At 38.4% G+C, this 72,089-nt stretch overlaps 2 protein-coding genes across 4 annotated transcripts in view; both read left to right on the forward strand.

Moving 5' to 3' along the window:
* The first annotated feature begins 8,247 nt into the window (after positions 1–8,247).
* Positions 8,248–40,157, forward strand: ube2g1.S (ubiquitin conjugating enzyme E2 G1 S homeolog). Of its 2 annotated transcripts, NM_001087337.1 has the most exon segments (7): positions 8,381–8,516; positions 22,973–23,075; positions 25,360–25,457; positions 25,983–26,161; positions 36,350–36,472; positions 38,600–39,382; positions 39,517–40,157. In NM_001087337.1, coding segments are annotated over 5 exon segments (513 nt in total). In that variant the 5' UTR covers positions 8,381–8,470; the 3' UTR covers positions 36,437–36,472; positions 38,600–39,382; positions 39,517–40,157.
* Positions 40,158–55,241: 15,084 nt separating this feature from the next.
* ankfy1.S (ankyrin repeat and FYVE domain containing 1 S homeolog) overlaps positions 55,242–72,089 on the forward strand; it is a 40,470-nt gene continuing 23,622 nt past the window's right edge. The window contains exons 1-7 of one of the 2 annotated variants that reach the window (XM_041584127.1): positions 55,269–55,381; positions 65,646–65,739; positions 66,966–67,158; positions 69,000–69,118; positions 70,055–70,190; positions 71,356–71,479; positions 71,661–71,810. In XM_041584127.1, coding sequence (XP_041440061.1) covers positions 65,706–65,739; positions 66,966–67,158; positions 69,000–69,118; positions 70,055–70,190; positions 71,356–71,479; positions 71,661–71,810 — 756 coding nt within the window. In that variant the 5' untranslated portion in view covers positions 55,269–55,381; positions 65,646–65,705. Of the gene's footprint in view, positions 55,382–65,645; positions 65,740–66,965; positions 67,159–68,999; positions 69,119–70,054; positions 70,191–71,355; positions 71,480–71,660; positions 71,811–72,089 lie in introns of both variants that reach the window. The other variant, XM_018249694.2, reaches the window with a different exon arrangement.

Below are 72,089 nucleotides of genomic sequence, written 5' to 3' on the forward strand. Positions count from 1 at the left end.
GGCTACTTCGACCATCGAATGGGCTAGTTCGACCTTCGACTACGAATCGAACGATTCGAACGAAAAATCGTTCGACTATTCGATCGTTCGATAATCGAAGTACTGTCTCTTTAAGAAAAACTTCGACCCCCTAGCTCGGCAGCTAAAAGCTACCGAACTCAATGTTAGCCTATGGGGAAGGTCCCCATAGGCTTGCCTATGTTTTTTTGATCGAAGGATATTCGTTCGATCGTTGTATTAAAATCCTTCGAATCGTTCGATTCGAAGGATTTAATCGTTCGACTTCTATCGCTAAATCTAGCGCTTCGATATTCGAAGTCGAACGATTTTAGTTCCTGGTCGAATATCGAGGGTTAATTAACCCTCGATATTCGACCCTTAGTAAATGTGCCCCTATGTGTCTGTTTACATTCTCTGCACTCCTGGCTCTCACTTTTTTTTATTTTTATTTATTGTTTTTGTTGGTTTTCATTATAACAAATAATAAATTCAATAAAATACAACATATAATCAGCTGCTTGTGTATCATTTACTGGTAACTCTGTGCATCGTTTCATAGAGATAGTCCATGTGAATCTAGTCACCTTTTGTGACCTCATGAGTTATCCTATATTAGCCTTGCCATCTTGCAGCTATAAGAAATGGAGGGTGGGGAGATAATTTAAAATGCAAGGGGGAAGGGGAGATAGAAAAGAAGGAATAGAGAGATTATTCCACATTCATTGTGTTTTTATCAAGAGACATCTTATCTACCGTGTTGTCTAAGTGTTCGCTGGAGCGTTGTTGGTGATTCCGGATTGGATTCCTTCCAGGTACTGGGTCCACGGAAACCAATCCAGCTCCCCTTCGTAGTTCCTATCCAGGATTTTGTCTCTGATACATTCAATTGCTTCTGAGACATTGTTGCAAGCCAGCTGATCAAAAACAGATTAAAAAAGCTAAAGAAGAACTGACTCCTGTTACATTGTTTTAAGAGTCACACCAAAAGAATATAAATTGATGAACAAATACTCAATGACATAACATTTACAAATAACTTTAAAACCATTAAATGGAACATATAGTATAACTCCACATTCCTCTAATTTTGAAGGCAATGATAAATAATATACTGTATGTGCCTAACTTCTCTCTTGGTTCAAATGCATTGTGCAAATGTCCTAACGGTCATTCCATCAGCACAGTAGGAGGTAAGTAGCAAATCAAGGATCTGCATTCACACAAGCAGATATAGTATGTAGTTCTTTTTCAGCTCCGCATATTTGAAAATAGGTTACGGATCTACAGAGCAGTTGGCTCTCCTGCACAGCCTGGGAAACCAGCCAGCAAAATGTGGAACAGATGGGCAGGACCAGCAGGATTTTTGTGGACATTTTGATTAAAGCTGCTGAAAATGCAACATTGACTAGCACATTACTTCTGTATTTAGAGGATGCAATTGCAAACATTTGTTTTTACATATTATGTCCCTTTAAAAATATTTAATAAATGCATTTTGGAAGGTTGGTTAGAATCACATTTTATTTCATTATCCAAATTTAAAATTGTTTTTGCCTGTAAGATCCCTTAGAAAAATTATCAGGTGCTGCAGCTGCCCAGAATGTATGCCACAACTCACATTTAGCAATTCTGGAACTCAAGTTGCTGCTTACTTTTCTAATACCAGAAGTCAGCAGCCCAGCTCCACTGCAACTGTACCACAGAATAAACCAAATATTTTTGGGGCTTCTGTGCATGACAGGACAAGTATTAACATAATTGTGTTATTATCCCCTTATAGATCTAACATACATTAATATTAATCATTATTATTAGAAATAGGTACACCCGCTTCGCTTAAAAGAGGGTTGCCAAATGTAAGGTTTTTTGCTTTTCACTGTACTAAGAATGGGAACCTGGACCAGGGCTGCAAAGCAAAAAGAAGACACATTGGGGTATATTTATCAAAGAGTGAAGTTAATAGTGAAGTTCCGCCACTAGAGTGAAATTCAGCCACTCTCCATTCATTTCTATGGGATTTTTATAGGCGTATTTATCAAAGGGTGAACTTTCACCCATTGATAAATACGCCTTTCAAAATCCCATACAAATGAATTGAGAGCTGCGGAATTTCACTCTAGTGGCGGAACTTCACTCTTTAATAAATTTACCCCATAACATTTCATCATGATGCTCCTAAAGAAGTATCCAAGGCTGTTTTCAACAAATAGGAGTACCAGCCTGGGTTCTCAGGTAAGTGATTATAATCACTTGGGGGGTGCCTAAAATGTTGGCACCCCCTGTGATTATACCGTTTCTTCTAGAGCCCTCTTCTTCATCTTATTGCATCTTAGGATTGTTAGTGCCATGAACATTATACAAGCCTCCCTAGAATAAATGAGGTTTATGAGGTTGCAGTATATTCAACATGTTTCATCTCTCTTGACTAAGAAGAGAAACCTGTATAAAGGGAAGAAAAAACTCTCAAAACTCAAAATGTCACAGCAGTAAACTAGGGGAGAGAGTGGAATATATTTTGAATCAAAGCATTCAGAAATTCTGTAAACAGGAATTAACAATAATAAGGCTACATAAACTTCAAAAATAAAACCTGCTACACTATAATATCTATATATACACATAGATATATTATCGTAGATTGTGTTCCCAACAGGGGTGAATCTTTTGAATCCAGTATCTACCAAAGGCCAAACCCTATACTGTACCTCTGAATATTAATGCACCTAATATTTTTGAGCATTTCACTATATGACTACTACCAGATAAGAAAGCATGTGGTAGATTGGAGGGAAAGTCAGATGCCTGTTTCTGTTTCTTTTATATCAAAAAACAACATTTCTGGACTGCTTTGCTACAAGAAGCTTGATTAATATTATTGCATCGTCTGTTTAGACCAAATGGCTCTGCAGCTTCACAGTGGTCATTGACTTCTTAGAAGTATACCCCTTTATTAAATGGCTGTTTACTGCACATTGTTAGGCACATATATAGTAAACTGTATTTACATTACTCTGCCTTTTTTTTTAAACATTGATGTTGTAAGAAAATAAGACTTCCGAAATTCTAAAACCACCCTCCGACTATAGGTTTCTGAATAATTTGTTGTTCTGTGTTAGCTAATGTTAAAGAAACACTGTTAACAAATATGTATTTATGTGCATCTTTCAATGGCATTTAGACCTTTTTTGTGACGTATAGTGGAATAAAATGTTCTTAAAGTCTTGTAAGCCATTTATAGGTATCATACCGATGGATGTTATTCAATTTTTCTTGGAAATGTACTAAATTCACGAGGTAAAAAGTTAATTTTAAAACTAAGAGTTTTAAGCAATAGAAAACCTCTTATTTAGAATGCCAATGCTAGCCACTATCAGGTGTCCCTCAGGAGAAGTTAATGACTCTTGGGGAGGTGGTGGAAAATAGGGACAGTAGGGTATTCATGTAAGCTATATCATTTATCCTTGGAGTCCACTAAAATAAATACTATAAGAAACCAATTCACCCAACAATATACTATATTCATTTTGACGATTGTTGGACAGCTTAACACATTTATTAATATCATTTAACTGGCATTTGGTTTTAGCCACGTAATCTATAGAGGAACATTTATCAAAGGTCGAATTTCGAAGTCATTTGAGTATTTAAAAACTCCCATAAATTCGAAATTTAACCAATTGAAATTTATTAATAAAATCTAATTTTTAAGACTCGGGTGAATTTAATCGACCCGAAAACTCGAATCGAATTTAAAAAACTCGATTCAAGTTTTTTCTCCGAATAAAACTCGAATGTCAGGAAGGCTGAACAACTCCAAATTGAACCCAGGACCACTTCCATTAATTTAGACAGCAATTCGGCAGGATTTTAGGTGGCGAATAGTCGAATTTGAGTTGTTGAAGGGCCAGAGTATGCTAAATCTCGAAAATCGAATTCAATTTTTTTTAAAAACTCAAATCGAACTTGAATAACTCTCTAGTCGAATTTGACAGTTTTGACCATAAAAAAATTCGAAAATTCGAATTTTCAGTTTGACCCTTAATAAATCTGCCCCTTAGTGTTGAGAACAACTATGCAGCCACCTTTGTCGGTGTGCAGTACACACTTCTGAATTGCATGTGATTAATTTACTAAAACTTTGAGCACAATTTTGCACAGCAAGGTACAGTACACAAACATGCAAAAGAAGGCCTACTATCTGTTCAACAAATAAGCATAAAAGAAGGGGCGCACTCCCAATGTGTAAAATTGTATCAGCACCTTTTTTCAAATAAAGATAGATTGCATTTACAATTTAGCAGAGAATGAGCATAAAAAAGTCTGTTAAATCTGTTTCTAACGCATTTCTTTTATCCCAACTGGGTGGTGGAGTGCTGTAACTACTACTTTCTGGTCAAGGCAGAGTTAGTCAAGTTAGTTTTTGGGCACCAAAGTTTGATGCTGATTCAAGGAGAACTAACCCCCCTACAAACAAAAGCCCCATTCAACTGCCCTCCTCACATTGCCCTCACTGCACAGTGACTGTGTATTGAAGGAGAGGTGAGGAAGGTAGTTGAGTGGGGCTTTTGTACATGAGTGGGGGTTAGTTCTCCTTGCAGGCATGTGCTATTAAATTGGGACTGTTGCAGTGTGGGAAAAATAAGGCAAATATACACTTTACACTCATTTAGTAAATTAACCCTTATAAATACAGTTGCAGCTGCTTTATATGCTGCGAGCAGAGAATGACTTGAATAGACTGATACATTATTGTTGTATGTGGCTCCATCACACAAAACTGACTGAGCAACAAAGGCATCTGTAGGAAGCATAGTATTGTGTACACCTCCAAGGCTGAATTGAGTACATGGAAAAGAGGATGACTATTAATCAGTATAAGATATGGATGTTAAATAAACCAAATAATGTGAAATCATGTGCATGAGAGTACAGGTATAGGCTCCCTTATCCAGAAACCCGATATCCAGAAAGCGCCGAATTATGGAATGGCTGGCTCCCATAGACTCCATTTTATCCAAATAATCCAAATTTTTAAAAATGATTTCCTTTTTCTCTGTAATAATAAAACAGTAGCTTGTACTTGATCTCAACTAAGATATAACTAATCCTTATTGGAAGCAAAACCAACCTATTGGGTTCATTTAATGTTCAAATGAATTTCTAGAATACATAAGGCATGAAGACCCAAATTACGGAAAGATCCGTTATCCGGAAAACCCCTGTACTGCTTAAGACACAGAATGCTAATACAATCATATAACAGTACATAGATTATGTTATCCCATACACTATAGTAAAATGCAGTATCAAAGGGCTAAAGTTTACCAGAATGATTTAAGCATTTGATAAAACCAGCTTTACAAATCCTATAGGAATGAGTCAAGAGCAGGGCTGGATATCACTGTGTACTAATTAAAGTATCATCGCCTCTCTCATTTCAGCCTGCAAAAGCTACTAAGCATAGCTTCTAAGCTTATCGTTAAATACTATTATTTCTCAGGGACCCAGACCTGACTTAGACTATTACGATGGCTTACTCCTCAAGCTCTGGTCTTACATACTTCAATGAGAGTGCCAAAACTGTGATTGTGTCCCACCCCTTTTCATTAAGACACTGAGTAATGACCTGAAAGACATTTTTAAAGGGCTACCCTACCTTTCCCACTACTCCTGCTTTCTACTCCAAGAAAATACTGAGGCCTCATACAAAATTGATGAATATGAGATAATCAGCAATTGGATTTCACACTTGTCCTATGAACAAGTCTGTGTATGCAAACATTCCCCTTTAACTGCTATTACATATGCACTCTAAAACACAGCTTCACACAAAACCGCACTGAAAGAAAGGTAAATCTTCATGCTTTCTAAGAAGAACTGATATAGTTTTAATAATGATATTTCTTTTCTGTTTCAGCATGCTAATTCCACATTGCACAAAAGAAAACTCCCATATAAAGACAGTTTATAAAAACGATTGGAAGAACTTCACAGGCCTGGGCAGAACCCTGACCTCAGTTCAGCTGAACACCTCAGATGAACAATTTCAAAATGCAGAGACGGTTATCAACCCTCAAGGGGCAGGGCTGGACTGGCAATCTGTGGATTCTGGCAAATGTCAGAGGGGCTGCTGTAAAATAGCATAGAGTCACCATTTATTGGACTGATAGGGGACCAATTAAATAAACTGATAGGGGGCTGTTTGGGCCTATTTGAATAACAGTTTAGACCTGCTCAAGGGTGTATTAATCGTAGCTTTGGTCCCTAATGGTGCCTAGTCTCCTCCCAGGCACACTTTAGCACTCTGAGGAAGTGCCGGGAGATCCGGCAAGAAACGCGTAAGTCAATCAGCCCTGCACACCCACCGCTGTATATCCCAACCGTGTGTGTTCAAATAAAGCCTACCTTTTGCACTGATGCTGTAGTCTGCTAATCGTGTCCTGGAACAGCGCCGAATTTGATGAGACTATCGAGTGCTCTACACTGAATACCGGCGGGAAGTAGCTGGCGTCTCACACAGGCTGCGACCAGGAGGACACAGCGAGACTGGGTGAGCTCTGATGCGGATCACATCATTTTCTATATAATTACACTTTAGCACCATCCCTAACCTGTCATAATATCACGGTGCAATGTGCTATGGGCAACCTTATGGCAATCTGCTGCTGACTTCCCTCATACTATTACAGAGAAAGTGATCCAACCATGTTTTATTTTACTTAAGGGGGTTGTTCACCTTTGAATTTCCTTTTAGTGTGATGTAGAGAGTGATATTCTGAGACAATTTGCAATTGGTTTTCACTTTTTTTTTATTTGTGTTTTTGTGACAAATTGAAAAGTTGCTTAGAATTGAGAACTGGCCAATCTATAACATACTAAACCCCTTCAATTCCATTCTTCTCTTTAAATATGAAATCAGGTATACAAAACCAATAGAGGATAATTTTCAACATAAAGTAAATGTGGTTAGTTAAAGGACATATATAGGATAAAGGAAAAAACAAAAATTTTGTAGGCAATTAAAGGAAAACTATACCCCCCAAACTATGTAGGTCTCTATTAAAAGATACTGAGTAAAACAGCTCATGTGTAAAACCCTGCTTCATGTAAATGAACCATTATCATAATAATATACTTTTTTAGTAGTATGTGCCATTGGGTAATCATAAATAGAAAATTGCCATTTTAAAAAATAAGGGCCGCCCCCTGAGATCGTAAGATTCACTGTGTACACATACAAACCACATGTAAGGTCACATGAGCCAATTAACAGACAGAGTTCTGCGTTTTGCTTCCTCACTTCTTCCTGTTACAGTTAGTATTGTAGTATTTCTGGTCAGGTGATCTCTGAGGCAGCACAGATAGAGTCACGAAATGGTGGCTCAAGGCAAGAGATGTAAAAGGGCAATATTTATGTAACTATATATTCCAGTTTGGTAAGATTCTTTAATATGTCATTAAATTTGATATAAACTATCTGTTGCTTAAGTATTCATTTTGGGGGTATAGTTTTCCTTTAAGTAATATATGGTGTTGCTTTTACATGGTGCTAAAAATTAATATTATCTTTAAAAATAGCCGCTTATTTCTGGTCTGTGTTTCAAATGAGGGGTGGGCGTGTCCCTGCCAGAAGCACAGTAGGAAGGGGACAGCCAATCACAGCCCTGCAGTCACACAAGCAGATAGGCTTCAGTTCCCTATCAGGTCCTGCTAGCTGCTGATTGGTTCCTGTCCTACAGTACAGTGAGCTGAGAGCGCCAGCTCCCCTGCACAGCCTGGGAATTCAGGGAGCAGGAAGTGGAAGTGAATGGAGGAATTTTTAGGGGTTTTGCAGAAATATTCAATAAATCAAACTGAAACACTAATTTTTAAGCACAAGTAAACGAGTATAATGCACTGATACATTCTTATTTTTTACACAGAATGTCTCCTTCAATAAGTGAAAACGACCCATGGAATTCTGAAGCGACTGAATACAATCAAATTCCATCAATACACTAACGTTTAATTGAAAGCCTAAGTTCCCAGACAAGTAGCGACTATCTTATCACCAAATCGGTTTCCGACGTTGTAGTAATTTTTGGTTTCGGAAAGAGATGCTCGACAAAAAGTAGGTCTCAATACGTTTTGCCCATATAAGGTATCTACCCCCCCCCAATGGCAAACACTCCTCTTCTTCTGACTCTTGACGCCTTTTTCCATGATGGCGCAATTAAAAGACCTTCTCAAGATGGCCGTCATTTCTTCCTTCCTCCTCACACGCGCAGTGTGTGACGGTTGCACGAGGAGGAAGAGTTATAACTGCGCGTGCGTGGTGTTGCTGGAGCGCAGAGTGAGAGCGACAGAGAAGAGAGGAGCCGGGGAGGGATAAAGAGAGAGGTGACGGGCCGGACCAGCTGCGTTGCCCCCTCCTCTTGTGCTAAAGCCTGTTACTGCTGTTACGTTTGCCTCATTTGTCTCAGTATATAGTATGACGGAGTTGCAGTCGGCGCTTTTGCTGCGGAGGCAGCTTGCAGGTAATAACCCTCATCCCGGGCCGGGGTAACAAGGAGTCGCGGGGGAGGGAAGGCTTTAGGGTATTGTTGCGCAAGTGACACACACACTTGTCGTAACAAAGACTGTCAGACTTGTTCTTCCCTGACATGACGTGCGACCCCCTTTCCTTACTGTTGAATTACAACTCCCCACATCCCCAGGCAGCCATAGGTTTTCGGGAGTGGGTTGTTGAGAGTTTCAGGGTAACAGCGGCAGGTGGGCCGCAGCTTGTACAGCCTTCTTAGAAAAAACGTGTTTCTCACGCTAAATGCGTTTGCGGAGAAAATACCGGGGGTTTAGAGAACGGCTGGATAATTGGATTGGAAGGAATGGGGGCACGGGGTGGGGAGGATTACTGGAAATACTCTTATGTTAACCCTTTTAATGGATCACAATAACCAGATCTAACCCTTTATTTTTGCTCTTAAAGGATTCTGGGAGTTGGAGTCCAGCAGGAGCCGTGGGCATAATGGTTGTTGTAGGACTTCTATTAGTTTTCGAAGAAATGGAAAGCGGCAGGTTGCCTTTAAATATCCTTAACTGAGACGCGTATATGAAATACCATATTTAGCAGCTGAAAGTGCTGCTTGGGAGGTTCAGGTTACTGTCAGCGACATCAGCCGGGTTATATATTCTGTCCCTTACTCATTCTACTCCTCGCCTTTATGTGACTTGTAGCCTATCTCCTCTTTACTGCTATTGGCCAGTGCTCTCTGCCTCCTGGTAACAAATACAGCCCGAGCCGGCGATCTGCGCATGCGTACTGAACTCTCACATGGGGCCTCACAATGCTGCTCCATGTGCTGCCAGCCAGGGACAGGCCACCAGTAATTGCTAATCGTGAACTGTAGAGCACTTTAAACAAGCAGCATTTAAATTGTCTTGTTCCTTTTGCTTTACAAATGTTTTTGAAAAATCTTTTTCTATTACCTATAGCTTTTAAAAGATGTAGTCATCAAGCGAGGGTTTTTGTTTAAAAAAAGATTTTTTTTTTACTTGCACTGGGCTATTTTCCTTTTTTTTTTTTTTTAAGATTTCCACCTTCTTTTTATTATAAAGGACTAACTACCTCTGTTTAAATTCAGCTTGGAAAATACATACAAGATTGAGTGGGAACTTTAGAATAATTTCTAAGTAGTTACTTGATGCTGATATATTCAGTGGAATAGTTTTTTTTTTTTTTTTTTTGTCAACCTTTTCCTGCTATTTAAATCAGATGTGCTCTTTGCAAAAGTTTTGACTGATCAGTTGGTTTATAGAAATAGAGTACGGTCTACAAGCCGTATTTTTTTTTTTTTTTTTTTTCGTGTGCAACCATTGTTTTCATTTTGGTTTAATGCGATGTTCCTTTTTACATGGGGTGTAATATTTGAGATTGTAAACCTTAATGCAATGTATTTGATGAAAGTAAATCTCATACTTGTAAAGTCTAGGGACTACTACTTGTTTAAATGGAACCGCACAATTCTGCATTGGATGGACAGGACCTGCAACCCAAATCTTACAACCTCACCTGCTGTTCCCACCCTGAAACTTATAAGTGACTTCATTCATAGGAAAAAGGCAGAGAAGCCAATTCTACACTGCTTTTAACTTCCACCTGCTACCTGTCTTGCTGCAGATCTCTAAAATAAACTGTATCTGGAATTGTTTCTTACAGAAAAAATTCAGTCTTAGTTATTCATATATCTTTTAAGAATTTCATTTGTGAGCATTAAAGGGGATCTATCGCAAAAATGAAAATGTAAAATAAGCTTCAACTCAATGAAATAAGACACTTTCTAAAAATAAGCAATTAAAAATTCTCAAACGTTATGAGTATCTCGCTCTTAGCAACCTATGTCTTCATCATAATGAGGTCTGGGTCAGCTTTTGATCCATAGGTAGGTCTAACACGTGTTTTAGGGAGCTTTCTTTCTCAGCAGATGGTTTTTAGAGCTAACGCAAATAACCAACTCCAGCACAAACAAAATAAGACTGTCACATGCCCCACGCGCAAAGAAATTGGGTTTTTATCAAAGCCAGTTATTTTTAAAGAGTGAGCTCTAATAAAAAAATTTTTAGCCAATGGCTGCAATCCTCTCCAAAGGGTGTATTGGACCGAACTGTCTTTCAAAAACTGACTTCATGTATGTAGATACAGGTTGCTCAGAGGGGGAGAGTGAAGGGTAACTTGATTAGTTCATAATAACGATACAGAATTTTTTATTGTTTATATTTAGTGTATTTTCATCAAGATGAAACTTATATTTTTTCACTTCATGATAGATTCTCTAAGTTTTATTTTTAAGTGTCAATGCTTTTTGCAGTGGCATACAGTGTGTAAATTAAATTTACATATACATATATCTGTAAATTGTCATTTTGTGATGCTCTGTGTTAACTCACTGAATAACGGATCATGAAAAAGATTGTAACAGGAAGACATTTGGAAGTAAAGGTGGCAATACTGCTGTGCACTTAGAAATTGTCTCATTGACACATTTTTACAGTTATTGGTAGTTTAAATTGTTTGCTGCTGATTTTGACCGATATTGATGGCTTGTAGATATTGGTTGTTTTTGGATTTGGACAGGTATACATTTTTATCTGTGACACGCCTTTTCTGCTCTAGCTCCCCTTCTGCAGCTTGCTAGTGTATGGTACCCACCAATGGGATTTTGTAACCTGCCTATTGGGTAGGATTTTCAACCCCTATCCTAGAGCCAATGATTGGATAAGCTGATTTGGCCCAGATCTGCTTGTTTGCAACCTTTATGTTTGGTGGAGGGTGATTTTTTTTTTTTTTTTTTTTCTTCCTTCTTGTGCATAATAGGAGTCTACTTTTCATATAGTTTCTAGAATTGTTTGCATTTCTACATTTCCCTTGTAAGGGACACACAGGGAGATTTATCACCCCTGCGACAATTCACCTCTTTGGGGAGACAATCTCCCCGAACTGCCTTCTCCTACCTTCCCGCCGGATATAATGAGAAATCGCCAGCGGGATGGCACTCATGGCGATTCGTTTTCTGAAGTCGCACGAAGTTGCCTCACAAGGAAACTTCGGGTGACTTCGGAAAACGAAGTGCTGCGAGTGCCACCCCGCTGGTGATTTTTCATTATAGCTGGCAGGAAGGCAGTTCGGGGAGATTGTCGCACTGAAGAAGAGCCAGTTTGGCAAAGTTTTCCTCATGAGGCAACTTCGGGTGACTTCGGAAAACGCAGTGCCGCGTGTGCTTTAGCGCAGGCAACTTTTCATTATAGTGGATTGGTAGACACGCGAAGGCAGTTCGGGGAGACTGTCACCCAGAAGAAGAGGCGATTAATCGCCAGGTGACAAAATCTCCCCAAATCTCCTCGTGTGAACTAACCCTAAAGATATACCTGTACTGTTCAAGTGTAAGTATCTTAAGAGTCAAAATGATGCTGTCTTTAGTGGAGTTAGAGTGGTAGTATACACTTAGGGACGCCTTTGTTAAAAATCAACAAAATAAATAGGACTTGTATAGACATTCTGCTTGTTCTTTTAATTGGAAAATTCCATATTTTCCTATATTTTTTTTTTTTTGTCATAAAACATTTGGAAGCTGGTCTATTTTCACTGAACTTGCCTGACACCATTCTTAAACTGGAAAATTTGTTGTATAGGTAGATAGGGAGTCCTAAAAAAACAAACTCTTTCCTTTTCTAAATACCTCCTTTGGGCAGCTCAGTATCCAGGACTTCTCTGTGTACTGGTGCTTAGTTTCATAGGCTTCTCTTGTGCTCTGTGGCATCAGGAATTGACAAGAAATGGTAACGTGAAACTGGCTTCATATTGTTTAGTGCCAGTAACCACAGACAACAGTCTGAAAATGAACAGCCTGTGTCATTAAAAAAAATCTAAATCATCTTTTATTTAAAATAAATAACCACTTTAGCTATGGATTGCAGACTTGTAGTTTTTTTTTTTCTTGTCTCCCCTCAGGGAATCACAGACACCCCTGCCTGTGTGACGTGCAGAAAGCCAAACGAGGAAGTTCCACACTGAAGCTCTACTGTTCCATTTGCATATCTTTGATCCAATTAGTTAGCTCCAATCTAGATATACAGCTTTTTATCAGCAAAAATTCCCAATCCATCTCAACTTAAAGGAACAGTTCAGTGTAAAAATAAAACTTGGTTAATAGGCTTTGCAAAATAAAAACTGTTTCTAATGTAGTTACCCGAAAATGCAATCTACAAAGGCTGGAGTGACCGGATGTTCAACACAAAAGCCATAACACAACTACCTGCTCTAACTGAGTTAGTCAGGGGCCATATGGGACATAACTGTTCAGTGAGTTTGCAACTGATTTCAGATTTAAAAGCAAATTGTTATGACTAGTGATTGGTGAATCTGATGTGTTGAGCTTTGCCAAAAATTCAACAAATGCATTGAAGTCTATGGGCTACAATTTTTTTTTGACTCACAATATTTTTCACCCATTGGAGTCTATGGGCATCTTTTGCATGGAGGTACCTGGCAAAATTCTGCTCATCACTATTTAAGACCCATGCCCCCCCGTCAAGTCACTGTTTGGTTACTGCTTGCCAAAGCAGGAACTCTTGTTTTGGCTATTATGTTGGACATCTAGTCACTCCAGCCTTTTATAGATTGCATTTTTGGCAAATTATATTGAAAAATATTTATTTTGCACGGCATATCTATTTACCTAGCGTTTATTTTTATACTGATCAGTTCCTTTAAAGGATTGTTCCCCTATAAATTACATTTTAGTATGTTGTAGGGAGTGCTATTCTGAAAAAAAAAACTTGCAATTAAACAATTTGCAATTAATTTTTTATTTGTGTGTTTTGAGCTTTTTATTCAGCTGATCTCCAGTTTGCAATTTCACAATCTGGTTATTCGGGTACAAATTACCCTAGCAACCATGCATTGGTTTGTATAAAAGACTGAATTATAAATTAGGAGACAGCCTGAATAGAGGGAGAGAGAGAAGTAATAGTAAATGTGTAGTCTTTTATAGAGCATTTGCTTGTTTGTTTTTAATATGGGTTCAGTAACCCCCATTTGAAAACTGGAAAAAGTCAGAAGGCAAATAATTAAAAAAACAAAAACATGCATTTGAAAAGTTGCCAATCCATTCTATAACATACTAAAAGTGACCCACCTCTTTAAGGAGGCTCCGAGCAGTACCGTTTAGTGTGTAGGTAGCATGTGTTATTTCTAACAATTGCATAGCCTTGTATTTATCAACATTGAACCGCAGAGGGGGTTTGCTGCTCAGGACTCCGGGTTAGTTACATCTCTCTGCAAAGTTATTTCAAGGTTATTCATAAACAACATTTTAACAGTATTGTTTCCCTTAAAAGCACAGCATAACGGTGTAGCTTCTTATGTGCTTATGGAAGAGTGTGAATTGGCATTATTTTGGCCTAAAGCTGGCCATAGATGCAAAGATCCGATCGTACGAATCACGTCTATGACCTGCTTAAATGTTGTAGGAGGTAGTGACGTATGCTTTCATACATCACAGTGGTGTATTCTCTGCTCTGGGGATAGTGAAGATAAACTTGATTATTTCATAAACGGTACAGAATTTTTTATTGATTACATTTAGAAAACTTACTTCAGTATGCTGAAGCTTATAATAATTTTTTTTCATTTTCGCAATTTCCCTTTAAGGACCAAATTTGGAGCATGTATGCATTCACAGGAAGAAATTGGCAGCTTCAAGAGAGCAATTTGCCTATGCATGTGACATTCGCGGGCATGTTGGATGTGGTGGCAGTAAATGCCTATATACACTATCTGCACTGGGGATCTAGTTCACGACCGTGTAATAGTCAAACTTGATGGCGTCCCTTCAATTTCCCTGTTTAGCTTTAGGACTATGGCACGTGCTATTTTTATGCCAGTGGAGGTAACAAGTGGCAGATTATCAAAATGTGGGTTTAGAGCTTAATAAGTAAACTCGAGAGTTAGAACTCACCATTTGGCAAATTGTTCTAAAGTCCCGTAGGAATGACTAGGATGTGGTGAATATTTTGATAAATCTGCCTCCAAGATTTGTTATACTTCACTTCATTATTTTCCATTTAAACTGTGTGTTCTGTAAAATATTTTGTCAAAAAACCATAGGGCGTTTTATATATAAATCGTTATGTGGAAGCAAGTCCTCTTGATCGAAAAAGGTTAAAAAATAGTTAGTGTGAACATTTTGTGAGCTGTTTTTTTTTCTTGTTTAGAAATAAATGAAGTCATTGGTATTTGATGATATGTAAGCTTCTTGCATCCTAGTAGGAATTTTTGCAATGGAAAGAAAAGGTGGCAGTACATTGTTATATATGGTAAAATAAACTGCTAAAATTACACATGCTAATTACAATTTGGGGTAGTATTTTTGAAATTAAAGGCATTCAATTCTCAGTGCAAATTTCAGCAAGCTTACTTGTAAGATTACTTTTTCCCCTCCCCTACATGATCTCTGTTTGCTCTGAGCTTTTCTCAGATGGGATATTTGTGCCCCAAATTTTTGTGCTATCATGTCATCTAAGTAGAAGAATTGCAAATACAAACGTTTCTGTTGCATGCAATTTGTTGCAGAGTTTTCAGGAAATTACATGACAAGGATATGATGGTTAAAATCCTTATGTTAAACATAACAAAATTTTAAAGTCGGTAAAATGTTTTTTTTTTCTTATGTATTTGGAAATGCCTTTGCTGCTGTTAGCCCAATAGCTGAAATTGTTACATGTTTAAAACAATTGTGACCTCCGCATATCTGGTTGCTATGTTTTTGTATATATGCAAGGTGGACAGTGTAATGGGATCTGTTTTCCGGAAACCAGGTATCCAGAAAGATCCGAATTTTTTTTTTTTTTTTTTAATCAAATAATTGTTTTCTGTTGCAACTCCTTTTCGCTGTCTGCTTTTTTGTTAAGGTCTAATAATACCAATAGACCACACTCCCTGCTAGCATTATACGAACACTTGACCCTTTAGGAAGTCGATGAAAGGTGATAACCGAGCTAGTGGGCAGTGTGTTTGGAGAACTATGGAGTTTTATTCATTGCTACTGTAAATTCTGCAAGCAGAGTGAGAGAAGCACCTTTCCAAGTGGCTACAATAACCAAATGCATTGTTAAATCAATATGCTTTTTAGCTTCTATCTGCAGTGTTTCTTCATGTTTCAAAGCATTACAACACAACTAATTTAATCCTAGTTAGGTGTGTCTTATAAATGCACTTTGCCTAGGAAGATGATTTTCCTGTTGGAAGTCCTGTCTGATCAGGAGATGAACGTTCATACCATGATTGACCGAAACTGACGATTTTGGGAAAACATTGTGACTCCGTTTGGAGTAGAATGACATGGTTACCCATTTTGGATTTGCTTCCTTGTGCTCTTTCAAATGGAATGGATTTTTTATAATTTTACCCCATAGTAAATGTGTTGAATTTTCAGTAGATGAAATGACTTCTGTGACGATTTGCATGTGCTAACTCCATTTTGGGTTCTCTGAGTGCAGATATTTTGGTAATCCCATGCACCATAAGAATCAGACTGTTCAGTGGACCGTTGACATTCATATTTGGGATGTTGTTCCTGGAAACTTATGCTTTGTGGGAGATATGAACTTGTAAGTGAAAGTTTTGAGGTGATTTTTTTTTTCGGAATTTTCATTTTTTTTTAAAAAAAAAAAAAGCTGCTGCATTCAGAAAAGCTTTGATGCTTGGTAGTTTGTACCAATTTCAAAATGGGTAGCAATGTCTTTGTACTCAAATGTGTACTTTTCAAAAAATATATTGTTTCCCCTGGTAAACCTACTGTTCATATTCCATATTCTACTTTGAAAATGTGGTCATTTACTACTGGGAGTTTTTAATCTATAGAAGTCAGAAATCTCCATAAAACTATACATATCTGGTATTGGCATGTTCAAGACACTTGAGGCTTTCAAAATCAGTTGATTTTTGTACATTTTTCTAATTTTTTTTTTTGCTATTTAGAGCTCTAATTCTTGTTCCAGAAGTAGAAATACACAAACTCTGGCAAATCTAGGTTCAGGTACTCCTGGAAAAAAAGTGTAGATACATTTTATCTTTGGCCCTGCTGAGTAGAATCCTTGCGTTTCATTAAAGGCAGCTATTAGAATTGATACAATAGTTGCTAATATTACACCAATCAGGTCTGGACTGGGGGTCAAAATAGGTCCTGGCATTCCAAGTACACAGAGGCCCAAATAGTCCTCCACCAGCCCACTAAATAGTGACTATGGGACCTTACAGCAGGCCCTCTGGCATTTGCCAGAACCCACAGATTGCCAGTCCTGGCCTGACACCAATGCTACTGAGCTGCCAACTGAAACACCAGAGACCGGAACATTAAACGTTAAACTTAAATTTTGGGTAAATGGTAAATTAAAGATGGAAAGCAATTGAGTAAAGTCTTTATGGTGAACAATCTGAAAACAACTGAACTGGAAAGTGTTTGGAAGGTGAAGACTGGAGAAAATCAGAAATTTTGATGCTGGCTTGATTATCATAGTGCCCTAGGATTTTTGTATAGAGAACCTGCTTTAGAGACACATAGGTCTGTGAAGGTAACAGTCTCTTCTCTCATATGATGCCATGTATAACTGGACTTATTGCTGGGTTTTCAGTTCTAGAGCTGTAGCAGTCTGTGTTGTGTCTAAGCACCTTTAAGAAATATAGTAGCAGTTGTCCATAACATCTCTCCTGTTTGTATATAGGTAAATAATGCTTACAGCACAGAATAATATGCCCCTGAACATTGCAAGGCTCTCTAAGAATATACAGCATAATTAGTACATATGTAAACCCTGCTTAATCTAAATATTTTTATTAAAAATATACTTTTATAGTAGTATATGCCATTGGATAATCTTAAATCGAAGACTTCAATTTTAAGTACTAAGGATCATCTCGTGGATTGCACTATTATCAAGCATAAAAATAATCCAAGGGCACACATACATGCTAGGGTAAATCAGACAATGAATGGATAGAACACTGTTTATTCCTGCAGTTTTTCCTGATATAGTTAAACTTCATTATTTACTACAGGTTTGAGACCTGGGTATTTCCAGATAATGGATCTTTCTGTAATTTGTATCATAAGTCTACTAGCAACGTAGAGGGTTCTTCACAGTCAGGACAGTGAGGTTGTGGAATGCACTGCCGGGTGATGTTGTGATGGCTGATTCAGTTAATGCCTTTAAGAGTGGCTTGGATGATTTTTTGGACAGACAGAATATCAAAGGCTATTGTGATACTAAACTCTATAGTTAGTATAAGTATGGGTATATAGAATTTTAATTAAAAGTAGGGAGGGGTGTGTGTATGGATGCTGGGTTTTCATTTGGAGGGGTTGAACTTGATGGACTTTGTCTTTTTTCAACCCATTTTAAATATGTAACTATGTAACTATACTAGAGAATTCTTTTAAAGAAACAGTAACACCAAAAAAATTAAATCGCTGTTTTAACCCTTTCCCTGCCAAGCACATATGCTGTACGTTCAGGCATGTAAAGACTTTAACTGCCAAGAATGGTCCTTGTACATTCTTGGCAAAATCAGTGATGTACTCTGCATCAGCGGCTTTAGCCACCTCTGCAGAGCCTTCGCAGCATTGACAGCCCCCCGGGCAATGAGGCTGGGGGGCTGTCATGTTGGTCCTGCAACAGGATTGTCCCAACGGTCCCTGCCAGAAGCACGGTAGCAGGGGACAGCCAATCACAGCCCTGCGTTCACAAGCACAGACAGACTCCTTCTAGCTGCTGATTGGTTCCTGTCCTACAGTTCAGTGAGCTCAGAGCCACCAGCTCCTCTGCACAGCCTGAGAATTCAGGGAGAAGGGAGGCACTATTGGAATTTTTGCAGAAATATTCAATAAATCAGCCTGAAACACTACTTTTTAAGTAGAATTCTTGTGCAAACTTGTGATATAAAACCAGTGGTTCTGAATGCATAGTTGGCCACAGTGGCATAAAGCACTGATTTGCTTGTCTATGCCTATAATGCCTTATGTGAAACTCTTGTCTCGTGCCATATACTGTACATAGAACTGCCTTAATACCAAAAACAAGTAAATAACTTCTTATTGGCTCCTTTTAGCCTGTCTCACCCTAACCAGGATAGGTTCTCTGCTGAGGGATCACACAAACATAAAATTGTGGCTCAAGGTAATCGCTTTAAATCCCGCCCTCCAGTCTATTCCCCTCTCCCCAGTGCCCCACTTTTGTTCATTTTCCTTCTCCTCCCTGGGAACTTCTGTGTGTGGGTTTTTTTTTTTTTTTGGTCCCCCCCCCTTAACTATATAACAGCCTACTTATTATAATTTCATTTTTGGGCCATTTTAAACGTACCTTGTTGTAGATCTATCTAAAACAGAATTGTCTATAGGGAAGTGTTTGTTAGTCTATATATGGACATTTGTAAAATAAAGATAAGATAAACATAATTTCTGTGCAATGTATTGTACGTAATGCTCGGCTTGATTTCTTAAACTCTTATTTTCTCTCCTATCCTCAAGATGCATGAACTTTTTAATCCTGTTTTTTCAACCAACAAATAAGTAATAAAATGTACCACATCGTATTCAGTAACTATCATTGCATTAAAACGAATCCCCAGTCAATGGAGAACAGATGCTTTTAATCTGAAAGTTTGGCTTACTTTAAATTTATACTGATACACCTTTTTCTTAATTTTTGTTCTAAAAATACCTTTATGATTTTTTTGTGCTTCTTAAAGGGGTGGCTCACCTTTAAGGTAACTTTTATTATGTTATAGAACAGCCAATTCTAAGCAACTGTGTGAAAAAATAACGAAAACTAATTCAAAATTTTTATAGTTCTTAGCTTTTTTTATTCTGACTCTTTGCAGGTTTTAAATGAATGTCGCTGACCCAATCTAAAAAAAAACATGCTCTGTAAGGCTACATATGTTACTTTTTATTACTGATCTTTCTATTCAGGACTCTCCTTTTAATATTCCAGTCTCTTATTTAAATCAATGCATGGTTACTAGGGTAATTTGGACTCTAGTTGCCTGATTGCTTAAGATGCAAATTGAAGAGCTGCTGAATAAAAAGCTAAATAACTCAAACCTTCAATAATAGAAAAAAGGGGAAAAAATTGCAACTTGTCTCAGAATATCACTCTCTACATCATAAGTTATCTCAAAGGTGAACAACCCCTTTAACTGTATCTGCTGACCTCATACCAAGTGCTGGGTAGTTCAACGGATATGTATGCTGTGGTGTTTGGTTACAAGATTTCTGAAGTGCTATTTATTCCTCATGATTCCCTGCCCCCTAACTTGGTATAGATTGTCAGCTCTCATGGGAAGATTCTTATCCTCCTGCTGAAATACCATCTCTAGTTGGACGTTTGACCCTCTCAGCACAGCACATTTGAGTACTTAATTTTGCTAAATGTTAGCAGTTTTATGTTTTTGCTCTTCTCTGTAATTTCACCTATTTTCCAAGATGAATTACTCTAAATACCTAAAAAAGTAATTGATCTGCCACTATGCACAAGGGCAAAAATACCCCCCCCCCCCTTGCCCAATGGCAAGCAGCTGACCTTGAAGTCACTGGGCCAAAGCACCGGCAGAGTTTGGCATATTCCCACTGGCACAAATGACACTATCAGGCACAAAATATTACTATACTGATAGACTTGCAAAACAGAATATTAAGTAATTTAAATGGGATAAAATACATAAGATATCTATAATGCAATGGCTATAACTAAATGGGAGAAATCTTTCCAGACCCAGAATCTAGATTAAGGGAAAATGTTGACTCTATTCGCTATATTTAATCATTTTAAATATTGCATGTTCTGTTATAGATAAAGCTCCCCATAGACTCGACGATTCTTCTTGCCGAACGACCGATTTTAGCGAAGTCCGAAGTGCGGTTAGTGGGATTCGAACGATTGAACATCTTACGATTTTTCGGCCGACATCTGTCAGGAAATCGGCCAGATTAAAAAAATCTTTGTCGGTCCCAGTGCAATTTATCTATGTTTGTAGGGCCAAGCAGGCAGCTCCCCTTTGTTTTCCTGGCAAATTGGTCTTTTTAGTTGATGGTCAATTCGTACGATCGTTCTGAAAAAATCGTCTCATGATGATCTTTTAAAAATCTCAACATCTATGGCCAGCTTAAGACTGCAGTTTAGCTGTCATCAGTGGATCCTATTACAATATTATAATGTAGTTGCACTTTACAAGTGAAACAAACAAGCCAGTAAATTCACTTTCAGTTGCAATTGGATAGTCACACCTCAGTGATGTCAGACCCACTTCCTTGTTTGCTAGGTTACACCCTTCATACAGGAGAGCTCTGATGGGATTTGTAGGAGGATGTACTTTTTGGGAGCAAGATAATGAAGGCAATGTGTAAGAGGGGAAGCCTTTTTAAGGAAGTTAGGCAAGCACTTAATGATGGATTTTTGAATAAATATATTTAATATAAATATTTTATATTTAAGTATAATGTTAATACCACTCTGTAGATCAGTTTTCTTTTGGTCTGCATTGTCATTTTCCATGAAAAGCGAGTACATGCAAAAGCAATATATACGTTAATCATTTGTGTTCCTGATCTATAAATCAAGCTTAAGTTTGTGCAACAAAACAGCCCTATATTGTTGGACTTGCTGTAAGCAAGCAAGTGGTTCAGTGGCTTTATGGAATGCAGTTGCTTAGGTGTTACTTCTATCAGGAAAAGGGCTGTGCCTTTTTTTAGCAATTTTTTTTTTTTTTCAGGCGTGCATGAAATCCTTTTACTTGTATTTTCTTGAAGTCAAATGTTAGCTAGTGACTGCAAACTCAAGCTTTGAAGGTGTGTGTATCTATATCGCTCGCAACTTCTGAATTTAGCCAGAGGGTTTTTCTGCTTAGTCATGTTTAATTCTTATGAGCTGTTCCCCAATAAAGTGCCTGCACAAACAAGAAAGAGACCTATAGAAAGCACTTGACTGTAACTTCTAATTCAGTGTTTTCTGCAGTTTTTTTTCTTTTGTGCAGTGTTTGAGGAGTCTTAACCAAATGTGTAAAATACAATATATTCGAGGATTCAGAATTTTCAGTTATCCATTGTTTAAGGGACTACACACTGGCTGGACAGTTGTGCTGTTCATAAGAGTTTGGGCCAGACAGAAGTAGGTTCTGATCAAATCAGAATACCAACTTGGAGAGATTGGGGTCATGAAACGTTTCTACTATGAATGTGGGGTGAAAGTTGTAAATTGGGAGTGAAAAGTATGCTTAAAGGAGAACTAAACCCCCAAACTAATGAAAACCCTTACCCTCCATAGTCCCCCCCCCCCCGCACAAGTGTTGATGCCTGTAAATGCTCCTAAGTCTTTAAATAACCCCTTGATGCAGTCAGCTGAGCTCAGGGGCGCCATCTTGACCGCTTCGGGCGTCTTCAGTAAGTAAGCAGCACGTGCGGTTGTAGCAATTTTCCAATCCCGAACTGCGCATCCACCGACAGCCACGGAATTTGGGAATCTTTGGGTCTCTTCTGCAAAGTGGTAAAAATGGCTCCACTGCGCTGACTGCATCGAGGGGTAATTAAAGACTTGGGGGCATTTACAGGTATTGACATCTGTGCAGTGGGGACTATTGAGGGTAGGTTCTAGGGGTTCTCATTAGTTTAGTGGGGGGGTTAGTTCTCCTTTAAGCATGCTTTATTTACATGAAGCAGGGTTTTATACTAGCTGTTTTATGCAATATCTTTTTATACAGACCTACATTGTTTGGGGGGTAAAGGGTTCCTTTAACTTTTAGTATGTTCTAGAATGTCCCATCAATTGGTCTTCATTTTTTTTTTCTTTCATAGTTAATTAAATAGTTAATTATTGTTTATCCTCTTTCCACCTTTCAGATGGAGGTTGCTGACCTCCAACCAAAAACAGGCTGCTCTTTGTTAAAAAAAAAAAAAAGTTTAATGGGGAAACCGTTTGTTACAAAATGCATCTCTTAATAGCGCTCCTACCCTGTATTGAAAGCTGTTTTTCAAAAAGTGCCAAGTTTTTGTTTTTGTTTTAAATATTTTAAAATTTGACGTGAGGCTAGCTATTTTCTTAACTTTCCCAAGAGCTCTGATAAAGCTCTGATCAGTCTTTACTGCTGCACTGCAAGTTTGATTGGTCCACTGTGGCTGACATAGGGAGGTGACACTAGGATGTCCACCACTGCTTCATGCAAGTCGATGTGTTTTCATTTTATATTATAGATACATACAACAAGCCAAAAAGGTCCACACTCGCGTGGCTCACGGTGCAGACACGGTGGAAGGACTGTTTTGAGGTCTACTTATATATGCAGTTCAATAAGCAGCCCAGTCTGGCACTAGCCTAATGCTTGCACATAATTGCTTAAACACGGAGTAAGCTGCTTATATATAGAGTTACAATTTTTTTTTCTTTGCAGAGTTAAATAAGAATCCAGTGGAAGGTTTTTCAGCAGGCTTAATAGATGACAATGACTTATACCGATGGGAAGTTCTAATAATCGGCCCACCTGACACATTATAGTAAGTAATATGTGTATATGACACACATCTGTTACAAGAGTTAAGTGCCAATATCGAAGTATAAAATGGATTTTTTTTTTTTTATGTCATGGCCTTTATTGATCAAATATACATGTACAATAGTATTAAAGGCATTTAAGATGTCTACATAGTTGCTACCATACTAAGAGGCATTGTACATGAATGCAAAGTATTACAACCAAATAAAATCATAAACTCAAGTTGTTTGTTTTTGCTTCTAGGAATTTATAATACTGTGCCTGTGCTTTTTGCAAGTCTTGGTGTGGGGGTTAGGGTTTATTGTGACCTCCTGTTTGGTTTGGGCTAACTTTGTTTGTAGTTTTGTTTCTGCCACTTTAGTTTTGAATTTAACTATATGGCTTTACCTTCAAGTAAGCTTTAAATGCATCCTAACTTGAGTGGTGCCTCTTCAAGTGGAGCATTATTACGAAAGTATTCCTGCAATGAGGTGCCAATGTCTTCTATTTTCCTTACAATGTCTATCCAGGCAGTGTTAAAGTGATACTGACACTAAAAATTTTCTATTCAAAATATTAATCTACATTAAAAGTTGCATATAGGTCAGGTTGATTGTTTTTTGCTGATATTTCTGCTTTTGTAAGTAATGGTTACTTGAAGTTTCTAAACCTGAATGTTTTGCCAACCTGACTGTCCCATCTCTAACGCTAATGGACTACTGCTGCACAAATATGGCAGCCCCCTCATAGAGGAACATTGGGTTAAGAAAGGTGATGTAAAAGCATCAGGCAAATACTTTTTAATGGCTAAATTGTAAATAGCATTCTAAGGCAATGTTATGATGGATATAAAAAGTTATTTTCTGGCATCGGTATCTCTTTAAGGAGCCAGCCACTTGAGGTTGGAGTGTTCCCCACAACTATACCATTTTTAGGGGGGCATGGTGAGAAATGCCCGAAGGCAAATATTCTGTACTCTGATTTGTTGGTTGCGTTGTTTTAGAAGTAAGGGCCAAGTCTATATACATAAGTTTGATTTGGAGTATCAGGAATATTGCTGTGGGGTGGGAAAACCCTCCAGGAGTCTGAGGTCTCTGGACTGGAGGAAGTTACTGCACTTTAGGTTGTCTCCGGTTTCCCTGGTACCATCCCTGAGGCAGGGTTTGGAGTAGTATTAAAGTCTCCTGCCATTAAAACAGTGGAGTTGGCCTACTGAAGGGTATATTCAATAAACAAATCCTTTGAAAATGGTGGTGCCATATAGATGTTGGCTAGTAAACACTCTCTAGAAAATTGTTTGAATTGGATAAAAACATCAGCCTTTGTGGTCTGTTTTTAGATGTAGCACTTTGAACGCTAATTTGTTTATTAATGTAGACCCTCCCACCCAGGGTTTTTTAAGGCCTGTGAGATGTTTCCTGATTAAAAGGAACATCTGGGTTTAGCGGATTGACATAGTTCTAGACAAAGAATGGCCTGCCAAATTGCATTCTCCCCACGTTTCAGGGTCTACCCGAGACATTTACTAGCTAGGTTATAAAGTAGAATGTGCCGTGGTTGATCTGCAGTTATGTCTATAAACTTGATACCAATAGCAGTTAAGTAAGGATAAATGAGGCGGTTGTCCCTGTTTCTAGATGAGCAGGTCAATCTCTTAAAGTATAACCTCAGTCATGCTAAAACCATTATCGTCCCAGTGAGTCTAGCCAGTTACACGCTTCGGTTGGAGAGTCAAAGAACTTGGTACCCGTAGCATATTTATAAAAGGTCGAATAGTAAATTAGAATATTCGAGTTTCAAGATTGATACATACGGATTTGAATCCCCCTATTCTAATGTGAGATTTAGAACACCTCCACCATGAAAACAATCCGAATTGAAATATTACCTACCTAAAACCTTCCGTGTCCATGTACGAGTCACTGGCAGAGGTTCGTTGAGCCATTTGGAGATGTTAATAGTTTTCCTGACATTTGAGATTTATTTTTTCACAGTCCCGAATTTTCGTGTCGGAACCATTAAATCGAATATTAGACATTCAAATATTTTCTTAACATCACAGTCGAATTGTGAGTATATTCGCATGAATTTGAAATTCGACCTTTGATTAATGGGCCTCTAAGCCTTGATGAGTATGTCGTAGAATTTTTTTTTTTTATTATTATTATTATAATACAATATTTTCAAAGTTCACTTAATAATCCTGTAAGAACATTAGTAGCTGTGAAGACTTGTCAGTTGAGACAACATAAAGACATTTGCTGAGTTTTTCTATTTCATGGTTTCTCTTCCTTTTTATTTTTTAGTGAGGGTGGGGTTTTCAAGGCTCACCTCACCTTTCCAAGGGATTATCCTCTTCGGCCACCTAAAATGAAATTTATCACAGAAATATGGCACCCAAATGGTAAGTTGGTGATGATGGTTATTCTGAATGATGTTCTGTAAGGCAACTGTAATGTAAGAACCATTTAGAATAGTGTGATCAAAAATGCTGCCCCCCCCCCCATTTGTTAGCTGCATCTTTAACTAAACAAAAACGCTTTTATAGCCACTGACTACTATGTGGGAAAGGAAGGGTATGCTGCCGTGAAAACTTTATTACTTTATCTGAAGGTTGCAGATCCCATTTTGAGACAGTCGATTTTAAATATAAGAATTATTTGCTTAAAGTTTACTCTATGGTAGATGGCCTTTCTCAGCTTTCTGGACATCAGATTTCTGGAAAAGAGATCCCATGCCTGGATAAATCTTACAAATGGTGTAATTGTCTGTGCAGTATAAACTGGAGACAAGCTTCAAGAGGTTAACACTGTGTCTCCTCTCAAAATGTGTCAGTGTTTGCAGAAGAAGACCAAGACCAAAAACGCTCATTGTTAAATGATATGTTTATAACTATATATCCTCTTCTGAATGATTTTACTTTTTCTAGTTGATAAGAATGGAGATGTATGTATTTCCATTCTTCATGAACCTGGTGAAGACAAATATGGCTATGAGAAACCCGAAGAGCGCTGGCTTCCTATCCATACTGTGGAAACCATAATGATCAGTGTAATTTCCATGCTAGCAGACCCTAATGGAGACTCTCCAGCAAATGTGGATGCAGCGGTAAATTCTTTCAATACTTTTATTTTTTTTTTTTTATATATATTTTTTTTTTTACAAGCTGTACATTTAAGATATTGAAAAGGGTTTGTTTGGATCAATGTATAAAACTTTAGTTTACTTGTAGACCCGATACATGAGATGTTTGTGTTTTTATGGTTTTTTTTTCTCATTGTGAGCAATTAGAAACCATATAAGAGCTGGCTAGCTATCTACAGTGGTGCTTGAAAGTTTGTGAACCCTTTAAAAGAAAATTCTATATTTTTATATGAATGTGACCTAAAACATCTGATTTTCAATTGTCCTAAAAGTAGATGAAAGAAAACCTAGTTAAATAAACACACATTTTTTTTTTTATTTTTTTTTTATATTTGGTAAAATGTTTTTATTGGGGGGAAAAAAAAAGAACTAATAACCATCTGCATGTGGCAAAAGTAAGCAAATCCTTGTGATTCTTAATTTAGCGATTAAATCATTTTCTGGTGTTTTTGGTCAATGGCATGACAAGCACACATACAGCACATTTGTGGATGTTTATCATGACTCAAACAAAGGATGTGTCCGAGGACCTCTGAAAAGGAGTTTGCACATAAAGCAAGTCCTGACCTTAAAGGAAAACTTTACCCCCAAAATGAACACTTAAGCAACAGTTTATATCAAATTGAATGACATATTAAAGAATCTTACCAAACTGGAATATATATTTACATAACTATTGCCCTTTTACATCTCTTGCCTTGAACCACTATTTCGTGACTCTTTCTGTGCTGCCTCAGAGATCACCTGACCAGAAATACTACAACACTAACTGTAACAGGAGGAAGCAAAAGGCAGAACTCTGTTAATTGGCTCATGTGACCTTATATGGGGTTTGTATGTGTTCACAGTGAATCGTACGATCTCAGGGGGCGGCCCTTATTTTTTAAAATGGCAATTTTCTATTTATGATTATCCAATGGCACATACTACTAAAAAAGTATATTATGATAATGGTTCATTTACATGAAGCAGGGTTTTACACACTTTTAATAGAGACCTACATTGTTTGGGGGGTATAGTTTTCCTTTAATCCAATTAAACCAATTGTGGAAAAACCTAAAGCGCATGGTTCATGTGCGGAAACCCACCAACATACAAGAACTGAAGCTGTTCTGTATGGAGCAATGGGCTAAAATTCCCCTGAGTCGATGTGCAGGACTGATCAATAGTTAACGTAAACATTTAGTTGCAGTTATTGCTACATAAGAGGCTCACATCAAATACCGAGTGAAAGTAAGTGAATACCGATTCACTTAATTTTGCCACACAGAAATGCTATTGGATCTTTATTTTCCCCCTCAAATACATGACCAGATTACATTTTTGTTTCATTTGTTTAACTAGGTTTACTTGAAAATCATATGTTTTGGGTCACATTAATATAGATATAGAAAATTCTAAAGGGTTCACAAACTTTCAAGCACCACTGTACAGTTGACACACTAATCCTATTTTTGCCTGAAAAGTGCTTTTTCTGTTCATAAAAATGGATCTACTGCATTCTCTGATGCACTCATGATGCTTCATGTTATCTGAACATTTCCTATTCTGTAGCGCACAACTGATAACTAGTTAAGTAATGTTACATGAAGTACAATTTATAGCCTTTTTTACTGCATCGGATCCCAAGCAAACAATTATGCATGATTTGTAAGTTTTATAAAAGGGGACATACTCAAATGAACAAATCTTACTTAACATATTAAAGATAATTGTGGCATTGGATCCTTGCTTCATGATTTACATATGTTCTTGTACAAGCTTTAGTTCATTTGAGAATTATCTGCATGTTTGAAAAGGCAGAGCCAGGGGTGGTGGTTGACGTTTTCATTTGGGGGTGCTACCATTAGGTGGCTTATAAGAGACCTTATATTTGTATAATTAAAGTGAAATTAAGAGTATATCCAGATATCCAGGTAGAGCTGTTTTGCAAGATTGCTTTGAAATTATTCCAATTTACATTTAGCAAGACAACCTGCTGGTGGTGTCTTACTGTGGGTTTGCAGGGACTGAACTTCCTGCAAAAAACCAACCCAATGCATGATAGTGTGAAGTACAGTCAAAAACTGCCAGTGTCATAACTAAGATGTTACTGAGCCTTTACAGCAAATTCAGTTTAGGTCCCCAAAACTTTGGTAAGTTGACCTATTCTACCAAGATATATTTTTAAAAATGCTCATTAATTAGGACCTTAATGGGGCCCCTTTGTAACTTCCCAGTGTGTTTCCTCTTAAATACTGTGAAAAGTGATGCCTTCTGAAATCAGAAGGTATTTACTTGTCTCCTGCCATACACACAGCACTGCCTAGATACCAAAAATGAGAATATTGATTCTCTCATAAGGCATCATTGGCGGAGATATGCAAATCACTCCTTTGTGTCCCTTCGGCCAACTATGCATCCAGAACCGCTGGTTTATAGCACAGATACAGCCTAATTGTTCAGACCGCCTGCAAGTTTGGATATATGGCTCTGAACCAGATTTGGTTCCCCATTCTCCTAAATACTGCAAATCCATCAAACACTTAAAGGGAAGGAAACCTAGTTGGCTCAAAACCCCCCCCCCCCCCGGCCTACCCGTCCCACTAACTTGTTACTTACCCTTCTGCGCAGGTCCAGTCCAGGGAGTTCACAGACGACCTCTTCTTCCACACGATCTTCTTCCTGCTTTGACCGGCGCATGCGCAGTAGGAGCATTTCGCCAGTATGATCTACTGCGCATGCGCCAAAAGTACTTTGTGACTTTTGGCGCATGCGCAATAGATGCGTACCGGCGAAATGCTCCTACTGCGCATGCGCCAAAACTCCGTTCAAAGCAGGACCACGCGGAAGAAGATGTCGTCTGTGAACTCCCTGGACTGGACCGAAGGGTAAGTAACAAGTTAGGGACATTTGCCCTGCGGGACGGGTAGGCCAGGGGGGAGGAGGGAGGGTGGGCAACACACGGGAGGGGGGGGGAGGGTTTTTGCGCCAACTAGGTTTCCTTCTGTGGAGATGTGAATGGTACAGCTTCAAATTGTATATAATATGTACTAAAATCTGTCACACTGGTTTTAATGCAAGTGTTCACATGGACTGACAGACCTATGCTGGGTGAATGGTATTCCTTTCTGTTACTTTTCCTTTTCTCCATTAGGCTGGCCACCTAATGCACTTTCCTTTCTCTACTCTAAATCTGACAGCACCTGTGAACCATGCATGTAATTAACTAGCTTGTGTTAAAAAAACCTAACTGCTATTGTGTTACATTTAAATGTGTAAGATAAATGCTACAATGTACACATATGCATTGGAAATGTAATTTGTGGTAACTATATTGTGAAGGATTTTAAAATACAGCATGATTGCAAATGCAGCTTTGAAGTTAAAAGTTTTACCTGTGATACAGCCTGGTGTGGTGGCTTGCACCTCTTAAGAGGCAGGCCAGCAGCACTTACTGGAATTTAAAGGGAATGCTGCAGTGCATGTTGGGAGTTCTGACTCCTATAAAAGGCTGGAGTGATTAGAAAGCAGGGGAGTCATTTGTAAAGCACAAGTTGGAAGTGCTGGCTTAAACAAGTGGTGCTGTATGATGCAGAAATCATTTTTTTTATGTGTAACAGTCTGCTTTGCAAGTTTTTGAACTGTTAACAAAAAGTTTCTTATTGTTTTTTATGGAGGTCTGGAAAGTTAAATAAACCTCTGATTTTTTTTTCATCAAGAAGAGTATTTTTCTTTGAGAAAATGTCCCCATGCCTCACATATGGTGTCAGAAGTGGGATGGTTAATGAAGAGTATTGCTCCAAATACATCAACTTAAAATTAGAGGAATTATGTACAAGACCCGTACCTGGCGTACTGTAGCAGGCAAAGAAGCTGTGAGCCAAGGTGCCAGACCTAAAGTAAAGCAGACTAAAATGGCAAGTGGATCTGAAAAAGAAGTGGAACTAGAGGGCGCGGTTCCAAGGAAAAGTAAAACCACTATTTCTGGTGCCACAGAAAAGATTGATCCTGCACTTCCAGAAAAGACTTTATCCGAGAGTATTACTGAGTTGATGAAATGGCTGACAGTGCAGCAAGCTGAAGCTGAGAGGAGACATCATGAGGAAACAATGATGTATCGGACTGAATTGCACAAACAGGATGGACGCTGGAAAGATCTGATCCAGATGCTGAGACCAGAGCAACCTGTAGTCCCTCCTCGACAAGTAGCAGTGTCTCCTTGGAAAGACCCAAAGCTAACAAAAATGACTCAAGAAGATGACATTGAGGCCTACCTTACACAACATTTGAGAGGGTAGCACTTGCTTGTATGTGGCCAAAGGAACATTGGGTAGTAAGGCTTGCTCCATACCTTACAGGCCAAGCCCAAATGGCCTACAGTAATATGGAGATCCATGAAGCAGCACAATATGATCGGGTGAAAGAGGCAATCCTAAGACGTTATAATATTAGTGAGGAGACTTACAGGCAGAGATTCCGTCAGTTAAAATACTCTGCTGCTGATAGTCCAAGGGAAGTCTTCACTCGTCTCACAGACCTGTATATAAAATGGATGAAGCCAGAACTGAAGACCCATCAACAAATTACAGAGACAATTGTAATGGAACAATTTGTTAAAATTTTGCCAGAGGATGTCGGTTCATGGGTGCAGAAACACAGACCAAAAACTGCTGAGAAAGCTATTTCATTGTCTGAGGACTACCTACTTGCCAAGAAAGATGCTGGTAGACATACCAGGAGGTTCCAGCAGCCACAAGTGCAAAGTGAAATAGCAAAGCAGGAATCTAAGGCACCAGCAAAATCTGATTTAATGGGAATGGTTTGCTTTGAATGCCAAAAAAGAGGACACATAGCCAAGTTCTGTCCCAAGAAGATTAAAAGGGCTTCAACTCACTCCTCTTTTTGTGGTTACAGTGACTACACCATGCCGGCACTACTTAATGGACACCCTGTAAATGCCTTGTTGGATACTGGAAGTAAACTCAGCTTGGTAAAGGCTGATTTGGTCACTCAAAAGAAAGTGTTTCCAAAGATTCCAATCACTTGTGTGCATGGTGACACAAAAACCTACCCAAGGTCACACATTGATTTACAAGTTCAGGAAAAGATCTTCACAGTAGAAGCTGCTGTTATTCCAAATCTTCAAGTTCCAGTTATACTTGGGAGAACCGCTCCTGGGTTTGATGACTTATTGAAAGGTGAAGAACAACTCTGTGCTGTGACAACCAGATCACAAGAGAAAAAGGAAGAAGATCCCAACGATGCCTTGGGACATATTTTTCCTTTTCATGAGGATATTGTGGTATCACCCTCCCCAAAGAGACAGACTCTCCCAGCACAGCAAGTTAATGTCCATAGGAAGAAACTTGTGATGAATCCTGCCAAGGATACAGGTGACTATATAAGTATCGGACTATGGGACACTGATATTGCTTTAGAACAAAAACAAGATGATGGTTTAAAATCTTTATATCAGCAGGGTTTAAAGAACTGTAAACCAAATGAAAAGGGACTTGTGCCACCCTATTATCTAGTCCAAGATGAAAAACTGTATAGGGTATGTGTTCACCCCAAGACAGGAGAACGTGTAGAACAGTTGGTGGTACCTAAAAAATTTACAGAGCAAATAGTGAGTTTGGCTCATAATATTCCCATAGCTGGTCATTTAGGTTACAAGAAAACCTTAGCTAGAATCCTTTATCGGTTCTACTGGCCAGGGGTATATGACCATGTTATAGCTCATTGCCGTTCTTGTCCAGAATGCCAGTACACTGCTTCTGTACCCCCTAAAGCTACCTTGGTACCACTACCCATAATTGATGAGCCATTTAATACTGTTGCCATGGATATAATTGGTCCATTGGAGAAAAGCTCAAAAGGTAACCGGTTTATTCTTACAATAGTGGATTACTGCACAAGGTATCCTGAGGCAATACCAATGAGAACAGTTACAGCTAAAAGGGTTGCTGAAGAGATTTTGAATGTGTTTAGTAGAGTTGGGCTACCAAAACATATCCTTACTGATCAAGGTAGCAATTTTACATCTACCTTACTGTCAGAAGTGTACCAACTTTTGGGTATTAAGCCACTTAGAACAACCCCATACCACCCACAAACAGATGGCCTTGTAGAAAGGTATAATCAGACTTTAAAGAAAATGCTTAAGAAATTTGTGCATAATGATCCAAAACAATGGGATAAATGGTTGCCATTTCTATTATTTGCATATCGAGAAGTGCCACAAGAGTCAACTGGTTTTAGTCCCTTTGAACTCTTATATGGTAGACGTCCCAGAGGTCTTCTAGATGTTATAAAAGAAGTGTGGGAAGATAAATCTGGTCATCAGAAAAATGTTATTGAGTATGTGTTACAAATGAGAGAGAGGTTGCAGATCTTGGTAAAAGTAGCACATGAAAATGTTGAGAAGGCACAAACAAATCAGAAAAAATGGTATAATCAGCATGCCAGGAATAAGACCATTAGAGTTGGTGATCAAGTCTTACTCCTGCTTCCTAGCTGTGAGAATAAACTATTGGCTAAGTGGCAAGGTCCATATAAGGTCCTTCGTCAAACTGGTCCTGTTGACTTTGAAATTGAAACTCCAGGTAAAAAATCAACCAGTAAAGTATATCATGTAAATCTACTAAAGCGTTGGTTTGAACCTAAAACCAAAACTAAGAACAATATTGCCTACAATATTGTCTCAGAGTCTACAGAGGATATGTCTGAACAGATTTATAATCTGTTAAAGAGTCAGACTGAGTGGAGGGATGTGCAAATTAACCCTGAGTTAACTAAAGAACAACAGGGAGACTTAAAAGAATTGATTAAGTCATACGCTGATGTGTTTATGAGTAAACCTGGACTTGTGTCCCTAGTATCCCATCAGATAGATACTGGGACTCATGCTCCAATTAGACAAAAGCCATATCGAATGCCTGAACAATTTAAGAAAACAGCGGAAAAGGAAGTTACAGAGATGCTAAAATTGGGGGTTATTGAACCATCCAAAAGTCCTTGGTGTTCCCCAGTAGTGATGGTTGGGAAAAAAGATGGAACGACAAGATTTTGCATTGACTTCCGTAAAATTAATGCAATCTCCACTTTTGATAGTTACCCAATGCCACGCATAGATGATCTCATTGATCAGCTAGGTGGAGCAGTGTTCATATCTACCTTAGATCTATCCAAAGGGTATTGGCAGATCCCTCTAGATGTCAAATCTAAGGAGAAAACTGCTTTTATAGTGCCTAGTGGGTTGTATCAATTTAAAACAATGCCGTTTGGACTACATGGTGCGCCAGCCACTTTCCAAAGGGCTATGGACATACTCCTACGGGAGCATGTAGGGTACAGCGCTGCTTATTTGGATGATGATGTGATCTACAGTCATTCATGGGTAGATCATTTAGATCACTTGAGGAAAGTAATTGCCCAAATAAAGCAGGCAGGTTTTACCATTAACCCAAAAAAATGTTCAATGGGTTTTTACGAAACCAAGTATCTTGGATTTATTTTGGGTAACGGTAAAGTAAAACCAGAAGTCACAAAAGTCCACGCTATTCAGGCTGCCAATATTCCAGCTACAAAGAAAGAAGTCAGGTCATTTCTTGGGCTTGCAGGATACTATCGGCGCTTTATACCTGAATTTTCTGCCATAGTTGCCCCATTGACTGACTTAACTAAAAAGAACAAGCGAGAGAATGTTACATGGTCAATAGAATGTGAACATGCTTTTCATAAAATAAAAAATTGTCTGTGTAAGGAACCAGTTTTACAGAGCCCAAATTTTGAAAAACCATTTATTGTACAAACTGATGCGTCAGAGGTAGGACTGGGTGCAGTCCTTAGTCAAGAGCTAGATGGTGAGGAACACCCTATCCTTTTCATAAGTCGAAAACTGTTCCCTCGTGAACAGAGATACTCAACTATTGAAAAAGAAGGACTTGCAATCAAATGGGCTTTAGAAGCCTTACGCTACTATTTACTAGGGAGAGAGTTCACTTTAATTACAGATCATCATCCTCTAACTTGGATAAATACTATGAAAGACAAAAATGCTAGAATCACTAGATGGTATCTTGCATTACAACCATTTAAGTTTGAGATTGGTCATCGGTCAGGGAAGAAGCACCTGAATGCTGACCATTTGTCCAGATATGGTGCTGAGGTAATGTTTGCGGAAGGACAAGCTTCCTTTTAAGGAGGGAGGAATGTGGAGATGTGAATGGTACAGCTTCAAATTGTATATAATATGTACTAAAATCTGTCACACTGGTTTTAATGCAAGTGTTCACATGGACTGACAGACCTATGCTGGGTGAATGGTATTCCTTTCTGTTACTTTTCCTTTTCTCCATTAGGCTGGCCACCTAATGCACTTTCCTTTCTCTACTCTAAATCTGACAGCACCTGTGAACCATGCATGTAATTAACTAGCTTGTGTTAAAAAAACCTAACTGCTATTGTGTTACATTTAAATGTGTAAGATAAATGCTACAATGTACACATATGCATAGGAAATGTAATTTGTGGTAACTATACTGTGAAGGATTTTAAAATACAGCATGATTGCAAATGCAGCTTTGAAGTTAAAAGTTTTACCTGTGATACAGCCTGGTGTGGTGGCTTGCACCTCTTAAGAGGCAGGCCAGCAGCACTTCCTGGAATTTAAAGGGAATGCTGCAGTGCATGTTGGGAGTTCTGACTCCTATAAAAGGCTGGAGTGATTAGAAAGCAGGGGAGTCATTTGTAAAGCACAAGTTGGAAGTGCTGGCTTAAACAAGTGGTGCTGTATGATGCAGAAATCATTTTTTTTATGTGTAACAGTCTGCTTTGCAAGTTTTTGAACTGTTAACAAAAAGTTTCTTATTGTTTTTTATGGAGGCCTGGAAAGTTAAATAAACCTCTGATTTTTTTTTCATCAAGAAGAGTATTTTTCTTTGAGAAAATGTCCCCATGCCTCACACCTTCCACTTAAGGTGAAGATGCACAGAGCTATTCGTAGCAGCTACTTGTCTTTGAGGAAGGGGGCAATAGGTATTTCACCTAAAAGTTTGAGTAGGCAGGAGAAGGAGCAGATGAGGGTAACTCAGAGGCAGCTAAAGAGCTATGTGCAGTTAACTGGTTCCTTTCTCTTTTCTGGCAAAAGCTTTGTAAAAAGAGTGCAGAAAATGTAAAGTTTGGTGATACCTTTTATTGGCTAACTGAATAAGTAACAATTGCACACTTTTACAGCACACAGGCCCCTTCTTAAGGCAAAATACAAATGAAAGGCTGGAAAGGCACATCATATATATACTGTTAGATCATTGAAAAAGGGTTTATGGGCAATAAATTAGAAAGTTACAGATAGTTAACTTGTAGATATAATAAAAGTAATTAGGGTGGGTTATAAATAGTCCAGGGGTCTGGATTCAGTCAGGACAACCCACCCTAATTACTTTTATTATCTCTACAAGTTAACTCTGTCTATCTAAACTTTCTAATTTATTGCCCATAAACCCTTTTTCAATGATCTAACAGTATATATATGATGTGCCTTTCATTTGTATTTTGCCTGAAGAAGGGGCCTGTGTGCCCTGAAAGCTTGCAATTGTTACTTATTCAGTTAGCCAATAAAAGGTATCACCAAACTTTACATTTTCTGCATTTTTGTAGAAAGAGTGGCAGCCCAATGAAACTTCTCCCCCTAACTCTGTACAACTAACTGCATGCTGAAAGGCAGGGGGATTGAGTGTTGTTTAGTAAAGGGAGAGGGGGATGTTGCACAGTGGAACAAACCAGACAGTTGGTAGGAAGCAAGAGTGAAATTGAAAGCATCATCGTCTCTGCACAGCATGTGATTGCTCTCCTTCTGATGTCACATGCATGTGCACAAGTGGGTGTAGATAGTGACATTCCCAAGTCACATCGTATCAAGAGAGTCACAGAGGTATCCAGTTCCCTCCAAGCAAATGCCTAATGCTGTCCCTGCTGTTTGTACTTTAGACATTCATTCTGTGCTGCACTGTTATGGAAGCCTCCATGCCAAATTTAAAACATAGTTCCTGAACTGATCCGTAAATAAAATTGTCCTAAAATGTTTCTTGCAGTACACATTTTTAGAAAAAAAGTTTAAAATGACTACAATCCCTTTAATTGAATGCATTCTGTATTTTATATGTACAGAAAGAGTGGCGAGAAGACCGTAATGGAGAATTCAAAAGAAAAGTTGCCCGCTGTGTAAGAAAAAGCCAAGAAACTGCTTTTGAGTGACATTTAACCAGCATCTAGTAGCTTCACAATTTCAGGGTAAGATTTTGTGACTACCCCATCTCATGTAAACAAGTCATACATTTAATTTGTCTTATATGTTTAATATTCAGTGACAGCTGCGTTCTCTTGAAGGTCCCCAATAAGCTTTTTAATTTTAGTACACCAAGTTAGTATTCATGGTCTTTGAGGAATGTTGACACCAAAAAGTGAATTTTCCATTATAAAGTAGGACATTTGTTGCCAAGAAATTAATATGAAAAAGTTTGGGAGCCCCTCTTAATTATTTGCAGTTTTGTTAACCATTGGCTAAGCTTTTCAAGTAGCAACTTCCTTTTAATATATAGCATGCCTTATGCCTACAGAAAATATGCATCATAACAAAATTACAGGTGCATAAATTTGGGCACCCCAACAAAATTACAGGTGCATAAATTTGGGCACCCCAACAGAGATATTACATCAATACTTGGTTGAGCCTCTAGACACCACCTATAGCCTTTGATGAGTGTCTGGATTCTGAATGGCAGTATTTTTGACCATTCGTCCATACAAAATCTCTCCAGTTCGGTTAAATTTGATGGCTGCCGATATATCGATGACATTCAAGTTTGTGGACTGTGACAACCATTCTAAAATATTGTACATTTCTGTTCTTCGTAAATGCCTTTCCTGCATAACTGCAACTTTGTGACTGATGCTTTAACATTATCCTGAAGAATTTGTTGATATTGGGTTGAATTCATCCGACCCTTGACTTTAACAAGAGCGCCAGTCCCTGAACTAGCCACACAGCCCCACAGCATGATGGGACCTCCACCAAATCAGTAGGTAGCAGGGTTTTTTTTTCTTGGAATGCGGTGTTCTTCTTCCACTGTGCAAAGTGCTTTTTGTTATGACCAAATAACTCCATTTTTGTTTAAGTCCAAATTTTGTTCCAAAATGACTGTGGATTGTCTAAATGAGCTTTTGCATAAAACAAGCGACTCTGTTTGTGGCGTGAGTGCAGAAATGGCTTCTTTCTCATCACTCTGCCATACAGATGTTCTATGTGCAAATTGCGCTAAATTGTAGAACGATGTACAGATACACCATCTGCAGCAGGTCTTTGGAGGTGACCTTTGGGTTGTCTGTAACCATTCTCACAATCCTCCGCATATGCCGCTCCTGTATTTTCTTGGCCTGCCAGACCTGGGTTTTACAGCAACTGTGCCAGTTGAAACTGACCGTTTAAACCTCTGAGAGCTTTTTGTAGCCTCCCCCTAAAGCATGATAATGAACAGTCTTTGTTTCAGATCTTTTTAGAGTTGCTTTGAGGATCCCATGCTGTCACTCATCAGAGGAAAGTCAAATAGAAGCACAACTTGTAATTGGCCACCTTAAATATCTTGACACACCTGTCTATGAAGTTTAAGATTTAACGAGCTAATCCAACCAATTTGGTGTTGCCAGTAATCCATTTTGAGCATTCAAATTAGCAAAATTACAAGGGTACCCAAATTTTTGCACAGCCAGATTTAATTTCATACAACTGAATACCGCTTCACTAAAAACCTTTGATCAGAAAACACCCCAGTACTCAGGTGTTCCTGGGAAATGAGACATACCACTGTTATCTCCTTTTTTTGAAAGTGGAGTAAACTATTATGCAGGCTGAGAGGGGTTCCCTAACTTTTTCATATGACTGTAGTCTTAGTAGGTTCTGGCTCAACAGATGCAATGTAAAAACATCAAATTTTTTCACTTTTGATCACTCAATGGATATACAGGTAACTGGAATAAAACTCTATCTGCAAGAAGGTTGTGTTCTTTCTGTTAGTCTGGATGCTCTGGGTTCCATCCACACTTCAAAAATATACTGGCAGGTAAATTTGTTCCTGAAAGAATTGACTGACAACACTTGAATTCCAGAAGAACATACCTACTACATTCTAATTATATAAACAACTGAAGTAGATAAATGCATGTTCTGTCTACATGTAGGACCATAGATTGGCTTTTATTGCACATGACCTTATGTTGCACTTAAATGGTGGATGTGGGTTTATTTGTTAACGCTAAAACGGAGTACTGTTTCTTTGTGACAATTGATGAGGGTGTGTGGGGGGGGGTACTTGGGTTGTTCCTTCTATTGTTTGTATATTACTGGTTATTTTTATTTTTCAGGTCTCCATTTGAGAAACAAGGCACTGTTTTTCCTGCACTCTACCCACCTTTTGCTGGACCTTTTGTTGTAATAAGTTGGCAAACACTGGCTGGCACTGGGTTGCAATAAAACATGCCAGTTACCAATGCTGACAAGAGCCTAACAAGTGCCAACTTAAAGGTGATCTCGCATTTCAAAATCGAATGAACTGCTTTAAACTTCAGGAAGAATTGTACAGACCTGTACATAGCACAACATGATCCGGATAATATATATACTGTTCATGTACATCCATAAATACACATTGTACCAAATAATGATTTCTTGTTGTTTAGGGTAAAATTTATGTAAAAAGTGGTGGGAATGCAAATAGGGAAGATAAAATATGAAGGAGGGAAGGGAGTGGTTTGCAGGTGTAATTTTCCTGTCTTCTCTCCAGCAGTCTTTAGAGAAAAAAACACAAATATCATGAGATTGAAATCTGTTAAATTGAATGCTTCTAGTGTCTTTTTCATGACAGGAGCTCTTGGGATCTTTTGAATCTTCCTTCTGGCCACTGTCCTCTCTATGCAGAAAAGGCCACGTTGTTGTGTCAGTGGGCAATACTGCATTGACTTGTCTTTTATTTAGCTCCAAGAAGTTTTAGAAATACAGTTTGAGGAGCCTGTCACCCTTGTATGTTGGGGTTTAATCACAGGTGGGATATGCAATTACAATAAAACAACTTGTTAGCACTGCATAGTGAACAAAGTACTATAAATAGACATGTGTTTCTAACTATATATATATATATATATATATATATATATATATATATATATATATATATATATATATATATATATATATATATATATATATATATATATATATATATATATATATATATATATATATATATATATATATATATATATATATATATATATATATATAGGTTGCATAATGTCTACACTTTCTATTTTGTTTGGTCACTGCAGGAATTTGGTTACCTTTTAAGTGATCAGCCACATATAACCCCTAAGGGGAGGAAACTCTGGTAATTAAACTCCTGAAGTGCCTTATTGCACCCTAATAAATCCTCAAAATCCTCTCAGGTCATGTGTGAAACTTGACTCCCAAAGGTGGATATGTCTAAACCTGTGTGCTGCTCAGCCTGGCTGTAGCAAATGCTTACTTGCTACCACGAGCACCCAAAACCCTGCTGCTTTAAAGAACTGACCAGTGTACTTTAGTGATTGCATTTCCTCTACAATCTTCTTCTTGGCTGCCTGGTATGAAACTGAAAAAGGAAAGCATGCATAGGTATTGGTTTCTCAAAGTATCTTCAAGATTTGACACAATTCTGTTCCAGTCTCTTTTTAACCTTCTGTATCCAAAAGTTTTTTTTTTTTCTGGTTTTTGTTCACTTCCTTACATTATTGTCATCCTTCTTTTACCTTTTTATCGTCCTATTGCAGTTTTTCCTCACCTAATGTACAAAGAGAAAATTGCGATGTATATTTTCATGTAATTTGATTTTGGAATTCTGTCACCTTATGTAGTGCGTTCTTCCAAAATATAATTTTTTTTCCAATAGAATGCCTACTGTCTTAACATAAATACAGAATTGTGGAACAAAAGTAAATGGGCAGTTTTGACAATTATTTACAGGTACGTGACAGGTTAAACTGCAATTAAAGGGAAAAGCTTGGTGAACTCTACACAGAAATGCATCAAAGAGAATGTGAGCGTAACTTTTAGTGTAAAGCGGAAGCATTAATTTCATTCAATGCAAAGTGTAGATGTCAATATAGGTTACTAGAACATGTGAAAAAATCAGGGATAAATTTAGAGAATCCATCTAGAAATAGTGATCTGCTAACCTTATGTCAAGTGCCTTGATAACATGGGTTTCTGTTGGCAATTGCTTTTAACACATTACAATGCTCTCAAGTCCATTACCAAGACCCTGATAAAGGAAAATGCATTTGTACAACTAGAACTGGGCTGTCCTGCCATGAGACAGTACAAGCTCTATTCATTAAAGGGGAACTATTGGGAAAATGGATATTTAATATAAGCTTCATCATACTATATAATAAGAACCTTTCTAAATACATTCAATTAAACATTCTCTACCGTTCCTAATATAATCAAGTTTATGTTCACTATCCCTCTCTCAGCACCTGTTTCTCTTCATTCTGTCTTCATGCAGCAGTTGGGTGTCAGATATTCATTGACTGTTAGATCCAATATACTGTATCTTATGGGGGGGGGGGTGTTTCCTTTCCTTGTAGATGTATTAGAGCTCACTCAAATAACTGATTCCAGTACAAACAAAATAAATGCCTTTTGCACAAATTATGCATGTAGAGAGACATGATGTCTGGTGATTTCAATAGTGAGCTCTAATACATCTTCTAGGAATAAGGAGCCCCCCTATAAGATATGTTGGATTTAACTGTCTATGAATATCTGACACCCAACTGCTGCATGAAGACAGAACGAAGAGAAACAGATGCTGAGAGAGGAGTAGTGAAGATAAACTTGATTATTTGAGAAAAAGTAGGATGTATAACCTTGCAAATAGGTGCACCAGGGCTCTTGCATGAGACCATTAAAGGAACAGTTCAGTGTGAAAATAAAAACTTTGTAAATAGGCTGTGCAAAATAAAAAATGTTTCTAATATAGTTAGTTAGAAAAAATGTAATGTATAAAGGCTGGAGTGAACAGATGTCTAATAAAACAGCCAGAATCCAACTTCCTGCTTTTCAGCTCTATAACGCTGAGTTAGTCAGCGACTTGAAGGGGGGCCACATGGTACATTTCTGTTCAGTGAGTTTGCAATTGATCCTCAGCATTCAGCTCAGATTCAAAAGCAACAGATATGACCCATGTGGGCCCCCCCTCAATTCTCTGATTGGTTACTGCCTGGTAGCCAGGGTAACCACTCTGTAAACCAAGAGAGCTGACAAGTAGTGTTCTGACTGACATGTTATACATCAAATCACTTCAGCCTTTATACATTACATTTTTGATCTATTTACCCAGTTTTATTTTTACACTGAACAATTCCTTTAATGGTCAACTGAAAATTAAAAGAAAACTTGAGGAAACCTATGAAGAGATTTTGGTCACTGCCCAAAATAGACTAGACTGAAAGGAGAAATGACAACAAATGCTACATGGAGGCTTATTTTTAAACAGTCTTGTTTTAGTGGCTTTAGAAGTTTTTTGAAACCACAACTAAATCCACTTTATCTAAAAACTATGAATGTCGTGGAATTTATTAAAAGATCTGTTTTAAAAAAACACAAATGAAAAAAATTGCTAAATGTTCTCGGAAAAAACAAAAACCAATTACCTCTAAAGGTGAATAGGTGATAGATATAGGCGGCGGATAAATGTCGGAAAAAGTTTATTGCAGCAATAGGGTTAACATCCTCGCCTTGAATCTTTCGTGAAAATACTCCCTTAATAATAGGCATAAAGAAGGATATTCAGAACTTCCTTAAATAGTTAACCTCACAGTGACCTCTACTGGGCTCTGCATAGATCAACAGCCCATAGTATCACATTGATATTTTGTGAACAATTGTTAAACAACTTTTATTAAAATTAAGAAAAAAAAATTAGAAAAAGGGAGGCATTCCCAAGAGTCTAGACAAGATCTTGCATATTTATAAATTTACCTTATGTACGGTTGCATGCACTTTTTGCTCTTGGGAGCAAGCCCTGCTCTCTCTTTTTGTAAAATCCTGTGAGGATTAAATCTCTATGCAAGCAATATATTTTAGTTTTCTTACATAATTCAGACTGGCTGAGATCCAATGGTTTTCTGTGAACAAAGAAATGGACTGGGGATAAAATGAGAGCCTCGATTTACAGCTCACTGATAATTAATTAATTGGTTGAAATCCTCTCAAAGCTATCGCAGTATGATTTGATTAACACTATTTCTACTTTAAATTCAATTTACCTTCAGGGACAACTTCAACACCACTCTTTGGAAACATCATTCCTGTGGTATTAATAGGAATTAATTACGTTAACATCCCAAACCGGTGATGTCAGACATCAGAATAGACCCAGACTCTAAACTAGGGATGCACCGAATCCAGGATCTGCCTTTTTCATTAGGATTGAGACGAATCCTTCTGCTGAACCAAATCCTAATTTGCATGTGACAATTAGGGGCTGGAAATCGTGACTTTTTGTCGCAAAATAAGGAAGTAAAAAAAAATGTTTTCCCCTTCTCACCCCTAATTTGCATATGCAAATTATGATTTGGTTTGGTATTCGGCCGAATCTTTCACAAACGATTCGGGGGTTCGGCTGAATCCAAAATAGTGGATTTGGTGCATCCTTACCCCATAAACCCAAAATATAAATTGATATAACTTTACTCAGGTTGATTTCTGAGAAATAATTTTTCTGTTTTAGTGGTTTCTGAGAGATTTGCATGCTAGTATAGCTAGCTCTTGGCTAAACTAAAAATCCGCACCAAATGCAGGTGGGACGCAGCACGATTCATTTCACCTGCGTTCAGCGCATAAATGCATCTGTGTGAGTACAGCCCCCTACACAATATTTGAGTCCATCTATTCCTGCACTCCCCTGTGGCTGAACAAAAGAAAGTGCAACACGGGAGTGCAGGAAAAACTGCCATGTGGAAGAGCATTTACTCTTCTATTCGTGTACTGTTGGTGGGGTCAGTTAGCTGAGTGCCAATGATGGGCTACATGCTTCTTAGTAATGATTCAAATATAATTTGAAATTATTGTAAGTCATTTTTTAAAATGAGTTTAAGCTGGCTTCTGTCAGAATAAATATTGTCGCAATAGTTACACAAGCAGAATATGGTAAAGGGGATCTACACCCAAGAAATGGATTGATCTAAACATAGAGTGCTTCTCTGAGCACTTTCCTAATTTCTATTCAGTTTGGAGATATTGTATACCATTTGCATTTTTGCTTACCAGGCATTTGGCTCAACCAAGAGTCAGCAACCCTAGGGCTAACTGAATGAAGGAAGCCCATTCAGCCTAACATCAGTCCTATATGTCCTCACCAAGATCATGGAAACCATGGCGGCAGTCCTTTGTCTACAGGCAATTTCCATTACTCCCATCTAGAAGACATTCTAGTAAAAAAAATTGGATTTCCTGTGAGGAACCCATGCCTGACCATCTAAGGAGCACAGTATTGACACTGGAGCAATTCAGAGGGACAACCAGTTGAAAGATGACATGTCTGCGTTCTAGCCAGATCATGCAGTTCTATAACTAGTGTTCCCCACCAGTTCTCTGAAAGTGATTTTACCACCAGAGAGTACCAAACGCCTCACGTAGTGAGACTCTGAAACATTTGTTTCTGTATACAGGTGTTGGGATTGATGGTATTGGCTCTGAACTCTTTTTTTTTTTTTTTTTTTTGCTTCACCCAGTACCACCTTTGTTGTCTGCTGCTGAGGATTACACTCAACATCCCTTAGCACAGTGCTGACCAAGGGCCAGAATTGTTCTGGCCTATGTGGTGAAGGGACATTAATGGAAGCCAGTGATGACCACTCCCCTTTAAACCACACTGATGTTATCTCAAGAACTTTCAAGACTATGTCCACATTAATGGTGGTAACACACCAAAAAAAAAATAACAAATGGTTGGTGCTTGCTGCAGGGTTATCACTCATGTAAAAAATTTGTCATACCCTTAAATATACCATAAACATACCTTTAAATCCATAAGCCTCCTCCTCTGTGGATAACACTGCACCCTCCAGCACATGATTAAACACCTTAGGGGCTCCCTAGTTTAATGCTAAGAAACACCCAGAACAAACCCTACCAGGCTTACATGCCACAGGCAGAGTACAGGACACATAGGGAGCATAGGGCAGACAGAGTATGGCATACACACAGGGAGCATAGGGTAGGCAGCGCATAGCCAAAATATGGCACACATGTGGAGCATAGGGAAGGCAGAGTATGAAACACACGGGGAGCATAGGCAAGGCAGAATAGAGCAGGAAACGGACATCTATCAAGACTCTAAGATGGACAGTTCATACTGTGCTACATACAGTGACACAATGCTAGTGTCCCTCCAGCAGTTTATATGAGAACAGGGGAACAATGTGGGAACTTTCAGTCTGAGGTGTAAACAGTACAGGGCTTTAGGGGTTTGAACAGTGCAGGGGGATTACAGGTGTGAACAATGCAGGAATTTACTGTCTGAATTTGAGGTGTAAACAATGCAGGGGCCACACAAGGTAAGGAATCACAGCAGGTCGACATTCATGTGGGGGCCACAGAAGGGGGGGGCGTGGGCCGCCAGTTTAACAACCCTGCCTTAGCAGAACTGAGGTGGTGACTGGAAAAGCTTCACCTAGCACAGGGGTAATCGTCTGAGGACCCCTAGTGGAGAATTATAACCACCAACGCCATTCTTGGATGGGGCAGAATTAAACTAGGGGGGCTGTGCAGGCCCCTGAGGTGGCAGCCCTGGTGAACCCCAGACAACCCATCCCACTGCAATCCCCCTCCATCCCCTGCATACTTTGTCCTTTTTTTCAGGCACAATCTGAGCCGGAGGGAGGTTGGGGCCAGCACTGAGGGTTTCAGGTGGGGGGTGGGTCTGGGTTGCTGCTAGTCTGAAGATGAGGACAACTGGACATAGGTTTTATGCCATCCTGCTACAACAGGAAGCCTGTGAGGTTCATGTCCAGGGACAGGGATGTTTCAGATGTTTCTTCGCCAGATGAAGTACACTGGTGGAGAAAGTGCTGGTGCTATATCATCTATAAATTAACTATTTCTTGGTGGCAACTATCCCACGTTATAGAACTATAGTGCCACTAATGGCATTTGATCCCTGCTTATCTTTCTGCATAAGAATGTAAAGTATTGTATTCTACACAGTATTTTTGTTACTCTGTAACTGGTAAGAAATTCTTCTTTCATGTATGTTATTTAAGAATACGTATGTCCATAAAGATTTGTAATCCACTGTAGCATTCTAGGAAAGCTGTCTGACACGTTTACATCTATTAAAATTTGGGCTCTGTGATGCCCTATTATTCTTTGGTAACTGACGATTTTCCCATGATCAAATAGTCTAGGACTCTGGTAGAAGATACTGTGCATTTTGTTTGAGTTGGTCTGTGATGTCTGGATCCAGTATTACCCTGCTTCTAGTATTACGTGTGAGCTGCCTTCCAAATATCAATTCTAAAAATTCCTTCTCTTGTGCATTGACTTAAGGTGGTCATACTCATACAGAGAATGATCTTTCTGAGAAGGATTATTCACAGAAAAATTATTTGATTGTACCACTAACATAAATAGCAACATTTAGCCCTCTGCGATGAAGTTGGTGCTTTCTTAAGCATTTCCCATAAGACCACAACAGCAAATTATGTGATATTGGATCTGTCCAATCTACATTTGCAAGAGAAAGGATTTTCCAAAAACTGTGCTTTTTTCTAATATTTGCAGATAGATTATATCCTGTACATGGGTGACTGCAAGTGCCATAGAAAAAACAGTTAATGCAGCTACAGTACCTGGACCAACTGATGGCAATTGTATATGAGCCTCAGTCTTTGCATGTGATTCAAATCCACAGATGATTGAAGCTTATGGGAACAGTCTTTCCTCAGCGCCATTCATATATAGATTATCCCCAGTCCCAGAGACTGTTGTAGTAGGCAGTAACAAAGTAAAACGCGTAAACATTTTTTTGGCAAATACTGCAGTGGGCCAGGCACCTGCAAAACACATGGGTATATAGTGGGTTGAGAGCGCCTGTGTGAGTACAGCCCCATTGGACGCTCGTCAGTAAGAGCCCTTAGAGGACTTTGACCACTTTAAATAAGTAATTATTATTAATAATTATCATTTAATTGTATTGAAAGGTATAACGTGTGATGTCGTGTTCTCTAAATACTAAACACATAAAGAACCTAATTTTTTAAATTGCACCCTAAAAATGTTTATTAAAAATAAAAAAGTCACATTTGGCAAGGTAGACATTTTACAGAGCACATGTTAAGGAATAAACTATACACTCTGCTATTAGTCCATCTCTGCTTCTCAGAGAAAGGTGATGATACTTAGCTCTGTACGATAATCAGTAATACAAACTATTCTTTGCTTTTGTTTAGTCATTTTGCCTTTGTTTCTCTTTTCTCGTTTTTCTTTATGTGCAATCCGCTTTGAAATTACCATGTCCTGAATGGTTTGTTATAACAAGCAGGACAAATTTGGTGCCCAACAGTTGGTTAGTAGCCAGACACAATTGTTTTCAGTCAGCTTTGCTCACAGAGAGAATGATATGTGCTTGGCGTCTTGCTGGGTGGGAGGCTTCCTAGCAACCAGCTGCCTACCAATTACCTCATAAAAGATGTGTCTTGTCTGTTTTGTTGTCTGGAAATAATTTGAAAACAGGCCCTAAAAAGAATGTACCATGGTTAAAATTGTCTACAGATAAATACATTAAATTGGAAATTTTTTATTGATTACCAGGATTTTACAACCAAATAAATGGCATTTGTGCTTTCTTTTTCATTAACTGAAGGAACTATAGTTTATAAGAGATTGAAAAGGAGAGGATATAGCAAAACACCTGCAGATGCATTATTAGACGTAAAACCATTTTTAGCGTTTAACTTCCATGCACCATCCAGATACACTGCACTACATTGCTGTAAAATCTGTAGATGTATTTGGCTAGAAAGACAATGTCAAAAATGCATGTCGAGCAATTCAAACGCATATACTTGGTTTATAAACTTTTTTTTAAAGTTTTATTCAAGGTTCAACATGCATCTATCTATTTTATTGTCAATTGCAAAAAGTAACATGTTGTGTTTAAAAAACACAGTGAAACATGGCTGCAATAAAATGCTTCTTCAAAATAAAATGAAACCAATTAGCATTTAGGTGCACTCACATCTGATAAATACAAAATGAAACATTTTGTGCCTTAAGCTACTAAATATGCCTTACCCTTTAAACAAAACAGGGATTGTTTGTCCATATATTACAATATATTTCAGCTGGCCAACTACGTCAAAGTCATCCCGTATCTGGCCAGTCCTATGCTCAATTTTATCTGATTCATTAAGAATTCAATTGCTTCATTATACATTTTATAAAAAAAGTTTTACCTGCAACTTACTTGCTTATAAAATGTATAATTAAGCAATATAATTCTTAATGAATCAGATGCAAGTGGATTGTTGGAACTGGCCACACCAGGGATGACTTTGGCATAGCTGGCCAGCTTAAATATATTACAATATATATATATATATATATATATATATATATATATATATATATATATATATATATATATATCCCTGTTTTGTTTAAAGGGTAAGGCATTTTTGAGTAGCTTAAGGCACAAAATGTTTCATCCTTAATAAAATGATAATGGGTTGAGTGCAGAGGACCAAGTTTGGGAACCCCTCTTAATTCTTTGATAGCTCAGCCAATGATAAACAAAACCCCAAAGTAGCAACTTCCTTTTAATATATAACATGCCTTATAGAAACAGTAGTATTTCAGCAGTGACATAAAGTTTATTTGATTAATACAAAATATGCAATATGCATCATAACAAAATTAGACAGGTGCAAATTTTGGCCACCCAACAGAGATATTACATCAATACTTAGTTAAGCCTCCTTTTGCAAATGTAACAGCCTCTAGACACCTCCTATAGCCTTTGATGAGTGTCTGGATTCTGGATGGCGGTATTCTGCATGGAGAGCCTGCTTCAATTCATCACATAGATTTCAAGTCGGGGGACTGTCACAGCCATTCCAGAATATTGTACTTCTCCCTCTGCATAAATGCCTTTGTAGATTTCGAAGTGTGTTTAGGGTCATTGTCTTGTTGGAATATCCAACCGCTGCGTAAATTCAACTTTGTGACTGATGCTTGAACATTATCCTGAAGAATTTGTTGATATTGGGTTGAATTCATCCGACCCTCGAATTTAACAAGGGCCCCAGTCCCTGAACTAGCCACACAGCCCCACAGCATGATGGAACCTGCACCAAATCTGACAGTAGGTGGCAGGTGTTTTTCTTGGAATTCGGTGTTCTTCTTCCGCCATTCAAAGTGCTTTTTGTTATGACCAAATAACTCAAGTTTTGTCTCATCAGTCCAAAGCACTTTGTTCCAAAATTACTGTGGCTTGTCTAAATGAGCTTTTGCATAAAACAAACAACTCTGTTTATGGTATAAGTGCAGAAAGGGCATCTTTCTCATCACTCTGCCATACAGATGTTCTTTGTGCAAATTGCGCTGAATTGTAGAACTTTGTACAGATACACCACCTGCAGTAAGATGTTATTGCAGGTCTTTGGAGGTGATCTTTGAGTTGTCTGCTCCTGTATTTTTCTTGGCCTGCCAGACCTGGGTTTTACAGCAAGTGTATCTGTGGCCTTCCATTTCCTGATTACATTCCTTACAGTTGAAACTGACCGTTTTATACCTCTGAGATAGCTTTTTGTAGCCTCCCCCTAAACCATGATACTGAACAATCTTTGTTTTCAGATCTTTTAAGAGTTGCTTTGAGGATCACAAACTGTCACTTTTCAGAGGAGAGTCAAACATCTTGCACAACTTGCAATTGGCCACCTTAAATACCTTTTCTCATGATTGGACACGCCTGCCTATGAAGTTCAAGTCTTAACAAGCTAATCCAACCACTTTGGTGTTGCCAGTAATCAGTATTGAGCAGTTACATGCATTCAAACTTACACAATTATTTTGCACAGCCAGTTTTTCACATTTGATTTAACTGAGTGTTAAAAGAGTAGAATGATTATTATGTTTTGAAGGACCAGCATAATTTGCTGCAGCATATATTAAGTTTCAGACGCATGGACAAAAAACCCTGTACATCTATTAGAATTTTGATAAATTAGGTACAGTTCCTTACTACAGGTAATGAAACACTTAGCCACATTTTTTATCCTGGATGAAGTGCCCCCTAATTTTTGTTACAGCCATCCTTATGTGGGCTAATGTGCTTGATCGAACCACAGATACATTAGTTCCTGTAAATTGTTGGTTAAATTATACAGTAAGATTAGTAGTTTTAGCTGGCTGGAAAGGAGAAAATTGTTTCATGCTTACTGTCATTTTCCTTTCTTGTCATCTTCACAGCAGAATATTCAAAACACACGGGTTCACTCCCTGTCAGCTATGAGCAGAAGAAAAAACATTCACACCCCCTAATAAGCATAGATAACTCCCCGCAGCAGACTCTCCCGTTTTAGTTTAAAGCTGAAAAATAAGCAAATCTACAAATCACCACATGAAACCATTTTCTCCTTTCCTGGTCATCCCCAGGCAGCATATTCAAAACACATGGATAAATACCAAAGCAATACAAGGGGGGAATGGATATGCAAGATTAATTACTGAGAAACATATGCCCAAACTGATTGCCCAAGCTGAGCATCAGCTGCAGAACATATATGTAACTCATAGTGCTTAATAAACGTGTTAGACGAAGCCTAGGTAGCTGCTTTACAGATGGACTCCGCTGACACCCCTGCCTCTGCTGCCCATGAGGCTATGATACTTCTGGTTGAATGTGCCCGCACCACTTTAGGTGACGTTCTGTCCTGTTTTTTGTAAGCTCGACTGATGATCTTCACAATCCAACTACTCAAAGTCGAATTAGATGAAGCCTACCTAAGAGTCTTTGAGATTTCCTAAAAGACTTAGTTCTTTTTATATAAACTTTTAGGCATCTCTGCACATATACCTTTTCGAGTTGGCTGGAAAAGCTGGTAAAACTAGGTTCATTAAGATGAAAACTTGAGACAACTTTAGGTAAGAAGGAAGGGACTGGTTTCAAGACTAAATTATCCTCATTGAAATAATATAAGGTTGCTCCACCGAAAAAGACTGTAATTGCACTATCCTCCTGGACCTTTAGCGAACTTAGGCTCAAACCGTACTCAAAAATTATTGTAGAAAGTCCAAGATAATAGGTGTAGAAGGTAATAATGGGTTAAGATCTCTCTCCTTCGCACAAGAGGAGAACAGATACCACTTACTTATGGTAAGTGGTAGCAGTTCTGGGCTTTCTTGTTTTGACAAGAGTATTAAAACAGCCCTGTAGCTTCAATCTGGACTTCTCAACCTCCAAGCTGCAAGATTGAGACTTGCAAGATTTGGGTGAAGATAAGGACCCTGAGCTATTAGATCTCCCATCAAAGGTAGCCTCAGAGGTTTCTGGATCACTAAGTGCTTGAGCAAAGGATACCAAGGACATCTGGGTCAGTTTGGAATTACGGCTATGACCTCCGTCTGCGTGACCAATGTTTTCTTCAAGACTTTGAAGATTTAAAGGAATACTGTCATGGGAAAACATGTTTTTTACAAAACGCATCAGATAATAGTGCTGCTCCAGCAGAATTCTGCACTGAAATCCATTTCTCAAAAGAGCAAACAGATTTTTTTATATTCAGTTTTGAAATCGGACATGGGGCTAGACATATTGTCAGTTTCCCAGCTGCCCCAGTCATGTGACTTGTGCCTGCACTTAAGGATGGAACTACTTTCTGGCAGGCTGTTATTTCTCCTAATTAATGTAACTGAATCAGTCTCAGTGGGATTTGGCTTTTACTATTGAGTGGTGTTCTTAGATCTTCCAGAGAGCTGTTATCTTGTGTTAGGGAGCTGCTATCTCATTACTTTCCCATTGTTCTGTTGTTAGGCTGCTGGGGGGGGGGGGGTGGTGATATCACTCCAACTTGCAGTACAGCAGTAATGAGTGACTGAAGTTTATCAGAGCACAAGTCAATTGAATATAACAAAATCTGTTTGCTCTTTTGAAAAATGGATTTCAGTGCAGAATTCTGCTGAAGCAGCACTATTAACTGATGCGTTTTGAAAAAAACATGTTTTCTCATGACAGTGTCCCTTTAAGGAAACAAATGGAAAATGTAAACCCAAAGGTTGTTCCAGCTCTGGGAAAAGATATCTGTCCCCACTACTTGACTAGATGTAATTCTGGAGAAAATTTGATCAGGTCTATGTTGGGAAGACCCCATATTCAGGTTATCCATTGTCTTAGTTCCCATTCTCCCCTCTCCATCAAGGTTCTGCTCAGAACATTAGCTTGATAATTGCAGACTTCTGCAATGTGAATGGTTGTAATATCCAGAAGATACCTCTGGGCCCTGCACATGGTTGATCATACTTCTTCCAGCAATATGACACTGTTTGTTCCCCCCTGTTTTCTGACATAAGATACTGTGGAAACTTTGTCTGATCTTATCTTTACTGCTGTACACAGAAGAACTCAATTCTAGCACATTGGATAGGAGATGCGAGAGATCCGAATTCCACCGACCTTGGACTGATATGTCCTTCACATGAGCTCCCCAGCCTTGACCTGATGCATCTGTGAAGACCTCCACCCACTCAAGTTCTGCTAAAGGATACCCCTTGTTAAGGTGGCTGGGTTTCTGCCACCAGAAAAGATGGTTCTTTATCCCTACATCTGTGACCAATCCTGCCGATAATGATTCCAGTGAAAGAGAAACCACCTCTGAATGGGCCTCATCTTCCATCTCGCACACTTCACAAGTCCCAAGGTGGACGTCAGGAAGCCACATACTCACTGGCTGAAAGAGCTGGAACAGAAATCAACTCCTTGGTCCTCACCACTATCAACAAGATCTTGCTGTGGCAAGGATGGCAATCCCTATCCTGGTATTGATAAGTTCGCAAATAATTCATCATCTGAGAATTTTGGCCTTGTTTATTATCTAACCAAAGCACATCAGAGTACTTCTAACTAAGGAGACATGCTAAAGAAGACTATCATCAGGAAGATAGAAAAATAATACTCTATACAGTACCCTCCTGAAATGATAGTGAGCAACCACTTGTCATCTATTTCTTTGGCCAAAACCTGATGGAACTCTAGAAGACTTGCACCCATTGGAGGTGGTTGGGCCAGCCTCATCTCATTGAGCCTTGAGCTGGCCCTTAGGGGATAGAGAATCCTTGGTCTTAGAGGTTTGAAAAAAGAACTATTGACCACAATGCCAAGATGCTTTGAATTCTTTCCCAAGACTATAATATCTTGCCTCTTCTCTGTCTATGTCTTGATGTTCCCCTTTCCGGTTGCATCTTGGGATGACAAAAACTTTTGGTCTGCAGTAAAAATGTACTTTTGATTTTGAAATAATATCATCAAGATTAATCCTAAACAAACATTTGCCATATGGCAGCTTACAGCTGAAATCTTAGAGATATGAACAGCTCCTCAAGACAGAATTCTGCTGCCTTCAGATCAAAAATACTCTCCTTAGGGGAGTCTTCTGAAACTGCCTGTTAAATATGATCTGCCCAAATGGAAATATTTTTTGAAACTGAAAATAATGGAGACTGTGGATTTACAAGCTGCTCCAGTTGACATAAATGGCTTTTTAGCTCGGTCTCCATACGTCTGTCCATTGGATGTTTCAACTCAGATATATCATCAATTGGAAGTGCAGTTTTTTTTTTTTACAAGTGAGCCATAGGGGCATCCACAGTTGGGAGATTTCCCACATCTAAAAAAATTCCAAAGCAAATGGGTACAATTATGCCAATCTTGCTTCTACAGGAGTGTTCTTGGGGCCCTTGCTCCACTCTTGGTTCATAATCTCTTTTATCTCAGGAAGTAAGGGAAAGGGAAGATGCAGAAGACTCTAGCTGGGGCATTTCTAAATTTAAAGCTTTTCTGTCTTAATTAAGGAGGGAACATGCTTAGTCTAAATATAATGGAAATATTCCTCAGAAAAGAAACACAGCTGGATGACCAGACATCGAACAGAACAGAACTTCCTGCTTTTCAGCTCTCTAACTCTTAGTTAGTCAGTGACTTTAAGGAGAGCCACATGGGACATAACTGTTCAGTTAGTTTGCAATTGATCCTTAGCATGCAGCTCAGATTCAAAAGAAATGGTTATGACCATTTAGTTAGAAAACAAAAGCAAAGATATGATTGGTTGCTGGGGGCAACATCACTGGTTATATTTCTCAACAATGTTAATTAATAAATATCCCAAAAATCTGTTTCTTCCTGTTTGGTGTATGGATTATAAAGCACTGAAACCCTTATGCCCACTTAATTCTTCCTGATGGTCTAAGGAGGATATGTTAGCAGGTGATTTATACAAGCTGCTTGACAGTGTCTTGAGATCTACTGATCACTAGCTAAAGGTCTACTGGTAGATCCTGATCTTCCTTTTGGACACCCCTGCCTTACCACATGTTCACAGAAGATGAAGAATTAGCCTCACAGAATGCTTTGCCCAGCAAGAGGATCATGGTATAGAGTTAGACTGTTGATCCTTCCTCCTTGGGGTCGAGGCATACATTTGATGCAGTTCAGGCCCAGAAAGTAATACCAGAGGGGTTGCTGTAAGCTACCATTGACTGATGTTTTATATTGGGTTTGTGTTTAATTAAAATTTCAGGGCCTATTAAAAAACTCTGAGCAGCAAGTATCTGTGCTGATTTGTAGGGAGACACTGATGTTGACACGTGTTCTACCATTGCTTAGCCCTGCAAAGTGACTGGCTTTCACAAGGATCCTGCGGTCAATTTGTAAATGACTGGTTTTGGGGATAGCCTGTTGTTGTATAGACCAGCCTAACTATTTATATGCTTTGCAGAGATTTTGGTGCTGCCTTATTTTTCTGCTATGTTTTCCTAAACTGAATTAGGCGTTAACTAACACAAGAGATAAACATGACTGGTGATTTTTCTCATAACATCTACACTTAGATTTGATTTGAACAGTTACCTGTAACTGAGAAAACAAGAGTAACGATCTTATTGGTTGCTATGGGCAACATCATTGTTTCTAGGGTTGCCACCTTTTCTGGAAAAAAATACCGGCCTTCCTATATATTTATCTTTTTTCCCTATTAATAACATTGGGATCAACTATCATTTTTACCGGCTAGGCCAGTAAAATTACCGGCCAGGTGGTAACCCTAACTGTTGCCTAATAGTTGCCCATATCTGTGCCGATTTGTGGGGAGGCACTGATTAGTGATGTGCGGGTCAGGGTTTTCCTGACCCACACCTGACCCTAACCTGCCCGCACCCACACATCCGGGGTCCTTTTAAAGACTTGCCGATGACGTCACAATGACGAATGGGTGAGCAGATGTGAGACTATAAAACCGGAACCCGGAAGTCGGATGCCGGCATATGAAGGTGGCGGGGAGAGCAGGAGAAGAGCTCAACCCGCACCCACCCGCGAGGAGCAGAGCGAGGTCGACCGAACCCGCGTAAACCCGCGGGTATGGGGTCGGCCAGCACATCACTAGCACTGATGTAGACAAAGAAGCAAAATGTTGGAGCAGGGCACTCAAAAGATCAACGAATGTATAGTTAAAAAACAAAAATAGAAAACTTTATTGGTATAAATTACTCATGCCTGACGCGTTTCGTATCAAAGACACTTAGTCATAAGCTACTACTGATGTAGACAGGCGAGTTGTAACATTGTTAGCCCTGCAGTAAAGTGACTGCCCTTTCATAAGGCTCGTCCAGTGTATCTGACACTACAGCCACAAACTTACTGCCTGTCGCTTCTTCTCTCTCCCCGCCTGGGGGTGCCCGAGAGCAGGACATTCCCAGTTTTCTATAAGTGAAATTCAATATTTACTCCCGCTGTCGTGGAATCCTTTATTCAGCCTACCAGTTTCCTTCCCCTACATCACAGTTCTCTGCCCCTCTCCTCTCGCGATATCAGCCGGGCGGATCCATCATGGCGGAAGGTAGAGTTGTGGGCCCTTTAGGATATCTCTTGGCTATGTTTAGGGGAGGGAGTCAGGGTTCCAATTACCTGGGAGGGTGGGGATGTGATGTTAACCTGCGGCAATGGACATCGCTGTGTGTCCGGGGTCCAGGGAAGGTGTGAGAGCTGATATACAGCCCTGCTGTGCTGCTGCTGCTGCTGGGGATAACCTCACACAACTGTGTGTGAATAGGCGTTGTGTATATAATATAAACCTGGGCTTTACTTTTAGCGAGGGACGATAGATATTGCTGGTTGTTTGGTCTTTAGACGTCTTCCGATAAATTCATTATTGTCCATTGACAGCTTTCATGTTGGGGCTCTGCCTCTTTGACTCGTGGGTGTAACTCAGTCCATTCATTATTCATCCCTCATAAAAAGCCATACACTACTACTACTATTCCCTCATGCCTTCACTGGGAAAAGAACATGTAATGTAAACTTTCCAATATATAGTGATTTATAATACAGTAAAACCCTATTTTACGTTTCTCAGGGGACCAGAAAAAAATGGTGTAAAATCCAGGAAAATGTAAAATGAGGGAAATGTATTATGTATAATATATAGGTGGAACCACAAAACAACAATGTCAAATGAGGGGAAACTTCAGGGGATGTAAAATGGGGGTTCGACTGTAGGTTAAAATGTATCTGTAAATATTATTATAATTGGAAGCAGCTGGTTTCCTGTCTGAAACAATGTGTCAGCAGTCACAGGTCTGTTACATCAACTGGTTTCTGCTACATTGTTTCAAAATATACCAGGGCAAACAATAGACAAGGAACAGACAATGTTGAAACCATTGAGTATTTGCAACTAATAGCTATGGGAAGTTGCTTAGGATGACATTTTCTTTTATTAGGCAGCAATTTAATTTTGCAACACTGTGGGGCACATTAGATAAGCTACTTCGACCTTCTACTACGACTTCAAATCAAACGATTCAAACTAAAACTCGTTCAACTATTTGACCATTCGATAGGCGAAGTACTGTCTCTTTAAAAATAACTTCGACTACCCACTTTGCTATCTAAAACCTACAGAGCACCAATATTAGCCTATGGGGACCTTCCTAAGCTTTCTAAGCTTTTTTTTTGATCAAAGGAAAATTCTACGATCGATGGATTTAAATCCTTTGAATCGTTCGATTCGAAGGATTTAATCGAACGATTTTTCCTTCGATCGTACAAGTAAAATCCTTCGACTTCGAATATCGAAGTCGAAGGATTTACCGCAAATACTTTGATTGTACGATCGAAGGAAAAATCGTTCGATTAAATCCTTCAAATCGAACGATTTTTCCTTCGATCGTACAATCGAAGTATTTGCGGTAAATCCTTCGACTTCGATATTCGAAGTCGAAGGATTTTACTTCAATGGTCAAATATCGAGGGTTAATTAACCCTCAATATTCGACCCTTGGTAAGCGTGCCCCTGTGTGGTCTATTTTTGTAGTATAAAAAAGGTTACTTTAAAGGGGTGGTTCACCTTCAAGTTAACTTTTAATATGTTATACAATGGCCAATTCTGGGCATTTTTTCAATTGGTCTTCATTATTTCTTTTTTATGTTTTTTTAATTATTTGCCGCCGCCTTCCGATTCTTTCCAGCTTTCAAATGGGGGCCACTGACCCCATCTGAAAACGAAATGCTATGTAAGGCTACAAATGTATTGCTTTTGCTACTTTTTGTTACTCAACTTTCTATTCAGGCCCTCCCCTATTCATATTACAGTCTCTTATTGAAATCAGTGCATGTTTGCTAGGGTCATTTGGACCCTAGCAACCAGATTGCTAAAATTGCAAACTGGAGAGGTGCTGAATAAAAAGCTAAAAACAACAAATAAAAAATGAAAACCAATTGAAAATTGACTCAGAATATCACTCTCTATATCAGTGATCCCCAACCAGTAGCTCGTGAGGAACATGATGCTTCCCAACTCCTTGGATGTTGCTCTCAGTGGCCTCAAATCAGCTGCATATTTTTAAATTCCTGGCATGTTAATATCCCAGTTTAGTAAATTTTTAACACATGAGCTGCTGTTCTGTTTTTTTTCCCTTTGGAATGTTGTTTGTAAAACTGCCCTACTGCTCTTAATTCTGTTGTGAAATTAAGGATTGCCCTTCAGCAGTTTTTTTAATAGATAAATGCTGCATCCTCCCCATAGCCAAAGAGATCATAGTCTTGCTGGATTTTTCAGTTTAATTCTCCAGTGATGCTCAAAGAAAGTGTTTTTTAGGTATCAAAATGTAACATAAAGTAGTTGTACTTTATTAAATTGGTAGAGGGGATCTGACGAAAACCTGTTACTATAAATATACATTTTTTCAACTTGTAACATTTTTATTACATTAGAATACATCTATCAATCGAAGACAAATTATATTTCCATATTTATTGTACATATGGTTGGGGTTTCCAGACTTGTTTAGCTTTACATAATTGTTTTATTTAATCTCAGTAGCATTTTTTCAGCAATTGCAGTTGGAAAAAGAATGTATGAAAGCTGGCATGTTCTCTGAAAATGAGTTATCCGTCGCTGTGACTTTTTGATACATGAGTTAACAATTACTAGCTACTTTTCACTTATTACTTGACTGCTTTAAAGGTTAATTAACACAAGAAACTATTTTATTTCTTTCTAACAGTTATAGCCTTATGTTATGTACGTTTTTAAAAAAGAAAAAAACTAAAGGGACTAAACTAATTAACGGGAAAAATAACATGATCTTATTTAGTTGGGCATATGTAGAACGATTGCCTACACATTATCTGAATTTCCAGAAATAAGTGTAATACGTTTCATTGTGAAGTTAGGAATTCTGGGACTTGAAGGCCCCCTGTTTTCCATGGAATCTGTTCACTAACTGCTATGGAAAGCAGAGAGACTTCAAGTCCTGGATTCCATCACTTCACAATGAAACATAGGGAGGGATTTCATTAGGTACAGGGATTAAGGTGGGCTGGAGAACTGGTTCCTGTGTACAGAGATAGGGCTGTGATGTTTCAAACATTACTATGGGGAAGTTCTAAAAATAACATGTTAGTGTTGTTCTGAACAGTTCATTTACTTTCATTTAATAAATGTATTTCTTTTATCTCCAGTTGTCATTTTACCTCTTAGAGCAAGGCTGTAAAGTTGTATGGTTCCCCGTCTGCTCAAGGGCTCCATAGATTATATCACTTTATTTTAATCAGCATAACCACACATGGGGTATGTGTGTAATAACTGGTTTGGGACAGTATTTACAGGGAGCAGCACTGTGTTTAATGTCAGTATCACGCATTAGAGCAATGACACACAGTGCTGCTAGTAGCAGCTATTTGTTGTGGCTACAAAATACCAAAAAACATACCCTGCCATAGACAGTACTGAGAACTCCCTCTGCTAAAACACAAATAGTGTCTTAGCATAGGCAATTCTGACTCTTGTCTATTTTATAGGCATGACCAGGGAGGGCCAAGCTGACTGGATGCCCAAGGCAACCCTGGCCGTCCACCCCTCCAACCCCCCTGTGTGTGCATGTAAATGGGCGCGCATGCGCAATAACAGAGGGGAGGGGAGGAAGGGACAACCCAGACTAGGGGTGGCAGAAGACCCTTGAAGAGGTACTTGTCCAGTGCCCCCCATCAGGCAGGTGCCTCTTCTGCCTACCCCTAGTTCCGGCCCTGGGTGTGACAATTAACTTGCCACTAGTAGCTCCATGTGTCATATAAGGACAAATCCCAGGGTGCACAAAAAAATCACATACAGAAAAAAGTTTGGCACATCACAGAACTTGCTAAACAAAATAAAAAAATTTATTTGTAATTAAAACATAAGAACAAACGTTTCTTTGTCTGAGCATAACATTTAAGCCCCACTTTTGAGCCTGGCTTAGGCGATGACTTATCGGTGGTGCCAACACATTGTTTTTTATGATCGATACAATACCCTTGCAGCGTGCACTCAAAAGATCAGTAGACAGCGGTGAAGTAAAACAGTTTTATTTCCTGGACAATCCTCCTAACACGTTTAGTGTAATCCCACACGTACGCTGAATACTGATCTGTTGTGCACGCTGCAAGGGTATCGTATCGATTGTGAAAGCCTCCCAAAGCTGCGGGTTCGGGGCGTCACACCCTAACCAGAGACTAGGAGCGGTGAGTAACCTGTACACCATTATTGCATATTGAAACATGATGAATTAAGCGACAGGTTTGGGGCATTTGCACCTGGACCCACTCGGTAAAAGGGCGAGCACTGCAGGAATTAAGCCTGCATGGTATTAATAACCATATAGAAAGGTAGTAGGATTTGAGTGCATTTGTGTATTGCTTTTTATGCCCTTATTATAAATAATCTTTGTCTTATTTTTTCAATCCTGTGATATGTTAAACTCTGTTCTGTGTGTATATATAAGGCTGAGTACATTTGTATGTAAAGTGATTGCTCCATATCTATCAAGATCTTCAAATAAAGAACCATCATATTCAGTTGAGTGGTTTATTTGTGAACATTATTACAGAAGCACACGTAGACGTGGCCACATTGTAGTAATCAGCTGTTAAAGGAACCAACAATGCAATTAATATTGGGCAAACTTTGTAAGACATTGATGGCATGCCAGCAGGCATATTTTTTTTATTGTTTCAGCCGTAAACACAAAACTGCCTCTTCCCGTTGTCTCTCTTTCATGTTCACGACAGAACTTTGGTACGCTTGACTCTTATATTATACACATTTGTTTACTTGGCTGTCTGGGTATGGGGGATTTCAGGTATTAACTTATAGGTATTTTTCTTTGATTTAAGCCCATGTTGCATACTTTAATGCTGGTTAGTGTTTCAAGAATATGCTTTATCAACATACTTTTCCCAGATAGGGGGTCATTTAAGGTTAACTATGTTGGCAATGATTGCATGCTTCCAGTGCCCTACTGGAAAGGTTAGCTTTATTAAACATTATACATGAACTCTCTTCATCAGCACTTTGATTCCTGTTTAGATAGCATTACATATAGGTATTTCATTGTTTACAAAGGTTAATTTGGGTATAGTTTCATTTTAAATTGATTGGTCATAAAACCGTTATTATTAATCTAACAACAATCTTTTTTTATAATTTGGAGAACAGCTTAACATGTGTTTATGTTGTACAGAATGTTACAGCTGTTGACCTTTATTATGCTGTTTAAAGTCTGTTAAAAAAGACTCTCCCAGGAATGGGTGGGTACTTATTGCTTAGCATTCTGGATAAAGAATCTTGAGTAGCTCAAGTGGAATGTTTGGTTATGATAATAAAACCGTGCCCTTACCGTACTATATTTTATCAACAAGTGTTGCTGTTACAACACTGTCTGGTATGTATTAGATATTAAACATATGTAGCAAAGTATACTCGGTCTAAAGCATCCAAAGATGGAAAGGTGTGGGTGCGTACTTGCATTACAGTAAGCACTGAATCAAAAACTAGACACGCCAGTGAATTCAGAGGACAGACTTGTAGAATTGTCGGATTCTCTTGTCTGCCCTTATACATCATTATGTAGACTTGCCAGTGGTCAGCGACCCCTTACCTAAGCACAGCTTGGTGTCAGAGGCACACATGCAATAAATATGTGTAAAATAGAAATATACTGCTACTGAAGATTTATTTCTGTTAAATACATTTAATTCCATAGAAACATTATGTTATATAATGAACACAATAAATCCCTGGAAAGTTTTTGGAAATTCTTGCTGTCTCTTGTTAAAAGTTGAAATATATCTGTTACTATACTGTAGCAAACAGTGTACAGAAATGCTGAGCACAGGCTTTTTGTATAACAAAAGGAGAGCATTGTTTTCTATTTCCTTACAATAAGCTCAGTTAACCTTTTCCACTCTTGTGTTTTACATCATTTCATGCCCAAAAGTAATTTGATTGAAACACTATTTATTAGCAAGGGTTAAATAAAAACCTCCTAAATTGTATTTTGTGTATTTGTGATCTATTTGTAAGAGGGATAAGTTTCCTACTGACTTGGATTAGACTTGTGTTCTGTAATGTCTATTAGAATCAGTATCTTTGATTTGGAATAAATAAGATCAAAGTTTATAGATGAGGATCAAAGTGAGTGAGTTCAAAGTTTATAGGTGAGACTGTGTATAGTCTATTTTGATCAAATTTACGTTGAAAATAAGTCGCACGATGAATTATTGCCACATAATGTGTTCAAAGTATCCCTTGCGATCAAATTTTCATTGTAATGTTTTTGATACTGAGGCACTGTTTTGCCAATGCTTATGTGGCCTTGTGCACGAACACACACGCGCGTCCTCGGTTGCACACAGCTGCGGTGGGGACCTAAGTTGGGTTGCCTGGGGCAACTGACAGACCAGGCCCGCAACTGTTCGAGATGGCCCAAAGCATATGCGTTTCTGATTGTACTATTTGCACAGTCAAAAACTACAATGTTACTATAATGACAAAAATTATTTTTAAGTTTTTCCCCAAATCCCTCAATAAAGCTTTGTCTCTTGATCCCCCTTCATCTAGCCAAGACCATCATACATTAACTAACTAATGACAGTATAAATGGAACACCTCTAATTTGTTGGAAGTTGAATTGTTAGCACCGCTGCACCTTGCAGTGCTGGGGTCCTGTGTTTGATTCCAGCCAGGGTATCATCTGCAAAGAGTTTGTACGTTCTCCCGTGCATGTGTAGATATATATATATATATATATATATATATATATATATATATATATATATATATATATATATATATATATATATATATATATATATATATATATATATATATATATAGCAATGCAAATTAGAGACGGTGCACACGGTCAAACAAACTTCAATGCCTGTGTGCTGGTAAAAACTAACAATAAGTATAATCAGAAAAATAAACTGCACCAACAGGACTTTATACAAAACAAAAAAGGATTTTATTCTTCAACGTTTCAGCTCTACTACTTGAGCCGTCTTCAGAGTGTATATATATATATATATATATATATATATATATATATATATATATATATATATATATATATATATATATATATATATATATATACTGAGTTATATATATAACTCAGTAGAAACCTGGGTGCCAGCCAAAGTAGGTAAATATTTGCGAAAAGAAGCGACACTCACAGGATGTTTTCAATGCAGGTAAATTGTGTATTTATTCCACTCAACGTTTCGATCCCCCACAGGGATCTTCGTCAGGAGATTACAAACAAACAGCCAGACCCATTCCCATCCCAGAATTTAAACCCCCTGACCGTTTATTGGCGCCAAAAACCATTGCTAAGCAACCACCAAATGGTGTGGGGAAGTGTAGAGATCAGCATAGATCAGTGTGGGACGTGAGAACATCATACAAAGCCTCAATAGTGTTGGCAAGTGTAGCCATGTGAAATAGATAGGGTACACAGAAAGAAAGAAAGTTGCGAGTAGGGGGGAGTGCCACTGTGTTAGTGTAAAGCTAATCGTATAGACAAGAGCCAACAGCCAATCATAGCGCATCTCTGTGTAAGTCGTCCAATCAGAGCACAGTGTGGAGGTGGGCGTGCGCATCAGCACGCTGGTACTGCTGTACACCGGTCTACTCGTTCGCAGAGGTTACCGGGGCAACCGGATGACGCTGCTATGCGCTGGTCTGTCAGTAGGTTTATTTGTGTTCGGCCAGCCGGTAGTTTTAAAATGACGCTGGGGTCACCCAGCTACATGGTGCTGTATGGGCATACTACAAGGGCCTAAGGAACACTGTGGAGGCAGCTAGTTTCACGCTTACCCGCTCATATGAGCCATTGCTACCCATCTGTCTTAGACAACCAGGTCAGCGTGTTTCAGATGTGACACGGGTACTTTCGTCACGACCCACATTTCACTGCGTCATGGATCAATGACCTTCTCACGTAGGCTCAAGTCAAATAGCTGCTGACATGTACGGGGCACAGAGAAAATGGGGAGATAGAGAGGGGGATAGGATATGTTGGTTAAAAGCAAGTTGCAGGAGCAAAAGAAAAGCGGACAAATCCAAAATAGTACTGATCTATTGCCCTGGGGAGGCCATATTCAATTTCTATGGGGCCCCTGGTGTATACACATTCCACTACTGGTGGGTTTTCTGTAAATAAATCACATAAAATAACCGATGATTACATATAATTGTAGGCGTTAAAAGCAAGAACACAGAGAAACATCTACGTCTGTGGTCCAGCAATGGGAAAAAGATGCATAATACATAGTCCAATAAGTAGTAATAAATTATTGTCACAAGGAATGAATATAGTCCTTGGGTATTCACAGGAAACAACCCAGAGGAAGTGTTTCGTTGAGTCCACGGGGGGTGACTGTGTCCAGCCGTTGGATCCATCTTGCTTCTCTCCTGAGAAGGGCCAAGTCTCTGTTACCACCTCGAGACAGTGGTGGTTGGTGGTCTATCGCCATACAGCGGAAGGTGGGCAAGCCATGTCCCATCTGTAGGAAATGCCTAGCTACAGGTTGTTTGGCTGAATTCTCTTTGATGGCCTTACTGATAGCTGATCTATGATTAGCGATCCTATCACGTAGAGGGGTGGTAGCTTTCCCTACATAGTAAAGGCCACATGGGCAAGTCACAATGTAAACCACAAATGATGTGGTACACGACAGTCTGTGTTGGATCTTAAAGCGCTTGCCCGTGTGTGGGTGAGGGAAATCCTTCCCTATGAGTAGAGACCTGCAGGTCGTACAGTCTGGGCACCGATATCAGCCCAATTTCTGTTGTCCGCTTAGCCAATTGGGAGTTGTCTTCGATTTATCAATAAAGTCTGTTTTTACCAGGATATCCTTGAGGTTATGGTTTTTACCATGACCGAAGGTGGGTGGTGGGGCTTCAAATAAGTATAGGCAATTGTCCATAGCAATGATAGGCGAATTTTTCTGTATACTACTCCTTAGATGTTTAGAAACATGTGAGTATTTAGATGTGAAGATCATCCGTGTTGTCAGAGGCGTGTCTTTAGTTTTTCTGGTAATCAGATCAGTTTGTGTGAATTGTATAGCTCTCTGAAGTTGTTGGGTCAGTAATTCCTTCTTATAGCCTCTGTCCAGGAATCTAGTGAAGGTTTCCATAAGTTGTTTCTGTGATTTCTCAGGGTCACTGTTGTTACGAATCGTCCGTAAGAATTGCGAGTATGGGATCGCCCGAATGGTAGAGGGTGGATGATCGCTTGCTGCGTGTAAAATGGTGTTCCGATCGGTCGGTTTCCTGTACAGGCTTGTTCCCAAACCATCTTCTGTCTTGTAGATCAACAAATCAAGAAACTCTATGCTCTTTGTGTCATACTTCATGGTAAATCTAATTGGGGTGTCCATGGAGTTAAGCATGTTAAAGAATCCAGTCAGTGAAGCAGCGTCCCCATCCCATATCATTAGCAGGTCATCGATATATCGTAGATAAGCAACCAACTTATCTGCAGCTCCCCTCATAACGTGATTTTGTTCGTAGCGTAACATGAACAAGTTTGCATAAGACGGTGCCAGGGCACTGCCCATCGCTGTGCCAGATATCTGCAAATAAAAAGAGTTCTCGAATCTAAAGTAATTCTTGGTCAGGGCCAGCTCCAGGAGATCAATGAGAAATTCGGTCGGGACAGACTTGTCCAGTCGTGTTTCCAATGCTTCCCTGCAGGCCATTATCCCTTGATCATGGGGTATCACGGTGTAAAGACTGCTGACATCCATGGTAGCTAGTAAGCAATGTTCTGGGAGTCTGTCAAGTCCGTTGAGGATCTGGATGACATGGGTGGCATCGCGTGTATATGAGGGCATGTTGGTAACAAGTGGTTGTAGGAAGGAGTCCACAAAGGTAGCTATTGGTTGAAATAATGAACCCACTGCTGATATGATTGGTCTCCCTGGGGGTGCAGACTGGTACTTATGAATCTTGGGGAGCGTGTAAATGATGGGCACTCTAGGAAAATCAGAGGTCAAAAACTGGAAGGTCCCCTGATCCAACCAGCCCGCCGAAAGGGCATTATGAAGTTTAGAGTTCAACTCCCTTTTAAATGTCATTTTGGGGTCCCCAGGAAGTGCCCGATAAGTGGATGTTACTGAAAGTTGGTCAAAGCAGTTCTTGTTTATAATAAAAAAAAAAATATATATATATATATATGTATATATATATATATATATATATATATATATATATATATGCTACACAGATTGAAAGGAAATCATAATAGCCTGTCTCTGCTTGTGGTGACTATTAGGAAGTGATCGATGCTGGTGATTTGAAGTTCCTGTGCTTTCCAGAGAAAAAAACACCCACTATGAAGTGCAAAGAGAATCCATCACTTCCAATAGGTAAGGGAGGGGTGCATGACAATGAGAGTTTTGGGTGGTTTGGGAAATGAGTCAGGCACAGACTATCATGGTTTCCTTCCAATCTGTAAAAAAAAAAAAAAAATAATATATATATATATATATATATATATATATATATATATATATATATATATATATATATATACCAAACAAGGGAAAGTTGTGCTCACCACTAGTTTTTAAAATCATTAGGCGGGGGTGCAATGAGGGTGTGACCACAAAAAACATATAAACAAATATGGGTTGAGTGCAGAGGAATCTTGTATTTGTTTATATATATATATATATATAATATATATACATACATACATATTTATTTTTGGAAGTTCAGATTAATCAACAATTATACACTGCTTCTTAAAAGGGATTGTTTACAACCAAAAGTGCACTATGCAAAGTGCAATTTCCAATGCGGTCACAATGTCTTTTACCCACAATGCAGCACCTTCACCCCACAACGTATATCTAAGATATAACTAGTATATCTAATGTTTGGTGATTGACATGAAAATTGATTTGAATTGAATTGTGACTTTCCTATGATGCAAGGGATAAAAAATCCATTAACGTCCAAAATCAAAAGGGCTTTGTATACATTTAAATAGAATGTACCAGTACCTTTATACATTTTATAAAATGTGTGTGTTATTCAGGAGCTGTAATGTACTTTGATATTATACAATATATTATATGATATTGTTACTTTATTATGGAAGTTGCGATTCGAGGTTCAGTTGGACTGTAATGAACACATTGCATAGCACATTGCAGTTAATCTATTTAGAATAAAATGTTTTAGCACTTAACTGGAGATAAACATGGTGAAATGTCATTTATGGCTCTGAGCATCTGTTTTATTAACGTGTTTTAATATAGAGGGCTGCGGATGCAAGCAGCACTATATTCATTAAAACATTCTTGTAGAAAATAATTGTTGTTGCCAAAATTTGAAGTTGTATTACAGACAGATACAATTTATAAATGTATAGATTCATGTTCTGGTTCTTTACTGGACCTTTAACCCAGTAACCCTGTAAATACTTTGTAAGTTATGTGATTTCTAAAAGTGCCACTTCAACAGCCAGGATCCTCTATCCTCTTGTGCTTCTGATGGTCTTGATGGTAAAAAAAAAATCTTTGGTCAGTTGGGATGTATTTTTCTTCCTTGTGATTTTGATTATATGCATTTTTGTTTTGTGTTGCAGAGGAGGTGGGAAAGCTGCAGAAGCACCTGGCACTTCTCCGTCAGGAGTATGTCAAACTGCAACAGAAGCTGGCAGAGACTGAGAAAAAATGCACTCTCCTAGCAGCCCAGGCTAACAAAGAAGCCTCCAATGATTCTTTTATCAGCCGCCTCCTCTCTATCGTGGCACAACTCTTCGAGCAGGAGCAGTATAGGTAGGGTGGTCTTACTGCAAACTGTATGTTTCAAATATATTAAACCCTACTGTATGCTTAAACAGTTATGTTAAAAAGGTACGAGGTTGTTCACCTCAGTTGCTTTCTATTTTCTACCATTTTTACATTTTTTAAATTATAATGTTCCTCTCTTGATGTTTTAGCCTGAAATCTCAGTCATCCAGATGTAGACTCAGAACCTTACAATATTAGTTGATACATGTCTTAGGTATCTATGGAATGTTATGTTACTTTTGTATCAATTATAACTGCTGTCTATAATGAAGATAGAGGATTATGCACAGCAGGGCCATATAGATAAAGAAAATATCATCTAATGTATCAAATTAGAGTTTACAGTGAACCCCCCTCCCACTGATGCCCTGGGGAGACAAGAGAAGTTAAAAAATGAATTTTAAAACTTGAATATTTGAAAAATGGTCATAAAATAAAAAAAATGATGAAAAAACTTTTAGGGGTATTTATCAATACGTGAAAGTTAGAACTCACCATTTGATAAATACAGTTCTAAATATCCCATAGGAATGAATAGAACATGGTAAGTTTTTATTTATTTAGCTTTAAACTCACATGTTGATAAATCTACCCGTGAATGAATGGTGTCAGTTTATACAGCAATTGCATATGTTTTTGCATGACCGCAAGTGTGCTTGCTGCCATAAATTGCCCCAGACATGTTTCCATTTCTCAAGGACATCTGTTTTGGAAATATATATTGTATCTAAGAGTTATCTCATACCTCCCAACTGTCCCATTTGTCGTGGGACAGCCCTGATTTTGACAGCTCAACCCGCTGTACCGAATTGTTACTAAAATGTCCCGACTTTCTCTTTGATCTCCTGCACTGAACAGCCATAAAAAGATACAAAGTTTATAAAATACAATTGACTTTTGGCAGAGAGCCCAGAATACATGGCATGTGCGCTTTGATACAATTTAAGATAAGCAAAGAAACAATCAGAACAATTTAAGATTAGCAGGTCTCTTGGGGAAACTGTGACAGCTTAAAGGGCAATTCATCTTCATTAGCAAAACTGTAATAACATAAAAAACACAGAAGTATTTTCAAACTTTTATAACGTGCCAAATTTTGTAAAATGAACATGGTAATTAGGGGATGTGGCCACAAATTGGGCGTGGTCAAACTTTAGGCCGGTGCAATAAGTTCAGTATATAAAATACAGAATTTTTAGCCATGTTTATTGTTAGGGTTTAGTTCTGCTTTAATAGTACATAAATTATAAATGTTAAGGTCTGCACTAAACACCTATTTTATTTGGTTTAGTCAAACTAATTTTAGTATACATGAAGTAAAACTTTGCTTTGAGCTGATTGTACCATATGTAGTTTGAACTGCATAGAGTTAAACATAACAAATGCTTTCCTGGTGTCCTTCTGTGGCTTAATCACTGTCTGTGTATGAGCCGATATTCCAGTTAGTTCCTGTTTTTCATTCCTGGAAACAACTACCATTTTATCACCGGATGTAACTGTAAAGCAGATTCTCCATTTCCCAATCTCAAACACAGGAAGCTTGCTGTAACCTACACCTCTGCAGCAAGATGTATTGGCACTCCCATCAGCTGCAAAATAATGCAATCGTATTATATTACAATTTCTGGTTAATATACCCCATATATGAAAATGAATATACAAGGTCAAAATCTCTACTGGAACAGCACAACACTGTTAAAACTTGTGAGGAAAAAGAAATGGAATTATAAAGTGATTTGTAAAAGGAATACATTTTTACATTTTCAGATCAATTATAACGTAATTGTAATGTAATGTCAAATGAGCTTCGTTTTTATGTTTTTTAGTGATCTGAAGATAAAAGTTGGAGACAAACACATAAATGCCCATAAATTTGTACTGGCTGCAAGAAGTGAGGTTTGGAGTCCAACCAATTTGGCTTCAACTAAAGAACTTGACCTGTCAGGTGAGTTGAGATGCCATCATGTTCTTTATGGAAACAAAGGTGGCTCTTTAGACATGGCCACCAGTTTATCAGCCTGTGTAGGGGTTGGAAACCTGCCAGGTATCTTTCAGACAGGTTTGAAAATAGTTTTGGAGAGATGACTACATACTACACGTTGATGCAGTCCTCTCCCGACAGCCTGCATTATGATTCGATTCTTGACCCAAGGTCAGCCAAATTTCACCTAGCACATACAGTTCAGTCCATAAATATTTGGACAGAGAAAACTTTTTTCTAACACTGACAGATTAAGAAGGGACAGTCAGGTTGACAAAACAGTCCGGTTTAGGAACTTCAAGTAACAGACCTATCAGCTAAAAACGATCAACATGACCTATAAGTAACTTTTAAAGTAGATTCATATTTTGAAAAGAAAATTTTTAGTGTCAGTATCACTTTAAGTCCTATGGAACTCGAGGTTCAGTGTATTTGTGATTAACCTCCTAATTTGCCTTTAGGTATGCTTAAGGAATGGAAATAATTAATGCTGTTCAAGGACTTTAAAATCATAAAAATACTTTAAGAAAAACATTGTTCCTTTCATGTAGTATAAGAGCCACAAAGTAAATAGATCCCTCTATGCATGAATTACAGGTACTTTATGAGACCTGTTACCCAGAATGCTTGATACCTGAGGTTTTCTGGATAAGGAGTTTTTCTATAATTTGGATCTTCACACCTTATGGCTACTAAAAATGTATTTAAACACTAATTAGACCCAGTAGAACTGTTATATCCTCCAACAAGGATTAGTTATATCTTAGCTGGGATAATGTAGAAGATACTCTTTTGTTTTTTCAGAGAAAATTATTTAGGGGGCATATTCTAAAGTAAGAAATTAAATGTGGCCACATATCTCAGTTCTACACAAGCATAGCTTTTCTTTTTTATCTCTAGACTCTAACCCTGAGGTGACTATGGCAATGCTGCGTTGGATCTACACAGATGAGCTGGATTTAAGGGAAGATGATATATTCTTAACGGAGTTGATGAAACTAGCTAATCGTTTCCAACTTCAACTTCTTAGGGAAAGGTAAGTGCATTCCACTTAATTTGACTATGGATATTTCTCTTAAAGGAGAAGGAAAGTGAATTTATTAAACTAGTATATATGATCGCTAACCTTAGAATGGCCCTGGGTACTATTCTGTCACACTATGGGGTATATTTATCAAAGAGCTAAGTTAGAGATTACCACAGTCCTCTACAGTGAAATTCAGCCACTCTCCATTCATTTCTTTGGGATTTTGGAAATGTTATTTATCAATGAGTGAAAATGAAAGTTCATCCTTAGATAAATACGCCTTTCAAAATCCCATAGAAATAAATGGAGAGTGGCGGAACTTCACTCCAGCAGACTGTGTCGATCTTTAACTTCACTCTTTGATAAATATACCCCCATGCGTTCAATGCCTCAGCAATCCTCTTTGGTGTCTCGGACACCACATGAGCATATTAGAGTAAAGACTGGGACTTAAGTCCCAAGTCATAAGTTTTACTCTACTGCAAATTAGAGTCAGAACAGTGCATCGGATCTCTAGGGCTTTGGGAAGGAACGCTCGCTTGTGTCAGGGCACTAGGAGAGCCTAACACATTGGTACCCTCCAATGAATTTCACTTTATTTGTTTTTTTTTTTTAGAAAACAGTAAAGTATCCACCCACAACATTTAGCCCTTCATGCTTTAACTAGGTGAATGCCGCACCAAATATAATTTCCAGGTTAGTCAAAAGATATCCGTAAACCAAAGGAAAAGAAACCTTATTTTCTTTAAACGTCAAATTTTGTAGTTTTAAAGAGCCAATATTTTTGTTTAATGTATGCTTAAGATATAGTTATTGGGTTCCTATTGCAGCCCATGGAAATTAAAATATTCTAGTTTCCATTCTGACTGCTGGCATTCTCTATATTTATGTCAATTGAGTCTCTTTTATTTGCAAACATTTTTTTGCTCGGGCTTTAGTTTCACTATAAATAGTTATGTAGCTCTCATTTAAGATTTTAAGGGCTGCTGTTATAAACTGCCATTTGGTACAACCTGACACCAGGCATATATACTCTACACAGCAATACCTTACCCTAATGCCAAGCAAACACCACCAAAGAGATGATTTCCTTGGTAGTAACTTCAAAAATAATTATACTTTTTTTGTAAATCAAACTGAACACTTGTGTCATTCAGTTTTCCTTTTGTGCCAGGTGTGAGAAGGGTGTTATGTCTCTGGTGAATGTGAGGAATTGCATACGTTTTTATCAGACTGCCGAGGAGCTGGATGCCAGTGCTCTGTTAAACTACTGTGCTGAAATTATTGCAAGTCACTGGGTAAGAAAATACCTCTTGTCATTAAAACCGTGATTTCAACATACGGTGAACCTTTGCAGATTATCAGTCCGTGGTTATTTTTTTTGTTCGATCATCTAAACATCATTTTAATTCTAAATACCACAGCTAAAGAAGAATTGAATTGCTATTTCTTAAACTTTTTTTTTTCCATACCCACCAGGATGACCTAAGAAAAGAAGACTTCAGCTCGATGAGTGCTCAGCTATTGTACAAAATGATCAAATCAAAGACACAGTTCCCTTTGCACAAAGCAATAAAGTTGGAAAGAGAAGATGTTGTTTTCTTGTACCTAATAGAAATGGATTCCCAGGTAAGTTATAGAGTATTTTCATTTAATTCTTTACATTCTTTACATCTGGCTCTTTATATTCCATGCAATTTTTGATTCTGAAATTTGAAACAATGTAGCAAAAGCCATGTGACAAACAGACCTGGAAGAGAACTGACTTCTGCTCAATTGTTTAAAAAGTAAGATCCAGGATTCAGAAAAAATTTACTAATTGCAATTATATTTACAAATAACTTCAAAATCAATGGACAATTTTAATAAATTTATACTGGAAAATTTCCTTAGATTTCCTCTCATTCT

This window comes from Xenopus laevis, chromosome 2S (genome assembly GCF_017654675.1).
Source record: "Xenopus laevis strain J_2021 chromosome 2S, Xenopus_laevis_v10.1, whole genome shotgun sequence".
In the NCBI taxonomy this organism is placed as follows: domain Eukaryota; kingdom Metazoa; phylum Chordata; class Amphibia; order Anura; family Pipidae; genus Xenopus; species Xenopus laevis.

Coding starts and splice junctions, on each gene's coding strand:
- ube2g1.S (XM_041582995.1), top strand. CDS start 8,471: ATGACGGAGTTGCAGTCGGCGCTTTTGCTGCGGAGGCAGCTTGCAG. Junction 8,517..22,972: donor GCTGCGGAGGCAGCTTGCAG/GTAATAACCCTC, acceptor TTTTCTTTGCAG/AGTTAAATAAGAATCCAGTG. Junction 23,076..25,359: donor GGCCCACCTGACACATTATA/GTAAGTAATATG, acceptor TTTATTTTTTAG/TGAGGGTGGGGTTTTCAAGG.